We start from the raw sequence: 70,591 nt of genomic DNA, 5'->3' as shown, positions 1-70,591 counted from the left end.
ATATCCTTCCCTCCCATGGCCCAGGCAGCTTTCCACCCAGGAAACAAGCCACCCTTATAGTACAAATGCGGTATAGCACTCCCAGGAAAGGTCCTTCCACGGACATCAAAATATACCTTCAGGTTCCCAAGCCAAGCAGGCTCATGGTGAAAGGACAAGCACGCCAGCCAGCTCCTGGGGCTCTTACCTGACTGGAACACATATCTGGCCAAGCCTTGCATTAGTTCTGCTGGCCATGTTGGGGGCGCAGACTCCCCTGTTTCTCTCTTCAGACGAAATGTCAACTCAAAGCCAAAACCACTAGGTCCATCTGTTCCTGTGAATCTGGAAGGAATAAAAAGCAAATGTTTTTTGTTTAACTACCTTAGGGAAAACACTGTTTTGTTGTCTAATTAAAGTTCTTCCCCTTTTTGGGTAGGCTCGGCATCCAAACCCCCTAGTCGGAAGAATCTTGAGCCTTGAGGGGAGGAAGGACCTCGATAGCCAATATGGAACAAGAACTCTAGCCTTGCCCTCCTGCCAGCTACAGCACATGTGTGTGACCTCAGCCCCGCCAATCAAATTCCCCTGCTGGTACTCTGAATTACAAGTTCCAGGTTTTGTGGCTCTGGAACATTCCTTTCTGTATGATTGAGTTAAAACCCTACAAAGGGAGATGGGTCACTAGGGCAAAGGGAAGATTTCCATTACTGAAAATAACCCTTACACTCTTTATTCCTTCAAGCTATTAATAAGCACCTACTTAGTTTGCTAAGGATATATGTCCTACTGTATGCCCTATGAGGATGAGACCCTTTCTCCACTCCCACCTCCACCCTGCCCCACAAGGGGACAATCCTTGGGCTAAACTGGCTGGCCTCCAAACTCAGCATTTGAGGATGGGTCCCAAAGCAGATTCCAAATATCCAAATACTGGGAGGGTCCATGATCTTCCTGAAAGCCAGCACCCCACATGCACTCATCAATCAGCACGTGCTCTTCCTGAAACCTGGCACCCTGTGTGTACTCTTCAATCACTGGAACCTTGAGGAAGCAGAGTTTGCCCTCCCTTCCCATCCCCAAGTGGCCCAGAATGATGATGGCCACAAACATCATAGGGAGATGAGGCAGGGGGAGCAGTGCCTGCCTCCCTGTCTGCTAGGAAACCCCCAGGAGGCTGAGTCTCCACAGGAGTCCCTGAAATGGACTTCTGCCAGAGAGGGAAATGATGTGGATTAGAGAGCAAGGCTGGTTGGTGGTGGCACCTCCTGGGGTGAGGGAAGCATTCAGGGAGGGGCTCCTGAGAGTTACAGGAGGCTTGCCAGCATGGGAAGGGCTAAAAGTTAAACTATGTTCATGATATAATTTTCAGTAATAATATCTTGTACAAACATGAGCCACAATGATTATACACATTTAAACTCCTCAGCATACAAATACAAGCCATAAAATAAGATGACAGCCAACACCTCCTTGCGCGCCAAGCTACCGGAACAGGCAGTCAGAAGGGAGAATGCTGAAGGGGCAGTGATGCAGTCAGTGCCCAACCCTGGGATTCCACGTGGCATCTTTCCCCCATCATCACCATCATCGTCCCCAAGGGGCCGGGCCGGGAGAGTGGGCAGAAAGAGGTGCTAACATCTCAGAAGCTCTGACACCAGGGCTAGCCCTGCTTGTGTACCCGAGTTGGTCCAGCACTCCTGCACTTGCTGCAGTGAGGAGCTCACCTCTGGTAAGCTAAGTTCTCTAAAGGACTGAAAAGGAAGCCTTAGAATCACTATTTTCTCTGAGTATCTATAATTGTGGGAGGCACACTCCATTTTGGGGTACACTCCTAGAATTTTGGAGACCGGGCTAGAGATGCTTGGCAGGATGCAGTGTAAGGTATTTTCCTTCCTTGCTGAATTGCCCTGTTTGGGGGCAATTCTATGCAGAAAGGCTGAGGGAATAGCTAAGCAAGCTGAGGCTGTTAAGAGCTGCCTCCCAAGGGCTATAGGCTCGCGAGGGGTATGAAAACCTGGGGTAATGCAAGACTGACTTGGAGTTAAAACCCTACAAAGGGAGATGGGTCACTAGGGCAAAGGGAAGATTTCAAGCAGCCGCCAATTAGAGGCAGCTTTGTAAAACGTATTAGACCATTACTCCTGGGGCTTTCATCTCAGGCCAAGAAAAATACATGATTTCTAACCGCAAAAACTTGAGAAACAGACTAAAAGAAACATGCTCCTCAGACTGTGCGATGGGGTGAACCCTCAGATGCAGAGAGAGTAGCCACATGCATCCAAGCAGCGAGGGCTGTGCACACACGCACATGCATGCATGGGTGTGCATGCACGCACATGCATTTCTACGCCATCTGCCTCCACACGGGGTGCTTTCTGGGCCAGCTCTGCGGTGGGCAGGCCGGCCCTCACTCGGCTGGCTGAGACAGACAGGTCTGGCCAGATGGTCTCCACCTGCGTTTGATTACCACCCACCAGGCTGGCTGGATGCAACCTCTAAACTCTGAAACATGAGTTTAGAATGGCCCAGCCTCAGGATAAACACACAACCTGGAGCCTGTCAGAAGGCCTCTTCTTCAAAGCAGATTGCTCAGGCAATAGCCCAGTGACAAGGTCATTCAGTCTTTAAGGTCCCCTGGAGAGGCCTGGCCTGGTCTGCATTCCCTCAAGTGAGGGCTTCTCCAGCCAAAGCAGATTTATCTGACCAGACGATGAAGCCCCTCCTGGAGAGCAGCTGTCTCGCGTATCCTCCAAGAAAGGAAAGCATGAGAGGAAATCGGCACGTGCTGCAGAAGGTGGGATCTGGGTCAGAGCAAAGAATCTAACACCGAAGGCTGCTAAAATACTGGCTGGTGGGAAAGGGGCCCAGTGGAATTTCTTCCTACAGAGATTCTTAAAGGAATATACTACAGATCCCCCCCAATCTGGCAGGGAGGGGTTCTAACTGTCTTGTTGCAGAAGGATGGATGAGACGGCCTCTCAAGATTGTTTCCAGCTCAAGAACTTCTGATCCTACTCACTGAGGTGCTCAAGGGAGAAGCTGGCTTTGTCCCAACAGTTTAGTGAGCCTAGGCAATGGCTGTGCCAGCCTCAAGAGTAACATTAAACCTGCCAACAGGAAAAACATGTGCCTTGAATCCTGACATAGTTGTGCAACCACTGGAACCTGCCCAAAGGTCTCCCCCAAAGCACCTGATTAAGAAGGTACCAATCAGACAAACAGGAACCTGGGAGAGACTTTCTAGAGTGTGGGTAAGCAGAAAAAGCTGACCTAAAAGTTGGCATCTCATGCTCAACACCATTAATTATTAGGAAAATTCAAATCAAAACTACAATGAGGTGCCACTTCATACCCTCTAGGATGGCCAAAATAAAAGACAGACAGTAACAAGTGTAGACGAGGATGTAGAGAAACTGGAACACTCACACTTTGCTGGTGGGAAGTAAAATGGCAGAGCTGCTTTGGAAAACAGTTTGGCAGTTCTTCAGAAAGTTAAATACACCGTATGACACAGCTGTTCCTCTCCTAGGTATATACCCAAGAGAACCAAAAACATTTTTCACACAAAAACTTGTACACTAATGTTCACAGTAGCATTATTCATAATAACCAAAAAGTGGAAGCAACCAAAATGTCATCAACATATAAACGGATAACCAAAACATAGTATATCCATACAATGGAACAGTATTTGGCAATAAAAAGGAATGCTGTACTGATTATTTGCTATAACATGGGTGACCCCTGGAAACATTATGCTAAGTGAATGAAGCCAGATACAAAAGACCACATATTGTATGATTCCATTTATATGAAATGTCCAGAACAGACAACTCCACAGAGACAGAAAGACTAGTGGTTGCCAGGGGCTGGAGAAGGAGAGAATGGGGAATGACTGCTAATGGGTATAGAGATTCTTTTTGGAGTGATGGAAATGTTCTGGAATTAAATAATTGGGATGATTGCACAACCTTGTGAATATACTAAAAAGCACCGAATTGTACACTTTAAAAGGGTGAATCTCATGGTGTGAGATTTATCAAAAAAATTATATCAAAAAATGAATTATATCAAAAAAAAAAAAAAAGCTGGCATCTCAGATACACCTAAATGCTAGGGGAAGCAGGGCCAACCATGTCAAGTACGCCAGGCCTTTACCTAGCTCTATCTACTAATAACCACTACAATTAACTGAATACCTACTAAGTTTGAGGCCCTGTACTAAGCATTTTTCTGATGCCATATTATTTAATTCTCCAACAACCCTGTGACTCAGCCATTGTTATCCTCATTTAACTAACATATGAGAAAAAGACACTTGAGAGAGTTTAAGTAATGTTCTATAAGTCATCCAGTAAGCAAGTGGTGGACTTCAGACTTGAGGTCTGCCTGACTCCAAAGCCCATCTTCTTATTGCTGTGTGACCTCAGGCAAAATATTTAACCTCTCCATGCCTCAGTTTTCTCATCTATAAAATGGGGATAATAACAGTAACTATTTCAGAGTTGTTGTGAGGATTAAATATTCAGAAACCACCTGGAACACTATAAGCATTATATCACACTAAGTGAAAGAAGGCAGTTACAAAAGACCATATGTTGTATGAATCCATGTATGTGATATGATAAATAATATAATTTGTAATATATTATATATTTATATTACATAAAATGTCAAGCATAGGCAAATCTATAGGAACAGAAAGTAGATCAGTGACTGCCTCAGGCTGAGGACTAAGGACAAATGCAGAGTCACTGCTAATGGGTGTGGGGTTTCTTTTGAGGGTGATAAAAAAAGTTCTAAAATTAGTTTATGGTGATGGTTACACAACTCTTGAATATACTAAAACCCACTAAACCGTACACTTTAAGTTATGATGGTTATATAACTCTTGAATGTACTAAAAACCACTAAACCGTATACGAAAAATCACTAACCACACACTGTATGGTATGTGAATTTTATCTCAGTAAAGCTGTTTTTAAAACCTGAAGGGAAAAAAATCCAAAGAACTAATAGTAAAAAAAATTCACAAACTATAGCTATAGATATATTCCCCTAAGCATACAACAAGATGGTCAATCTCACTCATTTGCAACTCAAAAGCAAATTAAAAAAACAATGATACCATTATCACTTACCAGGTTGGCAAAAATTTTAAAGTATGACATTACATTCTATTGATGAGGCTATGAAAAAGGTATTTTCATATGTTGCTGGTGGGGATACAAATTAGTACAACCTCTTTGGAGGGGAAGTTAGCAAAACCTAACAAAATTACATATTGTTTACCTTTTTTTTTTTGGACATGCTGCACAGCTTGCAGGATCTCAGTTCCCTGACCAGGGATTGAACCTGGGCCACGGCAGTGAAAGCCCAGAATCCTAACCACTAGACCACCAGGGAACTCCCATCATACTGTCTACCTTCTGACCCAGCGATCCCACTCTAAGAATTTGTGATCCCCAAATATTGGAAGCAACTAAATGCCCATTCATAGGAGAGTGGTCCGAAGAGTACTATGCAGATATAAGAAAGAATGAGGAAGAGCTCTACAAACTGATATGGAAACTGTTAAGTAAAAACAACAAACAAGTACTATAGCATGCCACCTTTTGAGGAACAGAAAAGGAAAGACAGGAAAATGTACATGTATCTGCTCATTTCTGCAAAAAGCAACACAGGAAGGATAAATCAGAAGTAAGATTGGTTATCTACAGGCAATAGCAATAGGAGGGAATCAGGTGGAAAGTACTATGTGGTGTGGGATGTATGAGTGTATGACATTTTTCTGAATATACATTTTTTTGGATCAACGATAATGCTTTCACATACTCAAAATAAACAAGGATGGAGGAAAATGCTAAATGTAATACAAACATAAATTAGTGAACTTAACTGTACTTCAATGAACAATATAACCACACTGAAGAGGGGAAAAAAAGAAGCCACCCAAGTACCTTACGTACACAGTATGTTGACCACATGTCATCAGGCTAAAGCCAAAAAGTACAGTAAAATACTGAACCCTGGTTAGTCGGTTTACTTTTTGCAGTGTTATGAGTTGGTAATTCTGAAACTACCTTCTGTGTAAATGTACTGTGGATAATGAGAGCCAGGTTTCTCTCATTGTCAGAAATGTTAAAAACTGGTAAACATTTCAAAGTTAGAAATACATAAAAAAGGATGGACAGAATGAGCCTCATAGGTATAATTTTGGAATTAAAGGTATCAATATGGTATTTAAGAGAGGAATAGATATAGAAATAGATAAAGATGTGGGTGTGGGTGTGATATATGTGTGTGTATTTCCTAGCTCTCTCCACTAAGTGACACCCCAAAAGCAATGATAACTCCTAGCACTCAGATTTTGGTGCCTAAATACCATCTGCCATTAAAAGAAAAGAGCTCACTGGAGAAATGGCTGAATCTAGGGTTGGGAAAGCACGAAATGAGCCTGGAACTTTTCGTTGTGCCAGAAGGTAAGTAAGTACTTGAAGAATGATGGGAACATGTCAAAAGTAGAGAGAAGCCAAACTGAAGGGCTCCCACTGGCCAAATCTAGGACAATTTGAGCATCGAAACAAATGGTATTAACAAATTATAACCTATTAAAGTAAAAATCCATGACTCCATACTGATTGTAATGGACCTAGTAACATTGGCTCTATAGATTTTGGACTTACCAGCCTCCATAATTACATGAGCCAATTCCTTATTTTATGTATATATGAGGGGTAGCAGCTTTTCCCTCTTGTGTTTGGAAAAAGCTTTTTCTATAAATATATTCTGTGGTATTTATAAAACATTTAGAAACAATCTAAATACTCTACAAGTAGGGGTATTATCAGTTCTGGTGCATTGTGTGGTGGGACATTACATGGTCATTAAAAATGAGACTTCTTTTTTTAACAAGTTTATTTTCTTTTTCTTTTTTTTTATATTTTATTTATTTATTTTTGGCTGTGTTGGGTCTTCGTTTCTGTGCAAGGGCTTTCTCTAGTTGCGGCGAGCAGGGACCACTCTTCATCGTGGTGCGCGGGCCTCTCACTGTCGCGGCCTCTCTTGTTGTGGAGCACAAGCTCCAGACGCACAGGCTCAGTAGTGTGGCTCACGGGCCTAGCTGCTCCGTGGCATGTGGGACCTTCCCAGACCAGGGCTCGAACCCGTGTCCTCTGCGTTGGCAGGCAGATTCTCAACTACTGCGCCACCAGGGAAGCCCAAAATGAGACTTCTTGAAAGCAGGAGGACTAATCCCTGAGTTTTGAGAGGCAAAGAGTTTTCCGCCTCTAACTGGTGAGGAGGAACAGGAAGTATAAGTCAGAACCCCACTCTATATCCTCTATTGTTTGCTGTTCACCTACTTCTAACTATAAGATAAAAATATAAATAACTTTTTTAAGTGGTCATGAAATTGGAACCTTTGTGCATTACTTGTGGGAATATAAAATGGTGCGGCCACTGTGGAAAACAGTATAGCGGTTTCTCAAAAAAATAAAATAAACATAGATTAAAGATTAAACACAGATTTATCAGATGATTTAGCAATTCCACTTCTGGGTATAACCGAAAGAAATGAAAGCAGGTACTTGAACAGATTTTGTACACCCATGTTCACAGCAGCTTTATTCAATAGCCCAAAGGTGAAAATAACCCAAATGTCCATCAACGAATGAATGGATTTTTTAAAATGTGCTATATACATACAATGGAAAATTATTTAGTCTTAAAAAGGAAGGAAATTCTGACACATGCTACAACATGAATGAGCCTTGAAGACATTATGCTAAGTAAAGTAAGCTAGTCACAAAAGAACAAACATTATATGATTCCACTCACATGAGGTCCCTAGAGTAGTCAAATTCAGAGAGGCAGAAGATAGAATGGTGGTTGCCAGGGGCTATGGGAAGAGGTGAATGGGATGTTATTGTTTAATGGGTATAGAGTTTCAGTTTGAGAAGTTGAAAAAGTTCTGGAGATGGATGGTGGTAATAATAATTCCACTAAATACATCAAAAATGATTAAAATGATAAATTTCATGTTATATATATTTTACTAGAAACAAATGGTTTCAAAAAAGCATGAAACAAAACTTACTATAATGTGTGATCCAAAATATTTGACACACACAATGTAAAAATATATGAGAAAAAGGAAGAAAATGCAATAAAATTATTGAATATTATCGTGGCTATCACAATACAATTTTTCTTTTTCAAACTCCTTTGTATTTTCGAAGTTTTCTACCATTTATGCCCTCCAGTCTAGACTGTAAACCCCACAAGGGCAGGACTGTGTCTTGTTCACTACTGTATCTGCCCATCTAGCCTGCCAGGCTTCTCACAGAACCTGTTGGCTAAGTGTCCATACTGAACACTCATGGTATGACAGGAGAGTCCTGTGGTCAGTGCCCACTTTTTCTAAGGGTGGCCTGGATACTTCTGAAGCAAGAAACGCTGGGCCAGCTAAGAATGCCACTGACCTTGTGAAGGTAGTACCTCTGAAGTCAGGTCTACAGACTGTGGCTCAGTCTCAAGCTCAGTGCTGGTGTCAGAAGAACAGGAAGAGGGGACCATTTTCCTCTGGAGACATATGGCACAGGAGGACAGCCCAGTCCAATTCCAGAATCAAGACTGATGTCACTTCATTCCCTACAAAAGCTCCTGTTGGGCTTCCCTGGTAGCGCAGTGGTTGAGAGTCTGCCTGCAGATGTAGGGGACACGGGTTTGTGCCCTGGTCCGGGAAGACCCCACATACCGTGGAGCGGCTGGGCCCATGAGCCATGGCCGCTGAGCCTGCGCGTCCGGAGCCTGTGCTCCGCAACGGGAGAGTCCACAGCAGTGAGAGGCCCGTGTACCGTAAAAAAAAAAAAAAAAAAAAAAAAAAGCTCCTGTTGTCCTTCCTCCCCTACCCACTGGTTCCAGGCTGGCTGGAGAACTGGGTAAAAACAGGTCTTTATCCTGGGGCTGGTCTTCCCTTCCAACCAGCCCTCCTCCTTGGGATCAGGCTTTGTTCCCTGCTTTACTGAGTTGGATATTCTCTCCCAGAAGAATGGAGCCTCTAGGTCCCGTCCCAGGGGAACAGACAGAAAAGCTTTTCCTTTGGTGTCCTCCCTCCAAGTGCACACACACATCCCCAGCTGGACCCAGCGATTACAGAAAGAACTGAAACGAAGACCTCCAGTAGCTCTAGGGCTCGGCACAGGAGGCTGCCTGTCTCTTCTCCACAAGCTCTCTGCCTTCCAGGGCAACACCAAGCAAGTGCAAGGACCATATATCCAAACTCCAGCACATGCTTGGAGCACCAGCTGCCTTTACTATTTGCACCAAGTTTCTTGAGAAGGTCAGTCTGCTCCAAGGCCCTCAGTGCTGGCCCAAGCCCCATGACACCCTGGGATTGGCCACTACTCTGCCCCTTACACCCATGCAGAGAATAAAGAGCTGCCTGGCAAACAGAGGGCACCACTGGAAACCACTTCACTAGGGAAAACAGAATGTGAGCATTTCCCCATGCATGGCCTCTATCTGTGCCCTAGGGGACTTTCTAGGTGAAGAAAGAGGGACAAAAGCCAGAGCCCTGCTTTCTCCAGGGCTCAGCTCCTGCCACCTCCTTACCACACATAGTTTCCCCAGGTAACCTCATAAAATGGTTTCCAGCACCAGGTCTGTGTTGAGGATTCCCAAATCTATCCCCAAGCAAAGGACCAAACTCAGACACCGCAAACTCAGTACATACAAATCTGAACTCAGTATCTCCCCAAACGTGATCCTTCTCCATCTTTCTCTAACTGAAGACGAGTACTACTATGGTAGCCTGTATAATGGCTCCCCAGATATACACATTCTAATCTGTGGAACCTGTGTATGTTACCTTTCATGGCAAAAGGGACTTTGCAGATGTGATTAAGGATCTTGAGATGCTAGATGATATCTGGGTGAGCTCAAGGTAACCATACGAGTCCTTAAAAGTGGAAGGGAGAGGCAGAAGAGTAGGTCAAAGAGATGTGACGTGAGGACTTGGCCTGCATTGCCAGTTTTGAAACTGGAAGACGGGGCATGAGCCAAGGAAGGCATGTAGCCCCTAAAAGCTGGTAAAGGAAACGGAATATAGCCCAGCTGACACCTTGATTTTAGCCCAGTGAGACCCATGTCAGACATCTGACCTCCAGAACTGTAAGACAATCAATGTGGTAATTTGTTATGGCAGCAATAGGAAACTAGTACAGCCACTAAGCCAGAATCCCAGGAGTCATCCTCCAGCCCTCCCTGTCCTCCTGTGCAGCCAGGCTGGCAGTCACTGAGGTCTGTTGACACTTCCTCCTCCCTCCTCAGCAGCTCTCAAATCTGTTCTCTTCTCTCCATCCTCACTGCCACACCATGGGTTGTCCTTTTTTTTTCCCTAAGGTAGAGTCGATGTACAGTATTATGTAAGTTTCAGGTGTACAACATAGTGATTTACAATTTCTAAAGGTTATATTTCATCTAAAGTTATTACAATATGTTGGTTATACTCCCTTCATCCTACACTTGGATGGCCAACACTGCTCTTCCTCACTGATCTCCTGCCTCCTGCCCTATTCAGTTCTTCACTCTGATGTTCTCAAAATGGGATATGATGTACCTCTCCCCTGCTAAAAAATCCTCCAACGCCCACCCCCACTCCAAACCTTCAGGGTAAAGTGCAGACTTCTCAACAAGACCACCGGGAACTGGGTCCCCCTCACCTCCTCGGCCTCACAATGAATGAATGACTGGCAGATCCCTGACACACTAATGACTTCCTCACCTCTGAGACTCTGCACAGGTTGTTCCCCTTTTCTCTGCCCTCTGCTCATCTTCAGGAAGGCTCAGGTGTTACCTTCTCTGAGCTGGGTACCTGTGCTGAGTATCTTCGGTTTGCTCTTCTAGGTCCATCCCCACCATGGCAGACAGATCCCGAGGTGGCCCCCACGACCTCTGCCTCCTGTGTTCATGCCTTTGTGGAATCCCCCCTCCATTTTTTTTTCCAAGTATTTATTTATTTATTTCGCTGCACTGGTCTTAGTCGCAGCATGCGGGATCTTTAATTGCGGCATGTGGGATCTAGTTCCCTGACCAGGGATCGAACCCGGGCCCTCCGCATTGGGAGTGCGGGGTCTTAACTGCTGGACCACCAGGGGAGTCCCGGAATCCCCCCTCCTTGAATGCGGGTAGGACCTGGGACTTGCTTTTAACCAACAGAACATGGCTAGGTGATAGAATATCACTCTCATGATTATGTTACATTATGTAAGACCATGTCTTGCTAGCAGTTGCTATCACCATTGCTGGCTCTGAAGAACTTTTCAGGACTCTTGCAAGGAAAGAAATTCTGCCGATAACTTGAGGGAGTTTGGAAGTACTAGATACTTCCCCAATGGAGCCTCAGATGAGAATGCAGGCCAGCTGACACTGATTGCAGCCTTGTGAGACCCTAAGCAGAACACTCAGCTCAGCTACACCTGGACCCCTGACCCAGAGGAGATGTGAGATTATGTGTGCTGTTTTGAGCTACTAAATTTGTGGTAATTTGTATTGCGGCAATAGAAAACCAACACACCCACCTTGCTCTCTGCCCTTTAAGGCTGACCTCTGTGGGGCTTCTGAGCCTTCTGGCTTCCACTTGGGTTCAGCCAGTGGAAGCCCTAAAGGAAATCAGAGGGAGGAAGGAGAGGGAGATCAGGGCTCCCTCCCTTTGAGACTACCTGAGGCTGGCCATGTTCCTCGACTGAAGGTTAGTGCTAAAGGTCACTCTGAGGAGGGACACTCTACACAACTCTTTCCTTCTAGGTTCTCAAATCTCACTCCCTCCTCTGGTCCCCTCAGCGCTAGGAGAGCAGCAGCCAAGCCAACCACTAGCCCTGCATTAGTGCACTATCCTCTATGGTGTCCTTCCTTTATAAACAAACCCTCCCCCAGTTATCCTACTTTGAAGGTACCAAACTCTTTCTTGTTGAGTCCCTGACCGATATAGGGCACCTACCACTCTTCCTTACTCCTGTGCAAACCACCATCACAGGACCCTCCTTGCTGTACTGTAACTGCCTTCCTACCTCTCCCATTAGGACTGGATGTGCCCCTTTTTGCACCACCAGTGACTCGCAAAGAAGTGCTCAGTGAAGGCTTGCTGAACAAGGGAACAGAGTGAGACTAAAATATTTACTAACTAGACTAAATCTGAGAAAAGAGGCAAAGTTTTACAAGATTTAGAATACTGGGCAAGGGATAAGGAGGCAAATGCCAGCCCAAGGTTATGAGCTGAAGGGCTCAGGCAGAGTGGTGAGCCGGCCCAGCAGTGCAGGGAAGCTGGGAAGTGAGGAAGGGAGACACAAGAGATTCTTAGTCTCGGGCTCTTGGGCTCTTTGAGCCCTCTGGAGGTCCCAGGGTGGACTTAGGGAAGAAACTGCATAAAATTGTACTACCCTAGGGTCCTAATAAGATGCTAGAGAAGAGTCCAGTGATATAGGCAAGCATACGGGCAGTGGAGGTCACCTGAGCTGACACAAAGCCCGGCTCCACCACTTGCTAGCTGACCCTTGGGCAAGTTAATTTCCATGTGCCCTGGAGTCTCCTCACCTATTAAACTGGGAGAAGAATATTTGCTTCATAGGGCAGTTGGGAGGCTTTTAATGGATGGCACAGGGTCCAGCACCAGCAAGTACCCAAACAGAGAAGCCAGTATTCATCCTTCCCTTGCTTAGTGCTCAGTAGAAGCAGTCCTGCTCATCATTTCTCCCTGAGAACAACAGCAGATGCCTCTAGCTTCCCTACCCTCTAGACTCTGCAGCTTAATCAGCCCCATCCTTCAAGAGCTGCCTGGACCTTCCAGCTTTGCCCAAGTTCCTGACCTTGGATCCCTCAAACCAGGCCCAAGATTCTTCCTGACTGCTTCCATGCTTTGAGTGACAGCCATTACAACAGAATTCAGTAAACAATTACAAAATAAACATTTGCAAAGATTATGTTTTTATTTTGAACAATTCACAATTACTGATACTTCATGAGCTGTTTTGAAATGGTGTTTGGTGACTACACAAGTACTATTCGAGGTAATAAAACTTTGTAAAATTCTTTTCCAGTATGTTTATATGGTAATATTCTGACAGTTAAGATTTTTAAAACACTTCCAGCTATATTATATTAATTTTGCACAATCTTAAAGGAAGGGAAAAAAAGAAAGAAAGAGAAAAACCATTATCAGTTGAGACTCTGCACCCTCACACTGAGCTGGGATTCTCATGAGTCTACAATGCGGGGCAGGCACCTTTGAGTTTTAACTCTGAGTAGCAGATACTCTTTCTACTACAACCAGACTCGTGGAATGCATTTGCCTACTCAAGTAGATGTTTCCTGAGATCCCTTGCTGGGAGCCAAGTCCCATGTTCCCACAACATTCCTCAAGTTTAAAAACAGTAGCTCCCAGGACTGATTTAGCTGAGAACCCAGCTAAACAAACTACCTGGCTCCCAACACTTAGGGTGGCTTAACTCTATCCTGGGCTTTCAGGGAGCAAAGAGCTTCCCAGACTGAGAACTGAATCTAAGAAAAGCACCAAGCTAAGAGCCTCAGACGCTTTCTCTGCAGAATGGTGAAAGCTGATCACCCCACCCTACTGGAGACCGACTGTACCTTCTTTCCTCTACTCCCATCCACCACCAAAGAGCCCAAAGGTCAGTCCCCAGAGGGATTCCAAGCCTGCCCCGTGCTCTATAGGAATTCTGGGCCAAGGAAGAGCCTGGTGTTGAGTTTCTTGGCATCACTATGACATCCCCCACTCTTGGCTTTGAGCTAAAGCAGCATCTATACAAAGATCTTTTAAAAAAAAAAAAAAAAAGACAGGCTAGGCCAATGGCGGCAAGATCACAGTCTGATTTGGGAAGCGAGGTGCTGTCTGCACACAGGTGTACAGCCTGGGGGCTTCTTACAGACCCAAGAGCCAGGGCGTTCTGCCCAAGGACTTTCTGTCCACCCACTAGCCTCCAGGACTCTGGGAAGTCGGCCACCCCAGATTGAGACACCTGAAAGAGGGTAATGGGAAGAAACAAATCTTTTTCAGCATCTCAGTTCCCCAAGAGCAAGGATTGTACTTATTGTGTTCTGTACATGGGCACATCATGTCACAGCTGAGCAAATGCTAAATGATAATAATATTCCCATTTCTGTCCAAAGAGAGAATTAGGCTGAGACGTTCAATGACAAACAAGATAAGACAGTATTAAAAAGCAATGAGCTTTCCTCTTGGTCACTGCCAAAGTTAGACTCAAATATCTTAATAGAATTTCCTTTGAGCCACTTTGCTGTTTTCTTTTTAGGGAAATAAAACCATCACTCAACTCTGTTCTCTTGCCTTCACACCAGTGCTGAGTTCCCAAATTACCAGAAAAGTTTCCTAAAACCCCACTCCTGCCCCCATAATATCATCCCTTTGCTTCCCTCATCAGTCAACAGATAACAGATAATTTGTTGAATGTCACGTTCTTTGTATTGTCTTCAAACTCTCCAACCTCGTCTTGCTCCGCTGTCCTCTTCTTACCAAGCCCCAAGCATATTGGCCTTCTTTCTGTTCCTTGAACACCTCAAGGTCCTTCCTACCTCAGAGCCTCTGAACTAACAATTTTCACTGCCTACAATCTTCACACGGTTGGGTGACCAGAGCATTGTACAACTCCAGGGAGCACAAATTGCACTGAATACTATGAACGGTGCCCCTAGAGTTGCAAGACATGACAGCCCTGGCTGCCACTTTGTCACTGAAGTCTCAGTTCAAATGTGTCTTCAAGGAAAAGCCGTCACTGATTACCTGCTAAACGCAACCTCTCCACCCACCTCAACCCCTACTTCTCCCTGGGTATCTGCAGCACATCCTCCCTGCTTTATTTTCAACACGGCACCTGCGCTATCTAAAACTGTTCTTATTTTTACATGTTCTTCCTATTAAAATGTAAAATCCATGAAAACAGAAATCTTGCCTGTCTTGCTCCCATGACAGCCCCAGCATTTAAAAGGTAATGTGCACTAAACACACTTCAGGAAATCAATTAAGGGATTACCATACACCAAGCACCGTGCTAGGTGCTGGGGGTTCTCCCCCACCCCGATAAAGCAAGCTTCCGACCTTTTTAACAAAATCACACACCTCCTCCCAGAGAAAGGCTCTGACTCCTATGAAAATGCCCATGGAGTATCAACCCTATTACAAGTACATGGGTCCAAACTGAAGAAATCCCCGAGTGAGCTAAACGCTCAGACTTGGTGCTGGACCAGAAGAATTCTTTGCCTCTGCTGTGAGAATGCTTTCCCAACAGCCAGAGAAATCCCAAAGCAAGGTTTTTTTAGTTTTTCATTTATTCATTCCTTCAACAAATATTTGTTGATGCACCAGGGAAACAATGCATAAAGCTGGTATACATCCTTTCCCTAAGGGAGCTTACATTCTAGTGGGAAGGAGGGCAGACAGACAACAAACAAGCCAACTAAGTAAAATAAGGTAAACGGTCATAAGTGCTTTAAAGAAAAATTAAGCAGGTGATACTGCTTCACGGAGGGGGGTTCAGGGTTCCCATTCTAAATAAGGAGGTCGGGTAAGGTCTCACTAAAAGGTGATATTTGAGGAAAGACCTAAGGAGGTGAGGGAGTAAGGCATGAAGCTATCTGAGAATAGAGCTTTCTAGACATGGGGAGAGCAGGTGCAAAGGCCCTGAGGCAGGAGATTGCCTGGCACTTTGGAGGAACAGCAGCAGACTAGAGTGGGTGGAGCACAGTGAGGAAGGAGAGCAGCAGGGGATGAGGTGGATCAAAGAATCTTGGCAGCAATGGCCTTTGGCTATTACTAAAGTGAGACTGGAGGCCACTGGCTGGCAGAGGAGGGACACGGTGTGGACACTGCCCCCAGCCACAGAGCTGGCATAGAACTAAGGGATCCACATTAGCAATGCTCCTGTAAAGCTCAAACCCCAAAGGCTCCCTGCTCATCTACTGCCTTCCTTCTGGGCCTTTTCTCTGTGCAAAACCCCTGGCTACGGGAATGAAAAATTGCCAGACTGGCTCCAGGAGGGCGGGAATCCAGCATGTCTGCAATCCGATATATTGAAAAAGCTAGAACGGGAAGAAGAAGGGGTTAGGGCAAGCCATGGTGTTGTCTGTCAGATTTCACTGCTTTGTCCTCTAACCAATCAAGCTTTTCAGAAGCATTTAGGAGTCAGATCCATCACAGGCAGAAAGTACAGCCAGCCAGCTTGATGCCCTGGGACCGGCAGCCTGGGCCAGGCCCCATTCTCTAGTAGTTACCCCTCCCCACAGGCATGGCTCCTGAGCTCCTAACCTCATGCTGAAAGGCCTGAGATCAGAGTAAGGGAAACTGCTGGTCAGAGGCAAGGCTCCAAGCACCTCCAGGCATCACATGGAGGTCAGCACTTGAGAAACAAAAACATCTTGACTGGCCTTATTATGGCAAAGCTGGCTCTATGACGGGGACTCAAGAGGCCTGAGTAACACGGGAGGGAGTAGGAAGGTAAAGGACCTGTGAAGGCCACCAGCTTATACTAACCTGCTAGTTAAGGGCCTGGAGTCCACTGAACCACATCCCTCTGAGCAGCTGCTATGAACCCATGTTCTCACTTACAAATGGGGAAATGGCCCAACCCCAAACATAGGCCTGGCCTCATTTCTGAGCCTCAGGACTCCTGCTCGCAAAGAGCCCCCCCACTAGGCCTCAAGGGACAGACTGCAGAAAAGGAGGCAGGGAGGTTCCGTGTGATACCTAAGGTTCTGAGGCGGTAACCAGCCCACCTCTCTGCACTGTTTCCCTGCTCAAGGACACTTCAGCCAAAAGACTGGAGGCTCCATGAAGACCAGACCAGACCAGGAGTATGCTTTTCATTACTACATACCTCATACCCAGAACTACCCCAATAACGACTATCCCTGTAATGAGTGAATGGCTGACCCTCCAAATGAAGAAGACAGGCCAGTGATTAACGCTGGATGGGAACCAAGTGTACCCACCCATCACCTGGTAGACCCAATGCCAGGAAAGGACAGCAGGCCATCCTTTCTCCTAGATCCACTGATCAGATCCTGCTGCAAACAGACAGTATTATTATATTATCGATTCCTATGTATGGCAGAAAGCCTCAAAAGTCCTAAATGGTAGCTCATTTATTTCAGGCAATTACCTGAGAAGGATCTTACCTATCTCTTGGCAATTGTGCTTATACTTGTGAACCTGCTGTATAACTTGGGTACCAGGAACCTGGGGCACTCTGTAAGCCCAGTCTCAGTCTTCTGTATCCACACACCCAAGAAAGGGAGAGACAAGGAGGCTTGTGGTGTTAATTTCCAGGTGACAGTGATCACCAAATCTAATCACTGATCAACTTTCTAAGGGGCAAACAACAACAGGAACAACACACACTCTCAGGACTACCACCACCATGCACGGTGATTTGCATTAAAAGGATGGAGGTATTAACTGAGAGGTGGGTGGCCAGCACAGTTGGTACGTATACTACCTCAACCGCTCTTCACTTCTGTGAGAAGTCAAGCAGCAAAAGAAACGGATGTAGTTAATGCAACATGACAATGGGTAGGAGCCATCATCCCAAGCAAAAGTGCTGTTTTCAGAATTTGGAAATCCTAGCAGCCGTGGGCCAGATGAATTTAGAAAATAGCATGAGCCAAGTACTAGGGAAGCCTTGGAAGATGTTAGTCTCAAACTGAGAAACTCACATAAGACAGAAGCCCTGCATACACTGGGCACAGCATCACTCACAATGAACTGTTTACAGAAATCATCATGAGGACAGACGTAGGATCGCAAACAAAAGGTGATAGGATTATGGATGATTTTTTTTCTTCCTTCTCAAATTTCCAACATTTTTGGTAAAATGGTTCAACTGTCTGTCTTTGTAAATGAAAAAACGCAAATTTATAACTAAAAAGTGACAACAATAATGGATGGAACAGGAAAAGTACAGGCCAGCAAAGTTTTGGACTTTAAAGAGTCTTCTTGATGCTGGTTCAGCTAAAACAGAGAGTTTGAGGTCTGGCTGGGGCCTTAAGGAGCCTGATGTACTCATTTCTCATCTAAGACAAGATTAAGCTTGCCAGGGTCTGCTGTTGGACAAGTTTGCACACCAGTCTTTGTAGTGTCTGTACTGGAGGGCATATCAATCTTGAACCTTGGGATTGAAGTTGTAGGCTACCAGCCTACCCAGTACCAGCTACAGACTTTATGAAAGACACCATCACTAGGGAAAAGAAGGTACAGAACACACGGGCCAACCCCAGTTAAAACCCACCGAGATGGAGGGATTCAGATGTGGACCCAGTACCTACACAGGGGAACTAACTCACTTAATGGCTTGAGAAGTGACCAAAAGGAAAATATGCCAGAAAACACTGTCTGAACCCATGATGTAAGAAAAAGGGGTTTTGTGTTCGGGGGGGTAGAATGGGGAGGGGGAGGAGGTGAAGAACAAAAACAAAGATATATCACTGGAGAAGAGATACAGATGTCAGATAAGCATATGAAAAGATGCTCAACATCATGTGTCACTGGGGAATTGCAAATTGATACAACAATGAGATATCACTCCACGCGTCAGAATGGCTAAAATCCAAAAAACTGACAATACCAAATGCTGGTGAGGACACAGAATAAGAGAAATTCTTATTCATTGCTGATGGGAATGCAAAATGGTACAGCCACTTTGGAAGACAGTTTGGTAGTTTCTTACAAAGCTAAACATAGTCTTACCATGTGATCCAGCAATTTTACCCAAATGAGTTGAAAACTTATGTCCACAGAAAACCCACATATGAATGTTTATGGCAGCTTTATTCAAAATCGCCAAAAACTGGAAGCAATCAAGATATCCTTCAATAAGTGAATGGATAAACTATGGTATATACACACAGTGGAATATTGTTCAGTGATAAAAGGAATAAGCTATCAAGCCACAAAAAGACATAGAGGAACCTTAAATGCATATTGCTTAGTGAAAGAAGTCAACCTGAAAAGGCTATATACTGTATGATTCCAACTACATGACATTTCAGAAAAGGCAAAACTAAAGAGACAGTAAAACAATCAGTGGTTGCCAGGGGTCTGGGAGGAGGGAAGAAAGAATAAAAAGCACAGGGCATTTTTAGGGCAGTGAAACTATTCTGTATGATACTCTAATGGTGGATACAGGACATGTATTTGTCAAAACACACAGAACTATGTAACAAAAAGAGTGAACCATAGGGCTTCCCTGGTGGCGCAGTGGTTGAGAGTCTGCCTGCTGATGCAGGGGACACGGGTTCATGCCCCGGTCTGGGAAGATCCCACATGCCGCAGAGCGGCTGGGCCCGTGAGCCATGGCCACTGAGCCTGCGCATCCGGAGCCCGTGCTCCGCAACGGGAGAGGCCACAACAGTGAGAGGCCCGCGTACCGCAAAAAAAAAAAAAAAAAAAAAAGGAGTGAACCATAATGTAAACTAGAAGGCATTAGCTAGTAATAATGTACCATACTGGATCATCAGTTGTAACTAATATACCACTAATGCAAGGGAATTAGTAACAAGGGAAACTATAAGCAGAGGAGAGAAAGGGTAATGAGAACTCTTTGGGCTGTCTGTTCAATTTTCTATAAACCTAAAACTGCTCTAAAATATAAAGCCTATTAATTTTAAAAAACCATTACAGTAAGTCTCCTACATACGAACCTTCAAGATGTGAACTTTCTAAGATGCGAACGTGCATTTGCATGTCTGATCACGTAAGTTAGTTCACGTGTCTGGTGTTATCTGTAAAAGTTTGGTACCTAGGCTAACTTTGTTGGACTTAAAAACAAATTGGACTTACGAATGTGCTCTCGGAGTGGAACTCGTTCATATGTAGGGGACCTACTATACAGGAATTAAAATGTTTTAAAAAATAATGTGACAGTCTGCATCGATATAAGAACAGAGGAAAAATATATCCTCTGCTGGTTATGTCACTCTGCAGGATGACAAGACAACTTTATTTCAGAATAAAAATCCTTCCCATGTTGGCCCTACAGACACCTCAGCTAGAAGGTATGGGTACTCCCAGCTTTGAAGTGTTCGTCATTTCTATACCTCCTCCCCAGAGAGAATGATCAGATAGTCCACACATTCTGGGCAACATATGCTCTGGGTTGTGGGAATGCTGGGTACATCCTTGACCACACAGGAAGCATGACCATGTGAACTTGACATCCAAGCCAGAAGCATCACCTTTGTGCTCTTAAGAGCAGACTTTCCTGGCAACTTACTAAAAATGACCACAGTAGGGCTGCAGAAGCCTTGACTTGAATTTGACACAGGATCCTATCACCTACCCTCTTGCCATTACCCGACAGAACTCTTTCTTCTCTACAAAGTTGCTTCAACACCCAGCTCAACATTTCCCCTACAAAGCTCTTCCTGCTTAACTATTCACACTCCATTAATCCAAGATACCTTTGAACTGAGGCGCACGATAGTAATAGAGGTCCGAGGGGGGACCTTCCTCCACACGCCCACACAGGTAGAGAAAGGGAAGGGTGAGGACTGTTGGAGCCAGACTGCCCAGGTTGATAGCCCAGCTCCAGCATTCCCTGGCTGGGTGATTATTTCCTTAACATCTCTGTGCCTCAGTTTCCTTGTAAAATAAGATTAATAATATCTACCCCATGAAGCTGTTGTAAGGATGAAATGAATTTATATAAAACACTTAGAATAGTGCCTTGCACACAGTAAGAGCTACAAGTAGCCTGCAATTATTATTACATGTTTTAATGAAGCACTGAGGACCACAGGGTGAGGGGATACAGCCACAAAGTCACAGAAGTCAGGCAAAGCCTTAAGTTGCTTCCAGCCCCAATCCTCACTGTCGCCTTCTTTCCCAGGGACTCTGCCATCTCTTATCAAGCAGATCTTGGGTTTTTTCAAGGACAGAAGCTTGGTATGACTTCTCATTGTCCCCCACCCAAACACATCACCTTTTCCAGTGTTCTGCCTGTAATGGGACTCAATATATCTCTGCTGGTGGGGTTGCCGCGCAGCCTGGTGCTCTGTGGAGAGCTCGGCAGCAGGTCAGCGAGCTTCGAAAGTATGTGCAGGGGTGAGGAGACCATTCCCGTGGGGCTCAGGTCAGAAAGGACAAGACCTCTCCACACACTTCTTAGGACCAGACATCAGAACGGAGCTACTGAAACAGGAAATGTAGTTGACTGGGAGACCTCAAAGGCAGGACAGAAAAATGAATTTAGGAGCCAAAGGCCAAAGTCCTGAGTCAGGACCTCTGAGTCAGAATGCTGGGCAAAGGAGATGCTGGCAAACCCAGACCCAGAACACGGCAGGTGTGAGGACCAGCATGCATGGGAAAAGCTGCGGCGTGGAAGATGGGAGTCTAAAAGGGTGGGCTGGCAGATCTGGGGCTGAGAGATCTGATCACATCAAACCCATAAAGGCTTCCAAGTTTCTGCCTCTCTCTGCAGGAAGAGGAAGAACTCTCCCAATGCTGACAGCCTGGCAGTCACTCCCGAATAACCAGGCCTCTCGGACTTTTAAGCCAGTTTGACTGGGCCAGCTCAAGGAATCTCCTCCCAACTGCCCCCTTACTGCTGAAGGACTCCTTGAATCGGAGAATTTAGCATCTCTACACCATGGAGGAAGAGAGAATCCATGCTGCAAATGAAATGCTTTACAAAGGATGAGGCCACACACCCACACAGATCTGCTAGGAACCCCACAATGCCTCAGGTCTTCCTGTGGTTACAAAAGAAAAGGAATTCTCAACATTTCAAAATTCAGAGATTTGGGGCCTGAAATCCAGCCCAGGGTGGTGGTTTCAGCCTCAGGGAGAGCTCTATCCCCACTGCTGGCCCTTATTCCCACCCCAGGCCAAGGCCAAGGGTGCCCTACTCTTTCTAGGTAGGCCAGGCCCCCTGTCCTTAGCAGAGAGCGCCACCAATTCACACAATCATCCTGAAACTAAACCCTCTGAGATGAAAGACAGGGGGAGGGACCAAAGCTTCAGGGAGGCCTGCCTTCCAGTGAACCTACAAAGCTCTTCCTCGGCCTGCTGTGCCCAGCTAGGGGGAGGGCTGGGACCTGCCATCTGTGGGTGGCTTAGAGAGGAATTCCACTTGTCAGTCTCCAGAGAGCTTTGGAAAGAAAGCAAAGGCCAACTAGAGGAGAGACCACACTCCTGGGCAGGTATGTTATGGCAAAGGCAGAATCTCCACTGGAAACCCCAGGGAATGAAATGGCATGTTAAAAAGTTCCTGCCAACCAAGCTTTGAGGAAGGCAAATTAGCATTTCCCAACTGCAGGGGCCACACAAAACAACAAGTGGAAAAGTTAATCTGTATCCAGTGTTTTAATAAATAACTCATTTAGTGCAGAGCCCAGATGGGAGAAACCCAAAGGGAAAAAGAGGTTATCCACCAGCCCAGCAGAGGCAGCCACGGGAAGCCAGTCAGCAGCAGTTCCAGGCCCCAAGGGAGCAAGAACTACTCTACACTCCGTGGACATACCTGCCAAGAGGCCAGCGTTTGTGGGGCAGAGCCCAGATCGACCATGGAGGTAGAGCTAAGGTGTGGGCTCTACCCTGTGGAGCTGCCAGCCTGCAGGCCAACACCACACAAAGGCTGTCTTTGGAACCAGCCCGGCGCATACAGCGGATGACCTGCGCAGTGGAATCCCACCAGGGAAGTCTGCCTGAGATCACAAACACACTCTGCAACTAGCCAGCCTCCTGTGCCTTGGTTAGGCCCCCTGTAGTCTGGGTCTAGCCAGGGCTGCTGGCAGGACCGGGGACAGCCAGAAATCCTCACGGAGAGTGGTGCTGAAGCCCCCCTCTTCCACAGCTCTGCAAATCCGCACATTCCAGTGCACAGCTGCCTGGCCACAAAGAGAAGGGCCAGAGCTGCAGTCTTCCGACAAGCACTTGGCAGCTGAAGCTCAGCTGTCTCACACCTCCCAAGCTGGGGGGAAGAGCACCAGGACAGTCTCTGCTGCTGAAGTCAGTTGGCGGCGGCCTTAGGGCTCCTAGAAAAGCACATTGATCTCCTGTGTGGCTGCCCCGAACTGCAACTTGTTCCATCTCTCCAACTTTAGAAACAGCCTCTTAAGAACCTTTAATCCAAACAAGTGCTCTCTTGCCCTATTTCCTTTAGTGACTGTGAATAGGGAAAGAACTTGGATGGAACTGGCCAAACCAGGGCTCATCCAGTCAACTTACTCTTCTCCCCTCTCCGGGCTACCAGGGTGGGGCTGCTCCCCTTCTGCTCGCTGAAACAAGCCTGCCAGGAGCAAGAAGAAACGCAGGGGACCCCCAGGCTTCTGCCTGTCCCTGTCCTCAACAAGCTGTGAGGATAAAGAAAGATCTTAATGGGAAGAAGTACACAGTAGGCATTTAATAAATGCTGTTGACTGATTAAAATGGAAAGGCAATACAGAACAGTAGCTAAGAATATAGGCTTTGGGGTTGCTAGAACTGACCGCCAATTTACCACCTGTGCAGTAAGTTCTCTAAGCCTAAATTTTTATATCTATGAGCAAGAGGTAATAAGAACTCCTTATGTCATAGAATTACTATGAGGATAATATAAAGTGATAATTTTATATAAAGAACTTAGTACTCAGGACAGGAATAAAGACGCAGATGTAGAGAATGGACTTGAGGACACAGGGAGGGGGAAGGGTAAGGTGGGATGAAGTGAGAAAGTGATATGGACATATACACACTACCAAATGTAAAATAGATAGCTAGTGGGAAGCAGCCGCATAGCACAGGGAGATCAGCTCGGTGGTTTGTGACCACCTAGAGGGATGGGATAGGGAGGGTGGGAAGGAGACACAAGAGGGAGGAAAAATGGGGATATATGTATATGTATAGCTGATTCACTTTGTTATACAGCAGAAACTAACACAACATTGTAAAGCAATTATACTCCAACAAAGACATTAAAAAGGAAAAAAGAACTTAGCACTAACCTGCAATATAGTAAAAACTAAAAAGAGGGCTTCCCTGGTGGCGCAGTGGTTGAGAGTCCGCCTGCCGATGCAGGGGACACGGGTTCGTGCCCTGGTCCAGGAAGATCCCACATGCTGCGGAGCGGCTGGGCCCACGAGCCATGGCCGCTGAGCCTGCGCCTCCGGAGCCTGTGCTCCGCAATGGGAGAGGCCACAGCAGTGAGAGGCCCACGTATCGCAAATAAAAAAAACTAAAAAGAAACTAAAAAGAAAAAGTTTGCTTAAATTATTACCTTAAAGACGAACAATGCCCTGTACATTGAAAGAAAGCATAGAACATTTTATTTTTATTTTTTACACTTTTTAAAAATTGAAGTATAGTTGACTTACATTGTTGTGTTAGTTTCTGGTATACAGCAAAGTGATTCAGTTTTATATATATACGTTCTTTTTTCATATTCTTTTCCACGATGGTTTATTACAGGATATTGAATATAGTTCCCTGTGCTATACAGTAGGACCTTGTTGTTTATCTAGCATAGAACATTTTAGATGTTAGGAGACCCTGCTGCTCTCATTAACTTGCTGTATGGCCTTTGGCAGGCTACTGTACTTTCTAAACTGCACAATTTAAGGGAGATGGACTAGATCAGTGTTTCCCATTTGTCTGTGACAAGAAATAATACTGAATCATACTTTTAAAAAAATTCCCTTCTCAACTGTCTTTCAATTTTTTAAATCAGAGCTAGGGCCAGGTTCTATTTGGTGTTAGCACGTCTTTTTTAATACCTCGCTCGTACTTACTAATCTCTTGAACAAAGAGAAAGCTGGCTCAGGCTCAGAATCTTCTGTGACAGGCCACTGTATTAAGCTAGAATTTAATAATATTGCTTTGTTATCACTGTGTTTACTTCCATAACTACCTTTAAATTATAGCAAGTGATACTGGTTTCCATATATGGTAGTGATTTAACTTTTTTTTTTTTTTTTGCGGTACGCGGGCCTCTCACTGTTGTGGCCTCTCCTATTGCGGAGCACAGGCTCCGGACGCGCAGGCTCAGCGGCCATGGCTCATGGGCCCAGCCGCTCCGCGGCATGTGGGATCTTCCCGGACCAGGGCACGAACCCGTGTCCCTTGCATCAGCAGGCGGACTCTCAACCACCTCGCCACCAGGGAAGCCCTGATTTAACTTTAAAAAATATATTTATATCAGGGGAGGTTAATTTAAAGAAAACATAAAGTAGATAATATACTACAGGTGGCAAAGGTTATGAAGGCAGCACTAAAAATTTTGGAAATACTGGGCTAGAAGATTTTGAAATCTCCTTTCCAAAAGTGAATGTTTGTGCCCTAGAGGTGTCAGACTGCAGATCTCACCCCAGCCCCTTCCTACAAGGTTGCTCTCAAACTTCACTTCCTCCCTGGAGCTTCCTCCAATCCAGCAGCCTGACTATAAGTCACTCACTCCATTGTGCTCCCAGAACATGTTCTACATCATGGATTGCAGCATTTATTTACCCAGTACTGTAACTATCTCTTTATATTTATCCTCCCTCTACAACATGTGCTCCTTAAGACAGGAATTTTGTCTTGGCATCTTATCCCCAAGACATCTATTATGGTGCTCTGTGTCCGGTACAAAATAGGACTTCAGCACTTGATAAATGTTGAATAAATGAACCAAGGCTTCTGCCCTTTTTTTTCACTGAATGAGAAGCCAAAGGCAGTGTAAGAAGAATGTTGCCAGAGTCATTTGCCATAATTCCAATTCAACACCTCTTAGCACTTAAGCTGGGTGATAGAACGCTCATCTTTCTGACCTCAGTTTCAAGCCCTAAATTATATGAGAATCAATGAATCAGTTTTAAAGAGGGCTCACCACATGAAATGTTTGGAAAAGCAAACTTTTCTTCAAGAAACTTACCAGGATCGAGAAGAGACCAGTCACACCAGCACAAGGCCAATTACAAAGGTACTTTTGACTTCTGCAACATAGACCAGAACTGGGTAAATATCCAAGAACATTCCTTGCACATCCTTCTAGTGGCAGGTTTTAATACCAGAAAATACTAGGCTCGAGTGTGGGGTGAAAGCCCAAATGGAGGTCTCACTATTGTCATGAATGACATCTGAATATCAAAGTGTTTTATCACATAGAAATGACACACATATATGAGGGTACTGCTAAACAAAGAAAGGCCCTTTTTCAAATTCAGAGGTTGCCCTTTCTGAAATATGGGACTTCCTCAATTATGTTCTTCATGTCATTTGGGCCTTAGACTCATACCTCATAAGCAGGTAGACTGTAAGAATCTTTAGGCCACATAGAAAACAGTATTCTTTTAACTGGAATAAATCTGTCAACAAAAAGGTACAGGCTAGCTGCACTAAATATCCTCTGCAGGTTCTTATTAAAAATATAAATTGAAGTCCAGCATAGTCCCTCTACTCCCTGCATCTGTTTGCTATTCTACCTCCATTATTAATAATGCAATGCAGGGTCTTGATTCAGGCAAGATTAATTCCCTGTTCCCAAAGCCTTAGGCTGACATTGCAATGGATGTTTGGAAGGCTATAAAGGCAGGCCCAGAAATTGCTCCTGACACGTGATCAGTGAGGAGATGGGGCCTGGGCCTCCAAGATTAACAAGAGAAAAGAGGAAGTTGGGTTGGGCCTGTGATGGGGGGTGGGGGGTGGGGGTGGGGGTGGGGGTGGTGTATAGCCTAGTGGTTAAGAGCTCAGACTCTGAACAGCTCAATTCAATCCTAGCTCTTTTACAGCCTACAGGCGAGACTTTAGACAATTCATTTAGCCCCTCAAGGGACTCAGTTTCCCCACGTATAAAACAGAGATAACAAAAGAACCTGATAAGATTGTAAAGCATTTGACAGGATGATGAAAGATAGTAAGAACTAAAACAAAGACAAAAAAAAAAAAAAAAAAGACTATTATCATCTTCTTCCTCATCATAGCATCAACATCTCCAGAATCAACCTCTTAATGCTGAGGCAAGGCAGGAAGAGCCCTGCTACTCTTTCAATCTACACACGCTAAGCAGCCACCACCAAGACACCAAAAAGATGGTATAAGAAGCAAAAAAAAGATAGTATGCAAAACAAAAAACAGGAAAGGACATAATAGAAAGAGAAATCGTGGACTTCCCTGGTTGCGCAGTGGTTAAGAATCCGCCTGCCAATGGAGGGGACATTCCTGGTCTGGGAAGGTCCCACATGCCGCGGAGCAACTAAGCCCGTGTGCCACAACTACTGAGCCTGCACTCTAGAGCCTGCGAGCCACAACTACTGAGCCTGCGTGCCACAACTACTGAAGCCCACGTGCCTAGAGCCCGTGCTCCTCAACAAGAAAAGCCACCACAATGAGAAGCCTGCACACCACAACGAACAGTAGCCCCTGCTCACCGCAACTAGAAAAAGCCCACGCCCAGCAATGAAAACCCAATGCAGCCTTTTTAAAAAAAGAGTATGGACTCTGGAGCCAGACTGCCTGTGTTAGAATCCTGGCTCCACCACTTCCAATCTGTGTGACCTTAAGCAAATTATAGAATCTCTTTGCGTCTCACTTTCCTCAACTGTAAAATGGGGCAAATATTAGTACCTACCAGTATTTTAGGGTTGTGGTGAAAATAAAATTAGTTAATACATATATATATAAAGTGATTAGAAGAGTACCTGTCTCATAATCAATGCTTAACTGTTAGCTTTTATTATTACTGTTGCTATTTTTTCAACTGACAATGTTTAACTTAATAGTAAAATGTGTTTAAATTCAGTGATTATAGAGGGAAGTAGGGGAGGCAGGTAGGAATTATAAGTATTACAGGGCAGCAAATGGAAGAAAGACTAGGATAAAAAACGTACTGCAGGAACTTCCCTGGTGGTGCGGTGGTTAAGAATCCACCTACCAATGCAGGGGACACGGGTTCAATCCCTGGTCCGGGGAGATCCCACATGCAGTGGAGCAACTAAGCCTGTGCGCCACAACTACTGAGCCCGTGAGCCACAACTACTGAAGCCCGCGTGCCTAGAGCCCAGGCTCCGCAACAAGAGAAGCCACTGCAATGAGAAGCTCCCGCACCACAACGAAGAGTAGCCCCTGCTTGCTACAACTAGAGAAAGCCCACGCGCAGCAACGAAGACCCAACGCAGCCAGAAATAAATAAATGTACAAAAAAAAAAAATGTACTGCGGCTGATCTGAGCACAGATAACTGCAGGTTAAAAGGAAGTAGGTAAGATCGACAGAGGGATAGAGATGGATATAGTCATGATAAAGCAAGTAGAATAAAATGTTAATGGTAGAATCTAGGTAGTGGTACGTGAGTGTTCACTGTAAAATTCTTTCAACGTTGTTTCTTGTTTAAAATTTTTCATAAGCTAGAGGGGAAAAAAGGAAGTAGACCTAGAGGAATCAACCCAACATCTGGGTCATAGCTGTGCTGCCTGTCATTTGAGCTCAAACATCAGAAAAAGCTTGGAAAAACCTAATGGTTTTGGAACTCTTGCTCATCAACACTTTCCTGCACCAGATGAGCAGAGCTCAGGTGATGACCTGGACCACCTTGGCACAAGGAGGTACAGGCAGAAGGCAGAAACCCAGATGTTCCATGTGAGAAATGCCAATCTCAAGGGACTATGACATTATCACCCCTGCTCAGGAAAACCTCAGAAATAAGGCTCAAGGCTAAGGAACAGGGAGATGGAAGGGCAAGTGTACACACTCACTCATGGACTCTGTTGTCGCCATAGAGATCACTCAGGCCAAAGCTGATGTAGTGCCAGTGCTCGGGGATGTTGGCCGAAGAGCTCCCCACATTCCTGTACATGCTAACATAGTCCAAGGGGTCTGGGCCACCCAACCTGCAAAAGACAAAACACAGGAGTGTCAGTGTGAGCCTGAAAGCAGACAATGTGAAGTTGAGGGGCTCTACCTTACAAACCTAAAGACCCCATCCTAGAGGAACCTGGGGTAAAAGATAACTAAAGGGAGGCCGCACCTCTCCAGGATAAGACCAAAGGATGGGCAGCTGGAGGCAGCCCAATTCCATAAGCACAAGAGGCTCCCTTCTCCTATCTCCAACAGGTAGAGCCTCCTTCAGAAATTAAACAGACTTATTAATATGTATAAAATGGATAACTAATAAGAACCTGCTGTATAAAAAAGTAAATAAAATAAAATTTAAAAAAAAAAGAAATAAAAAGACTGATTGGTTGACCCTTTGGCTTCCTCCTGTTTCAAATTACCAATCCCAAGTGGGATTGGCAGGAATTATCTCTCTTCCATGGTGCCTATAAACACGCCAAGCTTCAAGGCAAGAAGCGCATCAGTCAATCAATTGGCCTCTGTTGAAAGACCATCCTGATCATCCCCAATGGGCATTGTTACTGGAAGCAGAGGCTCAGCTCCACTCCTGCCTCTTAGACAGCTAATTCCTGAAAGACTATATTGTGCCCTATGTTAATTACAGTTTGTTCTAAACAGACCCAATGCCTCCAGACCCCAGCCCGCACCCCCCAGACCAAAGCTGGTCTTTTATCATGGAAGTGACAAAGGCCAAACTTAGGCTAGCTCGGCTCTGCAGAGAAATGAAGCAGGAGCCAGGCTGAGAGCCCTATGAGCTCTTGCATCTGGAAGATGATCCCAGGACACAGCTGCCTCTAAGGTAGAGCTGGAACATTAAATGATTTGGGGCCTCTGAGAACCACATTAGACTTCCCCCATAATTCCAACAGAGAGGCAGTTGAGGAAGAGATTCAGCCATTAGCTCACTCTGAGGATTTAATTCAATAAGGGTTCCCTTTAGTAGAGTAATTAGTGTTCTTTAAAAAAAAAACCCTGCTTTTCTTCAGAATGGATAGGGAAACTTGGTAGACTTGAGAAACAAGACTAAATGGAAACCATCAGCAGAAGGAAGTCTGCATTTAGCCCACAAACACTGCACTTGGGCTGCCTCAGACATCTGACTGTTCCACAGACTGCAAAAACTTTGCCTGCTCCTGGGACAAGGATGGGATACACTTTACATTTGGGATCATATGCTGAAGGAATGCCAACAACCAAATAAAAGACATGTTACATGTATGTGATCTCAGCAAGCATGCCCATACCATGCAATTCAAACACTATTTAAAACCAGTAGGTCTGGTTTCGCCCTCTTTTGCCAGGATGTTATTTGCCTTTGTAGAAATCCTTATTCTCTGCTAGGAAATGCTAAGTTATTTATAGGACTTGTAAGAAAGTCGCTACAAATAGCTTAGAATCTCAACCGAGTGGATTAGGAAAAGGGACAAATCTTCATGTCTTTCCTTAACTCTGCTTTTGCCAACTCATCTGACTAATTCCACAACCAGTTAGATTTAGAAAAGTTTGTCGGGGAAAAGAGGAAAGAAAGGGCGGCTACCCCTGCAAGGACCTCATGATAACTGCAGAACCCTGGAACAGGTGGGAATGATTACAGGCTCCATATCTGCCCATCCTTCAGCCTAGGTCCATCCAGCAACAAGGGGCAAAACTGCATCCACTCTTCCATGCTCCATCTACCACACTCCTGGCAGCCCTCTTTGTGGCCAAGTCTCCCAGAGGGTATTTCATCAAAGAGAGAGGCTTTACCTTAAAACTCCAACTGCAGAGAATGACAAGAGTCAGACAAAATCAGCCTCATCTCTAAGCACAGAGTGTTCTGTTATACTCACTCAGAGACCTGATGGGAAGCAGATGAGTACGTGGAAAATACATCTTAGAAAAAGATGTTATCCCAGGACCCAGATCATCCCTCAACTTAAGTCCTTGAACACCTGACTTCATTCACTCCACAGGGAGGTTGCCAGAGTGAAGTGGCCCTAGGGCACTGGTTCTACTTCAGCAACCTGATCACTCATGTCTCAGCTTTCAACCAGGATGTCCCGGTTGGCTAGGGACCACTAGTCAAAGAGCCACCCTTCTGTCACAAGAAAAAGAATCCCAAGGTACCCTGGGCCACAGCCAAACTGAGGCAGCCTCAGTCAGCCATCCTGCTATGAAAATTGAAGCGGGACTGTGGGATCCCAATTGTGAGGTTATCAGTAAACTACTTTCAGGATCTTAATTATGCAACCCCCTCCAAATCTTAGAAAGAACCAGTCACTGAGCTGTTCCCTCTCAAAAATTCTGCATCTAGGAAGCATTTCTAATTCCACAAAGTGCTATGCAATCCTTTTTATTCGTCATTAGATGCTGGCCCATCTTTTAAGATAAGTCCTGGCCTGGTTAAGAAACTTGCAACAAGATGAAAAAAGAAAGGTTCCTGGGGGGATGGGGGGAAAATAAAGGGTTCCCAAACCAGTCTTAGTCCTTTGCACCTGTTCAATACCTTTTACACACAACTCTATCCTTCATGGCCACTTGGGTGACATAATAACTGTTGCCCAAGTCTGCGTAGGGATTTCTCCTTATACTCAAATGAGGCCTGAACAAACAGCACGGCAGAGGCAGGTCCCCTTTTTCTCATGACACATCCCAATAGAGTCCATCACTATACATATTTAAATATAGTGGTACAATATATTTAAATATGGGTGATTAAGTTATCAAGAGCTGCTTTGTACTCAGAAGCTCTCTTGAAAAACTCCTCTCAACCAAAGAACAGTGTGCCTGCCGGAGAGAACTGTACCACTGGCCACCCCTCCTCCTGGCTACCAGACAGAGGCAGGCTGCTCCCGTGGCTCTCCCTAAGGAGCAGGTGGCTGCTCCCCAGGCCCTTCACACTGTCAGCCTCTTCACATCCTCCCATAGACACAGGGAGCTGGCCTCAGCCCTACACAGCCTAGCTTCTGCCATCTCCAGAAGAAGAAAGAGGTTGTCACAGAGGAAAAAGACTCACTCTTAAAGGGAAAGGTAACCAGCAAAGACATCCACTCTATCACTTCCCCCTTTGAGTGTACCTCCCCTTTGGCCACACCCCAAGCAGCTGCCTGAACAGAATTTCAGGAGTCAATGAAGGGGCTCATCTAATACAGTGCCTGCGCGAATGTGGTTTTGGACAGATTCAATTAATTCTCAGTCAACTTTTGGTCCAGAAAGACCATGAAGAAGAGTCCCTATAACACGTTTTGCCCAGAGCGGGCAGGAAGAGACAAGTTGCAAATGAAATGGGAAACTAGAAAAGACCATCCCCTCCCCAGGGGCAGCCCATCTGTACACAGGTCTGATCTTAACAGAGCTACTTGAGCATTACCCTCAGCTTCCCTGAGGAACTGCTGCCTAAATCTGGAAGCTCTGGACCACCAAGCTCCTCTTAACATCTCACTGCAGGATCCTCCGTGTCCAAGTCCCAGGTCTTCATCATTTACTGCAGTCTCCTTCAATTCTGAACCAAACCATGGATCTCCCTGACCCTGTCTGCCTCTGTTCTAGCCAGTGACCTAAAGCAAAGCAGCTGCAGAGCCAGAAGCAGCTCTGCATGGAGAAACAGAACTGTGCAGAGTAAGCAGAAAGTTTATCGGGAAAAATTGCTCCGCCAAACTTCAAACGCAAAAGCACTGCACTGATATCAATGTCTGAGCTCATCGGGAAAGGATCAAAAAGAGACCTCCTCCTCATCCCTTCACAAGCACAACGCTCACAACTTGCTCCCCTCCTAACCCACAGACCCACACCCGTCACTACCCTGTGCAGTCTCGTACCCTCTGAGCTCCTCCAGCCGCGCGGCTCCAAAGCCTTCTCAGATGCTCCCCAGGCCCCGCCTCGCCTCCCCCATCCCACTTCAGCCGCCGCCCCCCCACCCCGGCTTCCCCTCGCCCACTAATGACCCCCTACAGGCGCCCCCTCCTTTCACCACGTTTACAGTTCCTTCTCTCCTATCGTTCCCTCCGCCGCTCCTACCCACACCCCCAATTCACTCTATTCTCCTAATCCCAATTAACCCTTCATTCCCCTCCTCCCTCGCTAACCCTTCGCTACCCACAGGCTTCTTTAACCCCTTTGTCCCCATTCCTAACTTGAGCCTTAACTTCTTCCCTCGCAGCAGAAAGCCCTTCTTCCAAGTGCTTTAACCATTCTCCTTCCCCCTCCTATTCCCGCACAAATGACTTGGCCCCAGCGCTTTAACCCTTCTCAGCCCGCCCCTGTCCGTCTCCCCGCGGCCCAAGGCATACCAGTACTTGACGATAGCGGTAACCTGGAGCGGGTTCGGCTGGTCTGGGTAAAGGCGGCGGCACTCTCCGTAGATGGCGTGCAGTCCCGGGGGGAAGAGCGAGGCGAAGGCCGGAGGGGCTGTAGGGCCAGGGGCCGGGGGCGCGGTGGGGCCGGGGGCGCCGCTAGGCCGCAACTCCGCCATCGGGGCGCGTAGGGTGCTGGGGGGACCGGGGAGGGCAGACGAGGGGGAGAGCACTGACGCGCCAGCAGGCGACCTCCCTGGGTGCGACTCCCGGAGGCGATGGGGGGGCTGCAGCGAGGTCTAGGCTTCGCGCCTGCGCAAGGCGCACCGTCCGCCCAGGCCGTAGCCGCGGCAGAGACGGCCAGAGGGTGCCTCGGGGGCCGCGGGGCGCTCAGGGGGCGGGGCGCCGGCCTGCCCTATTCAGGCACCCATTGGCTAGTGTCTGTGCCAGTCACAGGTGGGGAAGGCATGAGTTGACAATAGGTCCCGCCTCCCTCTCCCAGGGTTGCGGGGGGTGTCCCAAGGCTCTTGGCCTCCCCCTAGTGTTAGGAGGAACCCAGGTTTAAATAGAGATATTGGGGCATCGTTCTGAGGTGCTAGGGTCCCATGAAAGCACTGGGAAGTGCGCAAAGGGCTTGTCACTGTTATGGTGACACGCTGCTCAGAAGGATTTAAACATACACTTGCCAGGGACTTCCCAGGTGGCGCAGTGGTTAAGAATCCGCGTATTAGTGCAGCGGGCACAGGTTCGAGCCCTGGACCGAGAAAATCTCACATGCTGTGGAGTAGTTAAGCCCGTGCGTCACAACTACTGAAGCCTGTTTGCCTAGAACCCCAGCTACGCAAGGGAAGCCTTCATTCGCCGCAAGCGCAATGAAGACCCAACACAGCCTAAAATAAATATTGTTTAAAAACCTTAAAAAAATGTCTTACAATGGATTGATTCATTCGGCCATGTAGCGTTAGTTTTAATAGATTATAAATGTAAATGTTTCCTGCCGTCTTTGAATATCCATTGACCGTATTGACTGACACTAACACCGCCAAATTCTGGGGTCATATGTTGAAATACCTATTTTGGAGTTCTGTCAGAAAGTAGCAAGACTTAAACTAGGATCAGTTAAATAGACATGGTGATTATTTATTTTTATTGGAGTATAATTGCTTTTCAATATTGTGTTCGTTTCTGCTGTACAGCAAAGCGAATCAGTTATAAGTATACGTATATCCACTCTTTTTTAGATTTCCTTCCCGTTTAGGTCACCACAGATCATTGAGCAGGGTTCCCTGTGCTAAACAATTGTTTCTCATTAGTTATCTATTTTATACATAGTAGTGTATATATGTTGATCCCAATCTCCCAATTCATCCCACCCTCCTCTTCCCCCCTTGGTAACCATAAGTTTGTTCTCTACATCTGTGACTCTATTTCTGCTTTGCCTATAAGTTCATCTGTACCATTTTTCTAGATTCCACATATAAGCGATATTATATGATATTTGTTTTTCTCTTTCTGACTTCACTCTGTATGGACTTGGTGATTATTTAATACATGGTTAAAATGACATGGTTAAGATGACAATCTCTTTTTTGTTCTGTTTTAAGCAGAGGTATGCAGGTTGCCTTGAGGAACACCAATATTCATTATCTACTGTGAAGCTGCCCCTCTCCATTACCTTTGACTCTCTGTAACTGGGAAATGTTTTAATTCCTAAGACACCAGGTTGGGAATTATTTTGCTGCCTACAATAACTTTTCATACAGTAGTGTCTTCCACTCAGTGATCTTGAAGAAATTCCAAGAGAAAGGGATAGAAGAGAGTCCTGACTACTGCTGCTATTAACTAAAGCTTCCCTGCAACTTGAAGGGATGGAGGAAATAATTTAGAGAAAAATGCGCTGGGCTCATTAGAGAACAGTGACACATAATCTCTCTTCACTTCCATTTTCTCATCCATCAATGTCAATTCTAAATCCCCATGAAAATTAAAGATATACTGTTACTGAAGCTATTAGATGAACGATGTTTTAATGACCAAAAGATCATCTATACCAGTAGTTCCAAATGCCAGTCTTCAGACCAATGTTAGCATGTTGCCAAGTTTACACCTATCCAGGAAAAAATGAGAAAATCAACCAAAATGTACTTTTTTTTCAAAAAAAGCAAATTTTATGCAATGTAAATTATTTTTCTTTGTTCTGGGAATAGGTTCCTCCCCATGTGTATTAAAATTTCCTTTTATTAGAGTGTGATGGTAATAGATGTTTAGAAACTGTTTATTTTGTAATAGATGTTTATTAATGTCTTATAGACCCATATGAGAACATGGCAACCTCAAATTGTCCAGGGTAGGGAGTGGAAGGACTCATCTGTAAAATCCAAACATCCATGAGTTACTACTGATCAATCCAAACCGAACTACAGACAAGTACTCAGGACTACATATTTCAGCATGCACTGCGAATCGCTTCAAAGGGACCACGTATCCAGGCATGCAATGCAACCATCAATCGGCGTCCCCTTCTACTTATCTACGGAGACTACAAAGCCCAGGGTACTGTGCGTCGGAAACGCGACGCCCCGTCCCTCAAACTAGGCGGGCCTCCGAAGCCGCCTGGATGGCTTACTCAGGTGCAAGGCATGCTGGGTGTTGTAGTTCTTCGGAAGCGAGGTCGGGCCGCTCCCTGGCCGCCCTGTACCGGCGGCTAGACTGCGCATGTGTGTCAGTGGCCTTAGCGGCGGACCAGGCTGGCAGTTCCTTCCTCAGAAGGAGAGATTCCTCTGCCATGGAGTCCTACGATGTGATCGCCAACCAGCCTGTCGTGATCGACAACGTGAGTTGCATCCCCCTAGCGGGGCTTATGCTCTCCTCCCCGAAGGGATCGCTTCCCGTGTTTCAGTCTGGGCCGCCGGCTCTTTGTCACTGGCCCGGCCTGTCAGGCGGGTTCAGCCGCCGCCGCCTCCGTCCTCCCCCGACCCGTAGTCCGCAGACAGGGCGGCCAGCCGGCCAGCAACCATAGGATGGAGAACCTTGGGATGGATAAAGGGAAGGGTTATAGTCCAGGCGGGGTCCTTGGGCCCTTGGCTCGAGGGGCCTTAACCGCTCTGTGAGCGCCCGGCGCCCGCCCCTCCCCAGTTTCCGATAACTCTATTGGCTCCTCTGGCTCTCCATCTTGACCGATGACCCCGCCTCTGGGCCTTGCAGGATGAGGGCAGCCCTCTGCAGTGATTGGCTCGCGCCCCTGTCGTTCTTCCGGGCCGCCATAGTGTTTCGCCTCTCTAAGGGGCGGGGCGGTGCACCAGGGCTGTTGGGATTGGTTTCTGGGACTCCCAGTGGTGCGGCCTGACTGGCTAGGGCCCGCCTGCTGGTGGAGAAGGGCTAAGTTTCCTTAGATCCCGAGCCGGCCGGGAGGCTTGGCGGTGTACCTGGGTGGGGCCCGAGAGTCAGGTGCCAGAAATGGGCTTAGGATTTCAGTTTTTTCTGTGATTATAAATTACAGAGTTAATAAAAATCGAGAAGAAAGGAGGGTGACAAAGCAAGCAGGGAGATACCTTCCTCTTCGGAACGCCTAGTTTCTGGGGGGAAAAATACTAAACATAATATTTGCCAGGCGCTCTAGCGCTTACATGGGAGTTTCACATACATTCGAACTGGATCCTCACAAAAACCGGGTGAACAGTTGAGGCAGGAATTTTGGTCCTCGTTTTACAAGTGTGAAAACTGAAGCGCGAAGAGGTAAAAGTGAGCCCAAGGTCGCACAGTGTAGGTGCCCTAAATCCGGTGCTTTATCCATTATTCCTCTTGATAGTACCCCACGCAAATGCATCAGTAGTGACACATGGAAAGAATCTACATACAGCTCTTATTTTCGGCGGAAGGAGGCAGTTGTTAAAAAAAAAAATGGATTTCTGTCTTCCACTCAAAGGTTTGGTCTCACGGAGATTGGTTGCTACCTTTCTAATCCCCTTCTAAGTCTCTAAATCCCTCCATTGAGGAAAAACTGACAATTCTGTCTTGAAGTGACTGTCAGATTCGCTCCGTTGATTCAGCCCTTTGGACCTTGCGCACTTACAAGGTCCTTTCATTTGCATCATCTCATTTAAGCTTCAACACTGATATGTAGATAGAACTTGAAATATGCAGAAAAGTGAGGCTTGGAGAGGTTAACTAACAGTATCCAAACCACCTGGTTTATGAATTAAGGATCCAAGACTCAGATTGAGATTGGGTTCCAAATTCCTCACTTTTTTCAAGGAAAGGTGCTTCTTTGGTTAGCTTTCCTTCTCTCCAGGAAGGAGGTTGAGCTCAGTGAGACATCTCATGTTGGGGAGCAATTTTTTTTTTTGTCTGCTTCATTAGACTGTTAAACCCTGGTGGGAAAAAAAATGGTATTCCTTCGTTTTTCATTACTCTCTCTTTCCCAACCTCCCTCCCACATACAGTATCTAGGGCCTGACACCACGATGTGCACATTGGATTTTTAATTTTACTGATGGGTGGGGGGATAAATGACTGAATATCTCTATCACGGTAATAAAAATGTCCCTAAATAAAGAAAGGATTGTGGGGGATGGGGGTAGCCTAGTTAGTTTCTGTACAGGGTTGAGTAGGACTCCTTGTTCTTGATGTTGATTTTCAGAGAACACTATTTCTGTCTTCAGCCAGTCTGTGTGTGCTTCATCTGCCTTTTTCTTAAGTTTTAAAAAGAAAAAAAAAAAAGAAATTAGCAATCTCCTGTTTTCATCAGCAGTGCAGAAGGAGTAGTCTGTCCATCCCACCAGATCCTTTGCTTCTGGATTTGTCGGGCAGCAGTTCTCTCTCCATCCGCTTTCTTTAGTCACTTAAGCGAATGCTTCTTAGTTCTTTCTTTCTCTTTCTTGGTAGTGTATTTGAAATGCATCAAAACAGTGGTGCATTTTCAGTTTTAAGACTTAAGGAATAGACTTGCTTTTTTCTGGGAAAACATTTCCTTTATTATGCCAACAATCCCACCAAAAGGTAAAATAGGAGAAACTTAAGTAATTTTCCCACTAGGATTTACTGAGCATCTGCCACAGTTTTAGATATGCGGCCTCACGTAGTTCTTGCTGTTTGATATTTAGAGAGTTTTGTTTTGTTTTGTTTCAAAGTGAAAGATGGATAGGAAAAATCATTTGAAATATTTGAGCCAACTTTATATTTTGAGAATGTGTCTCTAGCAGATTCAACAGCTCCATAGCTTACCATGCTGCCACAATTTTATTTCTGGGCTAAAGAGAGTGTAATTAGGGCTTCCCTGGTGGTGCAGTGGTTAAGAATCCACCTGCCAACGCAGGGGACACGGGTTCGAGCCCTGGTCTGCGAAGATCCCACGCCCGTGTGCCACAACTACTTAGCCTGTGCTCTAGAGCCCACGAGCCACAGCTACTGAGCCTGCGTGCCACAACTACTGAAACCCGGGCGCCTAGAGCCCATGCTCCACAGCAAGAGAAGCAACCACAATGAGAAGCCCACGCACTGTGACGAAAAGTAGCCCCCGCCCGCCGCAACTAGAGAAAGTCTGCGTGCAGCAACACTCAATGCAGCCAAAAATAAATAAATAAATAAACCAACAAACAAGCATAAGTCATTCTTCCCAAAGGCATATCATAGATAGTAATACAAGAAAGAGGAGGACAGCTCCCAGGCCATATTCTGAGGACCACAACACTTTGATTAGAATACTATGTTTATTCTGAAGCTCAAATCTTTGTGAAGATCTTGAAGGTTAAGTTCTTTCCTAAAATGGATCAACATTCTGGTCAATTTTAAGATTGTCTTCATGACCATACTGTGTGGGCCTAAATGCAGGAACAATACCAGATCTTTACAGGTTTTTCAAGCTAAGAATTTAACTGTTTGGGGGGAATGTTATGCTGCCTCAGCCCCCTTTTTGAAAAGTGGGATACTTTAAACACACAGAAAAGTTCAGAGAAGTATATAACAAGCACCCATGTAGCATGTCTTCCACCCAGATTTAATAAATGTCATTTGCCATATTTGCTTCATATTTTTTTAGGAAATAAAACGTTACAGATATAATTGAAGCCTCTTTGTACCCATCTACAATCCCATCCTTTCTTTCTGGTCCAGACATAACCCCAGAAGCAAACCATCATCGTAAAATTGATGTGCTCCTTTCCATCCATGATTTTATGGACACATGTATTTTATAATGTGTGTGTGTACAGTATTTATGTTTTGAATTTTTACTTAAGTGTTATCATCTTATTTGCCAGCTCTCCTTATTATAGAAAATTTCAAATATAAACAAAAGGAGGAGGAAAAGTATAGCAAACATCCACATATCCATCGCCTCGCTGAAATGGTTATCAACTCTCGGTCAATCTACATTCCCACCCACTTCCCACTTCCACACTCTTTTATTTTATTATTTATTTATTTATTTTTGTTGCACCAGTTCTTAGTTGTGGCAGGCGGGTTCCTTAGTTGTGGCATGCATTGGGGATCTAGTTCCCTGACAAGGGATCGAACCCTGGCCCCCTGCATTGGGAGTGCGGAGTCTTATCCACTGCGCCACCAGGGAAGTCCCCACACTCTTTTAAAAACATAACCAATATACTATTATCAAACCTAATAAAATTAATAATAATTCCTTAATATCATCAAATATCTAGTCAATGTTCAAATTTCATAATTGTCTCATTTTTTTAAACAATTTGTCATCAGCTCTTTTTTTTTTGACATCTTTATCGGAGTATAATTGCTTTACAATGGTGTGTTACTTTCTGCTTTATAACAAAGTGAGTTAGCTATACATATACATATATTCCCGTATCTCCTCCCGCTTGCATCTCGCCTCCCAACCTCCCTATCCCACCCCTCTAGGTGGTCACACAGCACTGAGCTGATCTCCCTGTGCTATGCGACTGCTTCCCACTAGCTATCTATTTCACATTTGGTAGTATATATAAGTCCATGCCACTCTCTCACTTTGTCCCAGCTTACCCTTATCCCTCCACGTGTCCTCAAGTCCATTCTCTACATCTGCGTCTTTATTCCTGTCCTGCCCCTAGGTTCTTCGGAACCATTTTTTTTTAGATTCCATATATATGTGTTAGCATACAATATTTGTTTTCCTCTTTCTGACTTACTTCACTCCATATGACAGACTCTAGGTCCATCCACCTCACTACAAATAACTCAATTTCGTTTCTTTTTATGGTTGAGTAATATTCCCATTGTATATATGTGCCACATCTTCTTTATCCATTCATCTGTTGATTGTCATCAGCTCTTAAGATCTGCTGATTCACTTAAGTTTAAGGGACACTAGAATTAGCTGAGGAAAAGGAAGTCAATATATTTATGTAACACCATCACTTGTGGTGTGACTTTCAGGCTGTTGGTTATACAACTGCAGCAAGAATCCATCCGTAGTTTGACGGAGAGAGTGAAGAGGAGGTGGCTTGCAGAGATAATCTCACTATTCAATTATGTATATTTTGAGAGCCACGGATGTGCTTCACATCAAGCTAGAAAGCATGTCTAGAATAGGGGTCTCGAACTCAATGCCTGCGGAGGCCAAGCAGATACATTAAAAAAGTCGTGGGGGCCAGGGGGAGAAGGTAGCCTTAACAACAGTGCGAGGAATCTGAAAGGTGCATTGGGCACACCTGACCAAAGGGCCAGCTGCTTCTCATTTCCAACCAGTTGTCCCCATGTAGGAATGCAGACCCAGTGTTGCCATATCTTCTGATTTTTCAAGAGAAATCAGAAGTATTAAATTTCATGTGCAATCTCTAATTTTTTAACTGTTAGAAGTTAATGTAAAAGTAGTTTGTGGTCTATGGAGACAGAAAGTAGATTAGTAGTTGCCTAGGGCTGGGGGTTGGTGGTGGTAAGGATGGAGAGTGGCTGCTAATGGATACAGCGTTTCTTTGGGGGATGATGACAAAGTTTTAAAATTAGATTGTGGTGAATGATTGTACACTCTGTGAATATACTAAGAACTATTGAATTACACACCTTAAATGGGTAGATTGTACAGCATGTGAATTTTATCTCAATAAAGTTGTTCTTAAAAAACTACCTTATGGGGGACTTCCCTGGTGGCTCAGTGGTTAAGAATCCGCCTGCCAATGCAGGGGACACAGGTTCGAGCCCCGGTCCGGGAAGATCCCACATGCCGCGGAGCAACTAAGCCTGTGTGCCACAACTACTGAGCCTGCGCTCTAGAGCCCAAGAGCCGCAACTACTGAAGCCCGCGCGCCTAGAGCCCGTGCTCCACAACAAGAGAAGTCACCTCAATGAGAAGCCCACGCACCACAACAAAGAACAGCCGCAAATAGAGAAAACCCATGTGCACCAACAAAGACCCAACACAGCCAAAAATAAATTAATTAATTAATTTTTTTAAAAAAGCTACTTTGTGGGCCAAACAAAATATGTCTTTGGGCCAAAATGGGCCACCAATATCCCGGAATCTGAGGCTCCACCTCTCAGCGTCCTCTTCCCACTTGTAAAATGTCAGACAGCTAGCCTCCTTCCCAGCATGTCAAGAATAATCAGTGCTTAGGATAAGGTTGCCCAAGCCACAAGGCCTATAGCCAGCAGGTACTGGGAGAGCCTTGCTGAAGGATTTGCTATTTGTTTGCCTGCATCAGAAGGAGAGTGGTGGCTGGCAGCAGACTCGAGTCCCCCAAATCAAATGTTTAATGAGACTACTTTTTCAAGTAGCTTCTAAAAGGCATTTGTTTACTTGGCTTTGCCAGAGTGAATAACAAAGAGAGTGGCAGCTCATTTGCCAGGTATACAGTTCCTAGTTACAAATACTGTTAAAGAAATTGACATGACCCTGAAGAAATTGACATGCCCCTTTTATATGCTTTTATGGTATGGCTTGCGCAGAAGAGAGGCAACTCAGCCGGCTCCCCCATCCCCACACATTCTTCACCCATTCTTCAGCTGGCCTGCCAGGCAGCTCGTGGAGCTGCAGGGACAAGCTGGGTCTGGTTCCACCCTGTGCATCATTCCCAACCCTGCCTTTGCCTTCCCTGTACCACCTCTGCCTGGGGCTTCTGGCATTCCAGCTGCTCATTCAGGTTCCATACTTTAGGCTTCATCAGCTCAATCATTTGAGCTTGGTTTTCATTTTAGTCAACCAGCATCTATTCAAGTACCTTGCACATGTGAGATACTGCAGATATACAGAGTCTCTGACTTCAAGGAATTTGCGCTGAAAAGAAACAAAAGTGGAAACCACAAATTCGAATAGAAAGCAGAATGAGGGGACTTCCCTGGCAGCCCAGTGGTTAAAACTTCGCCTTCCAATGCAGGGGGTGCGGGTTCGATCCCTGGTTGGGGAGCTAAGAGCCCACATGCCTCATGGCCAAAAAAAAATAAAATAAAACAGAAGCAATATTGTAACAAATTCAATAAAGACTTAAAAAAATGGTCCACATCAAAAGTATATATATATGTTTTTTTTAAAGAAAAGCAGAATGAAATTTATGCTACCTAGTAAAACAGGTAATGGTGATTTGGGGAGATAATAGGAAGAGGATAATTAATTCCAACCGGGGATTATTCTTCAGGAGCAAGGCGGTGGTATTTGAACTGGGCATTTTATACTCTTGCCGGGAAGATGGAGAGAAAGAAAAGAACCTAACATCTTACTCTGCTTTGTCACTCAGCCTCCAGTCCTTTTGCTAGTAAACTCAAAATCAAATATCCAGGAAAATCATCTCTTAAAAATATCTAGGAACTTTCCTGGTGATCCAGTTGTTAACACTCTGCCCTTCTACTGTGGGAGGTACAGGATCAATCCCTGGTCAGGGAACTAAGATCCTGTATGCCCCGTAGTCTGAAGCACAGACTCTAGATTACTTTTCTTGTTTTCAACCTCTACCAGGAGATCCAGTTAGTCTGCTGGCATCACCACACCCAGATGAAGGCAGTGGGCAATTATTGGAAGCTTGAGATCACAAGTTCCCAGAGTTCTCTTGTACAGTGTTATTTTCACTAGCTGTGCTGCTGTCCCAGGGCCCTTGGGTTTGCAGTAAGATAGTCTTTTCCTCCTTCCCGGTCTTTGAGTCAGTTTACAGCTGCACCTTTTTCAGGCTCCTTGCTGTTCTGCCTAGGCCAATGGGTTTGCACATTGTCTCCTGTTTTCTCTGTTGGCAGAGGCTCCTGCTGTCTTAGAGAACTGGCTTGCCCTGCTCTCCTCCCATACTGCTTTCCCTGTCCTTCAACCACTTCTTACCTCCTCCCTCTGTCTTGCTACAATCAGGTACCAGGATGACCCATCTCACCCCACCCCAGCCCCTGCCCTTCTCCTATAGAAGAGCAGAAATAAGAGACAGAGAGGGATCCAGGGCTGTTGCCAGGAAGCCTTTGGTACCAAGGTAACCTTGGCTAGTTAGCTCTCCTGATGTGTTTACTGCTTGCTGTGTAGGTCCTGGAAATATCAATATTACACTCGTCCCAGGAGAAGTGGTCACCATGCAGCAGGAAAAGGCTTGCCCTAATTACACTTGCAGCTACAAACTGTGTTGGGGGGTGGAAGGACGAGGGTATCAGGTGTGGTGGCAGAAGAATTAAGAAGGAAGAAAACAGGGTGAATGTCAAGCAGTATCAGGCCTCGACATCTGTCCTGCGTGGAGTTGATGTCCAGAGTCAATGTTTACTTTGGCTGGGCCCGGGTGGTACCAGAGGTGATGGTGGGAGACATCAGATTCTTCTCAGACAGTGCTTTAGGGCTTTCCTGCTCTTTACCTCAAGAGACCAACAAGTAAAGCAAAGCATAGTGAAAAAACAAAACAACAACCACAAACCCCCCACAAAGCATAGTGGTCTGCCCCTGTAGTCAGAACCAGACAACGTATGTCATATTGGAGTTAACTTCAAGTATGGCAGCGCTCGTGGTGGTGTCTGTCATAGAGGCCTTGGAGGGCAGGGATAGTCTGGGTCTGAGCTGGGAAAGTAGGTTAGAAGTGTTCCACGATGGTGTAACAGAATCATGCGCTCTTCCCTCCTTGGTTATATTCCTAAACTTGGCTGCTTTGGTGCTTCTAGTCACTTTCCTCTTCTCTCCTCAAGAGTTCTTTTTTTTTCCCCTTTATTAATATTAATTTCCCTTTTTAATTCCGAAAGTAAAACATGTTCAATGTAGAAAAGTCAAAGAATACATAAAAATCAAATAGAGTATGCAATAGAAATGCCCCTCACCATCCCCAGCCCCACTGCCCTCCCTTTGGTGTGTGTTCACTGTTCAGATTCTCATACAAGTGGATATAGTATACATAAGTATAAGGTCTCTCTCTTTAAAGTAAAAGTGGAACCATATTATACATACTGTATGATATATATCTCCTCTTGTTTTTGTGATATTGTGACTTCTCTTTCTCTCTCTCCTCAGGGATCCGGTGTGATTAAAGCTGGTTTTGCTGGTGATCAGATCCCCAAATACTGCTTTCCAAACTAGTAAGTCATTCTGTAGCTTAGTCAGAAGCTTTGGAGGCTTGTCAGCTTTATTATGGTGTCAGCCCTCCATCTTTTAGGGAGAAAGGATCTCTCATTTGGGTCAGTCTTGGTACTCAAAACAACAAGCGAGGGACAGGAGCTGGCTTTTGGAGTAAGCAGACAGTTGCCTGCAGGGTACAATCCAAGAGGTGAATTTTTTTTAATTTGATTTTATCTGATGCCAAAAATGTTATCATTGGTGACTCATTGCTTTGGATGACAGTCTCTTCATGGAACCCTCTTCTTAAAATTCTCCTATCACCGAGGATGGGGTTTAACATTAAACCATACCTACCATCCTGGTGAGAATGAGTTTTTGTTTTTTTTTATATAAGTTTATTTATTTTTATTTTTGGCTGCATTGGTCTTCGTTGCTGCGCACGGGCTTTCTCTAGTTGCGGCACGAGGGCTTCTCATTGCAGTGGCTTCTCTTGTTGTGGAGCACGGGCTCTAAGCACGCGGGCTTCAGTAGTTGTGGCACGCGGGCTCTAGAGCGCAGGCTCAGTAGTTGTGGTACACGGGCATAGTTGCTCCACAGCATGTGGGATCTTCCCGGACCAGGGCTTGAACCCGTGTCCCCTGCCTTGGCAGGCAGGTTCTTAACCACTGTGCCACCGGGGAAGCCCAAGGATGAGTTTTTTTCTCAGCACTTTCTTCCTGAGGCAGAGAGATTGCAGGCAGGAAAAGGGCACGGGTGCCTGGGAAAGGGGCTCAAAGCAGTAGAAAAAGGAAGAAAGGCCATCTGTCAGTTACAACATCACAGTTTTCCTTAATAGGAGGCCTGGGCAGGAGGCTAAGGAGACAAAAACTTTTTGAGTTAATCAATCTAAATGAATTCTTGTTTCCCTGTCTCTCTTGATCTGCATATATACTGTGGAAAAAGAAGAACTAGAGGTATTGAATCCTCCAGAATTTGTTTTAATAACTTATAATATATAAATATATGAAATATATGAAATACAAATGACTTAAAATAATAAATACAAAAAAATAAAATAATACATGTTTATTATAGAAATTGTGGGAAGTGCAGAAAAGCAGAAAGAGGAAAATCAAAATCAACTATAATCTCATTCCTCAACAATAATCACAGTAGAATTGAGTATATTTCTTCCCATCCAAGTACGTGCATCAGTACATCCTTCCCGTGTCTTGTCATGTGTTGTGTCATGAAATGAAAAGTGATGGTCCTCCCTGCTCTCTTTTGTAGTGTGGGCAGACCCAAACACGTTCGTGTCATGGCAGGTGCCCTCGAAGGCGACATCTTCATTGGCCCCAAAGCAGAGGTAATCCCCCGTCCTACTGAAGAAGCCTCAAGCCAGCAGGGGACCTTCATTGTTCCCCACTCGGGCAGTGTCCCACAGTGGGACATGGCCACGAGTAAAAGGAGCAATTTCCTCTTGAACTCTCCCCTTTCACTCTCTCATTCTAGAGAGAGTAAACCTAGTTGGTTTCTTTCTCCCAGGAACAGCCTCTGGTTTTGGAGAAAAAATATCTGGAACCCCACTTTGGGAAATAGAGACCAGTCTAGAAAAGAGGGCTTTCGCTTCATTGCCAATGATTAAGTTGACTGGCTTCGTTATTTTTTTGGCAGAAGTGATTGGGGGGAGATTCTAGCTGGGATACCCTGGGGATAAGTTAATTAACACAGTTTGGCAGTTAATTAGCACAGTTTTCCTCAGGCAGCTTCTAGAAGCAGAATAACAGAATCATTGTTGCCAACCTTGGTTGCAAACGCCAGGAGATTGTGTCCTGGAACCAGGCAATGAGGAGGGTGCCACCCAGCGGCCCACGGAAATGCAGAAGCCCTCTGCTTTGCCAGCTGGTTGGGCACTGAGTACAGTTTGCAGCATACAGCTTAGAGACTTGGAGGCTGGGTGGCCTGCCCTTAGCTGTGGTTGAGGACTGCAGGCCCTGGAAGAGCAGGGCCCACCTGGCAGCCCTGCTGAGAGGCTGGCTTTTGCTGTAAGTGCTGCTCTCTGCCCCCAGGAGCACCGAGGACTGCTCTCCATCCGCTACCCCATGGAGCACGGCATCGTCAAGGACTGGAACGACATGGAGCGCATCTGGCAATACGTCTATTCTAAGGACCAGCTGCAGACTTTCTCAGAGGAGGTGAGGGTCCTATGTTCAGGGTGCCCCTGCAGGGTTTGCAGAGCAGGCAGAGCCCCTACCCCAGAGATGAGGCGGATGACGATGATAACTGCCACGAGCGTTTGAGTCTTATGTTCTAGGCACCAGGCCATGTGCTTTCCAGACATGTTTGCATTTAATCTTCACAGCATTCCTATGAGATACAGGTAGTATTATCTCCATTTTATAAACAAGGGAACAGAAGGTCAGAGAAGCCAGTGGTGTTTTTAAGATCACCCAGTGAATAGAGTAGTAGAGCTGGGATTCAAACCCACGTCTTTCAGACTTCAGAGCCTATACTCTTTACCTTCTAAGAAAGGAAGTCTCAACTCAGAAACACAAAAGGAAGGTGCATACTAGGCTTATCAGAATTTCCAGGGGAGGGATATGTTCCATTTTTTAGAAGTACAGTCAATATTGAAATTTAATTTTCTATTTTGAAAAAAATTTTTTAACTATTATTTTTATCGTAATAATTCCAAATTTAGAGTTTAGCAAAATCTTGACAACTGGAGCTATACAGTAGGTACAAGGACCTATATAAGAATCTTGGAAGACAAGGAGGGGAGTAAGGGATGAGGACAGAATGAGACTTTAAAGGGGGTATGAATTTAGAAAGTTGAGAAGCTGACTTCGGTGGGGATAGGTGACAAGCCCAGTTTGTCCTTTTTTGGAGAGAGGCTGACAAAGGTCGCCTGAGCTCTCCAACCAGCCACACAGTACTAATGAGGGGTGGGAATCTGGCCTCGCCCTGATTGCCGTCTGGGCATCTTTCACCAGCATCCTGTGCTCCTGACAGAGGCGCCTTTAAACCCGCGGAAAAACCGGGAACGAGCTGCTGAAGTTTTCTTCGAGACCTTCAATGTGCCAGCCCTTTTCATCTCCATGCAAGCTGTGCTCAGCCTGTGAGTAGCAGCTGGCTGGCTAGCCTGGCCCCTTGCGGGGAAAGCAGTCCTTTGGCAGAGTCGAGGCTGCCTCTCCTTTGGGTTGGTTCAGAGTCACCTGAACATCTCTGCCAGGGAAGGTTGGATGGTGCGAAAGACAGCCTTGAGGCTGTTTTCCAGTCTCGTAACTCCCTGCTGGTTTGGTGCCAGAGGCTCTCCACCCAGCCTGCTGGGAAGGCCATGTGCTGCAACAGCTCTCCCTGCAGGCCCCTGTAATGACTTCGGGTATTATTTCAGGGCCTACTTGTGCCGGGTGCTATGCAAGCCTGGTGATAGGGTCGTGATGAAAACACCTCTGTGTTCCCTGTTCTCACACCCCCGTCTTTCTGTCATGCTCCCAACCTGCCTCACACCAGGGTTAGGTATATTGCCGAGATCGTACACTGGTGACCTACAGACGGCATGTGTTTGGCCCCATTAAAAAATTGTGAGCCAGCATTTAAAAATTAGGACATTTCCTATCAAAATCCAAATTTTCGGCTTCTCTGAAAAAATGGGAAGATCTGATAATGCTGGGCCTGCACTCCTCTAGAACAAAAATCAGCTGGAGCTGAAATAAAGTAGCAGCTGCACTTTAGATAGGGCTTGCAAACTTGACTTCACCACAGTCTCTCCATTCCCTGTTGTCCTCCCAACACGAAGGCAGAATGTCAGTTGCTATTTATGAAGCATTGTGGGTTTTTCCCCTCATATCACAGAAATATATGTCTGTACTCTTGTCCTTACCAAAAGAGAAAATACTAAGGACAGACCTAGAGGGCCATGTGGGAAGAAGCTAGTTTTTTATGAAAGTGAAGATATTATTTTCTTTTACTCATTCACTTTTCCTGCCTGACCCCTGTAGGCATTTGAGTTTTGTCCTCTTGTCTAGAGAGTAAAAACTGTCCCTCAGGCTGGGTCCCTGAAGCAGTTGAAGGCCAGGCCATCTCCTGCGGTTAGAAGGCCTGCTCTTCTGGGGGTTGGGGAAGGAGCTTGGAGAGGCTCAGCCCCTTTCCTTCAGACACTACAGGCTTGCTTGCTTCAGTACTCAGGCTGCCTTCGTACTTAGTCCAGTCGAAGGCTTCTGGAGAAGGCAGGCCCCAGCTTTAGTTTAGCTAACACTGAACTCTAGCAAGAAGTGAGTTTCTTCCCCGAGTGAGGAGGCAGGGGTTGGTGATGGTTTGCCCCCTTTGCTTCAGTTATGCCACCGGCAGGACCACGGGTGTGGTGCTGGATTCTGGGGATGGCGTCACCCACGCCGTGCCCATTTACGAGGGCTTTGCCATGCCCCACTCAATCATGCGCATCGACATCGCTGGCCGGGACGTCTCTCGCTTCCTTCGCCTCTACCTGCGCAAGGAAGGCTATGATTTCCACTCATCCTCCGAGTTTGAGATTGTTAAGGCCATAAAAGAAGTAAGTGTTGCCCCCGTGGGCCCAGGGCTGGGAGAGGGAATGGGAATAGCAGCCAGGACCTCCGTGACCTGAAGTGAAGAGCAGCGAAGCTCCTGTCCTGGGGATCAGGCTCTGCCCTCCCCAGCCAGGCCTCCTGGCAGCTGTGTGGTCTCCAGCTGGGTCCCCTGACCCTGACGGATTCACCTTCCAAAGTGCTGCCGTCTTGTGGTAGAAAGGGAGCTGCCTCTATTTCCTAAGCTGGGTGATGAGCACACCCATGCTCCTTTACTTAATGCTTTTTATACATTACGTACAAATTACATACGTTCTTTTACATCCTTGAAGAAGTCAGAATACTTTTTTCTTTTTTGGTAAAATGAACCCTCCTGCCACCTATAGCTCTAGGAGACCTTGGAGCTGGGTAGGCGGTACCCAGAACCGTATGAGTAGTAGGAGAAAAACACCTGAGTCTGGACTAAAATTAGGGTGTGGTCTCAGACCCAAATCCAGAAAGCTGAGTTGCCACGCTTGCGCAGCAGGAAGGTGGAGCAGGTGAAAACGATATCCTAAGAAAGGGCAGGGAGATTTCGGTCAGCGCTCACTGGGTGGCACTTAGCATATGCAGCTCTAACGACCTTTAGGGCAGTCACTGCAATGGGCAGATTTCTGCAGCAGCACATCACTCCCGGGTGCTTTGACTGGGTAGGCGCCAGGTTTCCTGCCTGCCTGACTTGTGCTTCGTTCTGCAGAGAGCCTGCTACCTATCCATAAACCCCCAGAAGGATGAGACGCTAGAGACGGAGAAGGCACAGTACTACCTGCCCGACGGCAGCACCATTGAGGTAGGTGTCCGGACCTCTCCTCTCAGGCCCCCCAGGCCCCAAAAGCTCTGGGCCCAAACCAGACTTCCCACGGGCAGGCTGGAGTCAGGTCCTTCACACCATCTGCCTGGAGCAGCATAGCTCTTGAGCCGCAGCATCTCCTGCAGAGCGAGGTGCCAGGGACTTTGCTTGTCCTGTGTGGAGGGGAGGAGGCACCAGAGGCATCTTCCTAGGTCGGAATGGGACTAGGAAGGGTGAGGTAGAGTGCTGTCCTTAACCACTTAGGCACAGTGTAGGGTGAGTTCCATCTCCCTGGACCTCCACTGATAGGAAGAAATTTCCACAAATGAATGAATCCATCTATTAAGTCTCTGGCCGGCAAGTGCCAGAGCTAGGATTACGCACAGGAGCTTCCTCTCTGTAGTTTCGCAGGAGCCCTGTTTGTTCCTTTTTGTTCCCAGGAGCCCTCTCTTTGTTCTTCTTTGTGCCCTTGACGTACAAGGTCTTGCCTGAGCGTGGCCTTCCTAGCCACCTGGTTACTAAGCCATGGGCAGAGGGCCCTCTTTCATTCCCACTCCCAGAGGGACCTCAGCCCCCACCCCAGCCTGAGAAGCTTGCGGCCCCCCTGCAGATTGGTCCTTCCCGATTCCGGGCACCTGAGCTGCTGTTCAGGCCGGACCTGATCGGCGAGGAGAGCGAGGGCATCCATGAGGTGCTGGTGTTCGCCATCCAGAAGTCTGACATGGACCTGCGGCGCACACTTTTCTCTAACATCGTCCTTTCGGGAGGCTCCACCCTGTTCAAAGGTTGGTCTTTGCTCTCAGCGCCCTTCCCCAGGAAGCTTCCACATACTGCTGGGCCCCGATGCCCAGGGAATTGACGTGAGATTCTCCTTTCCTGCCCATTCAGGTTTTGGTGACAGGCTATTGAGTGAAGTGAAGAAATTGGCTCCGAAAGATGTGAAGATCAGGGTAGGAGCATGCTGGGGGCGGGGCCAGGGGCGGGGTGGAACTGAGCCTCCCAGGATCTGGAGGGCCATGTGGCGTGGCCTCCCCTCCTGCTCTGCCCCAAGTTTTTTGGGCACCGCCAGATGGCTCCCAGCTTCTACTCTGCCCCTGAAGCCCACCAGAGGGGAGGACCCCCTTCACTCTCCGTCTTCACAAAAGGGGGCAGTTCTGATACCCAGATGTGGCAGGGTGCTAGGCTGAGGGCCCCACACGTGGTCTTTCAGGGAAACGGTGACACTGACAGGAGACTGACTCTGACTGCTCCCCTGTGACACAGTCTAACGTCTCAGTGACTGCTGAGGAGAGCTGGCCTGCCTAAGGGGGGATCCTGAATGGAGGAGTGTGGTTCTTGCCACCACACTGGGGCTTCCCACCAGCCCCCGCCGGAGCCAAATCTTGCCCCCAGATAGCCCCAGCTTCCCTGGGAGCCATAGATACTTAGGGATGCCGGGAACCTGTTTCTTCAGATGAGCAGGCTGGCCACAGTACCTCCCAGAGAGGCCACAGGGTCCAGCAGGGACATAACTTAAAGCCTGTTTTATGAAATATATCCACTGAAATGTATCCATGTATCCACCGGCTCTCACTGGCGGTGAGAAGTGGCCATAAAGGTGAGTAGTGGCAGGGAAAGTGAGAGGGGAGGATGGACGTCTCAGATTCCTCTTTCCACCCACCCCTGCAGATATCTGCACCGCAAGAGAGACTGTATTCCACATGGATTGGGTGAGTAGCTCTTCTGGGCATAAGAGCGGAACAGGAAGCAAAGGCATTGATTACCCCTCACCACCCCATCCCTTTAAAGAAAAGCCTGATCTGGTTTGGCCCCAGAGGGACTGGCTGGCTCCATGAGTACCCACTCCCCTTCTCTGACATTGTTCCTTTGGATTCCCTCCACTCCAGGGGCTCCATCCTCGCCTCCCTGGACACCTTTAAAAAGATGTGGGTCTCTAAGAAGGAATACGAGGAAGACGGTGCCCGATCCATCCACAGGAAAACCTTCTAATATTGGGACATCATCTTCACCTCTCTCTGAAGTTAACTCCACTTTAAAACTCGCTTTCTTGAGTCGGAGTGTTTGCGAGGAATTGCCTGTGTGTATGAGTGTGTGTGTGGGTGTGTGGGTACGAGTGTGTGCGCATATGCGAGTGCCGTGTGGCCCGGGGATCCCAGGGATCCCGGGGCCCAGAAAGGACGATGAACTACCCACGATGGTGACGGCCTGAAACCTGGGGTTGACCACTAACTGGCCCGACAGGGAAGAGTGCTGGCAGAGGGCCCTGCTCCGTCAGCGGGGTCTTTGGCTGGCTGTGTGGGACTATGTTTACTACCATAGGGAGACAGAGAGGGAGGTAAACCCAACCCCCAGGAGACCTTGCTGCTGCCCATCCTAGGCTGGGCCAGCCCCACCCCTACCCCACCCAGGGTGCCCTGCGGCCCAAGGCAGCTGCTGCCTCCCCTTGCTCATCATTCTGCTCTCAATGCCCCTTGATCACAGACTGAGGGCCAGGGTTGAGTTCTGTCTGGTTTTGTTGTAGTTTGGGTTTAGAAAGCTGGAAAAGCACTCCAGGAGCGGTTACTGAGACTTCGGTATCAGGAGGGGGCAGGATGCCCTCATCTTCACCTGGAGACCAGGACCACACTGGGCATTTGAGGAGGGCAGGAGTAGTGCTACTTCTGATGGGTGGCAGAGTTAACGCTCTAACCCCCAACCCCCATCCGGGGATCTCGGGAGAGTTTCAGGAGCCTGTTGGCCCCAGGCCCTTGCTTTCCATCCATCCATGGGCAAAGCCATCTTCAGTTTTATTTATTGAAGTGTTTGTTCAGTACAGGGACTGGAGCGAGGGAGCTCACTGCCTCCTGCCCGCCAGTCACCCTGTTCACACTAACGTTTACAGCACCTAAGCTTAGCATAGCATCCAGGGCCCCGCCACTCCCTGCTAACGGTGAACTGACAGTATCCATAGGCCTCAGGACCATTTGGGATCAGAGGCTACACTCAGAGTCACTCCAGCCTCTTTCTTTCTCCCTCTTCCACTTGCTCACCACCCTGGAATCAACAGGCTGGTTGCTGGTTGGACTTTCTGAAACAGGAGGTAGAATCACCCTTTGGCAGAGGCTGCTAGCAAAGGAGGGGTGTTGGGGATCCAGCCTCCTTAGGACTGGAGAAAGAGCTGCAATTAAGTTGCCTTTTCCCACGCTAGCTGACCCAGGGGGGACTAGGTTGTAGAGGCGAGACAGCCCCCTCTGGGCTGATTTGTGCCATTCTTGTCTTTGCACTTGTTTGGTTAGGGAGGGGCCAGACCAGAGTGCCAGGAGCTGATGGGCTCAGGCTCACCTCCTCTGGTCCAGTGGGGCCAGGTGCCTACCCTGGATTGGGCTGGCCTGGCAGTGGTCCCAAGGCTCTTCAGGCCAGATGGTGCAAAGCTGGGGCTAGCAGCTATTCACCGGCACCCTCACCTGTGACACCAAGACCTGCCCTGATCCCAGATTCCAGGCAGTATTCTCCCCCATGCCGTCCAACGACCAAAGGCCCTGCCAGGTGTGGGCCACAGCAGCAGGTGTGTGTGAAAGCGATGTGGCGACCCACAGACTGCAGTGTGCTTAACCAGCTCACCTCCCCCGCCCTTAGCCCAAGCCTGTCCCTCGCACAGCCTCACACAAACCACGTTGCCTGGTGGGGCCCAGTGTACTTAAATAAACTCGTTCCAATAGACACATCAGCTGGGCCTCTGTCTGTAGCCAGTGCAGGGTGGGAGGAGGGAGAAGCTGTGGGCCCGGAATCTGAGGCTGTGACTGGGCCTAGTCTGTCCTCTAGAGGGCACTGTTGCACCAGCCAGACTTGGCCTGACCTTAGCCCAAGCCCCAGCCTGTCAGGTGGACGCAGAGAAGATGGTGTTCACAACGAAGCCCAAAGACCAGGTCAGGAATGAAGGTCCCAGGCCTGTGCACACGCCCAAGCCCATGGATGAGACTCCACCCCAAATGAGGGGGCCAGCTCTTCACATCTCTGAAGTCAGAAGCTTATTAAAATATTGTTCCCAGGGCCCACGCGCAGATATGCTAATTAATCAGTTCTCCATTTTAAACCTGTATACTTGGGGGGTAGCGGGGAGCGGTTTTCCAGGCACTTTACAAATGTTAATCCATTTGATTCTCCCAACAACCGTACAAAGTGTAAGTATGTTTGTTATTCCTTATATAATTTCCCAAAGCTCTGCCCTTTGTTAGCTAGAATTTGAGCCCAGGCAATATAGCCCTAGGGCCTACATTCTTAACCGCTGTGCACACCCTCAAATAACCATTGGCCTAGAGCAGTGGTTCCCAATCAAAGTCAGTTTTGCCCCTTAGGACACACTTGGCAATGCCCGGAGATGTTTGGTCGTCACAACTGGAGGGAGATGCTACTGACATCTAGTAGGCAGAGGCCAGGGATGCTGCTAAACATCCACAACAAAGAACAGCCCAGCCCCAAATGTCTGTAGTGCCGAGGCCGAGAAACGCTGACCTCAAGCAGAGGTTCTCAGTCCCAGCTGCACGGTAAAATCACCACAGAGCTTTCCGAAACCCCAGTGCCAGGCGGTACCCAGACCCATGAAATCAGAATCTTGGGGAACAACTCAGACACCAGCATCTTTGCAAGCTCCCCAGCGACTCCAAGGTTAAGGACCTCTAGCCTAGAAGTGGCCACTCCTCCTTGCCCACCACGTCCAGCAGTGGTACATGGGAAACGCACTGGGGCTACGAATGCAGGCCTTAAAGCTGTTTTGCTCCCAAGGGCCCATGCGGCCACGGGCCTGCAGGCTCTCCCTGCTACCCCAGTGACTCTGATGTGGGTGGCCCCCCACTCATCTCTGAAAATGCTCTCAGGCTGCTCTTATTAAGTAAGGAATCCTGTTCCCCAACCCACCACTCCCACACACAGCACAGACCTCAGAAGTGGGAATAGAAATGACCGACTTCGATCAGTCTGTGATGAAATGAACATCGCTGAGAGGCCAGCTGGGGACGCGGGCGCCCTGCAGCAGCTAGGGCGCGCTACTCCACGCACAGCTGAGGCAGAGAGTTCTGAGAGAAGCCACCGCAAGGGGCAGGTGGGACTCAGTTTCCTCTGACTAGGCCAAAGTGGTTTCCGAGCCCACATAGGGTGCCAGCCCCAGCCAGGAAGGGGGATAGGCCTCTGTGCCCACAGCAACCCCACGTGACCACAGGGCGGGCCCCCTCCCTTCGTGATCCTCTTCTTCCTCCTGCCACATAGGAGGAAGCCGGTCCCTGAGCACAAACGCCCCAACCCTTGCCCAAGCTGAGCCCGACAGCCAAGCAGGAACTTAGACCTCAGTGACGCTCCCTGCGCAGCCCCAGGAGCTCCCACTCCGCCATCTGTCCTCCAGGCTGCACCCCAGGAAGGCGAAAGAGACTGGCCGCCCAGGGCTGCAGGTAGTCCTCAGCAGGGTGGCCTTGCTGCTCCCCTCACACCATCTTAATGTCCAGGGTTTGGGCCCGTGACAGGTTCTGACGCTGGGCTTTGACCGCATGCAGGCGTCTCCCATACAGCGTGAACTGGGACCAGGTGAACAGCTGCAGCAGAGCACAGGTGATGGGCACCAGCACCAGCAGGTAGAAGCAGCCCTGGCGGAGCGTCGGGGCCTGTGGTGGGGGTGGAGCCGGGGGCTCTGGCCAGGGCTGGGCACTCCCCACAGGCGTCAGTGCGGGCTGCTGGAAGAGATCATGACCTAGGATGAGAGAGTCCGCAGAAAGAACAGGTCAGCCCTGGTCTCCTCCACAGTCCACGGTGCCGCATCTCACACGCCACGGGCACGTGTCCAAATGGCAGCTCTTGATTCCTCCCCCAGACTTGCTTCTCCCCTGTTCTTCTCTTCTTGGGGAATGGTACCGCCATCCCCCCAATAACCTCGAAGTCTTCCTAGATTCCTCAGTTAATTTCACCACTCCCCAACAGCCAATCCTTCACTTCCCCCAACTCCAAAACACAGCCCAAAACAAACACTTCTTTTCAGCCCCCAGCCCCACCTGCTCCAAGCCTCCATCGCCTGTGCCACAGCCTCCCTACAGCCCATCCTCCGTGCAGCAGTCAGAGCGAACTTTAAAGCGTGTAAATCAGACGAGGCCACTCCCCTACTTAAAAGCCACCCAATAGCTGCACTGAGAATAAGATTCACACCCTGCCCAGATCTACAGAGCCCTCTTCACTTTTCCAGCCTCATCTCCAAACCACTCTTTTTTATAAATTTATTTCTTTATTTATTTTTGGCTGCGTTGGGTCTTCGTTGTTGTGTGCGGGCTTTCTCTAGTTGCGGCGAGCCAGGGCTACTCTTCGTTTCGGTGCGCGGGCTTCTCACTGCGGTGGCTTCTCTTTTTGCAGAGCACGGGCTCTAGGCGTGCCGGCTTTAGTAGTTGTGGCACGTGGGCTCAGTAGTTGTGACTCGCGGCTCTAGAGCGCAGGCTCAGTAGTTGTGGCACGTAGGCTCAGTAGTTGTGGCTCACGGCTCTAGAGCACAGGCTCAGTAGTTGTGGCACATGGGCTTAGTTGCTCCGTGGCATGTGGGATCTTCCCGGACCAGGGCTCGAACCCAGGTCCCCTGCATTGGCAGATGGATTCTTAACCACTGCACCACCAGGGAAGTGTGCCAAACCACTCTTGATAACTTGGGCCCACTTCCAGTTCTGTCTGTCTGGGATTTGCTGAGATCTATGTAGACCAAATCCTCGCCACTCAGTTCACATCCTGGGTGTCACCTCCTCAGAGAGAGCTTCCCGGACCACACTAAGCAGCTTCTCAGTCACAATGGCTAGTTTTTACCAACGCACTTATCACTACCTGTTTGGCTGTTTATTGCCGACCCTACCCCCACACCCTGACTAGAATATAAGCTCCACGATGGCAAAGACCTTGTCTGTCTTATTTTGTTATCTCCCTCCCTAGAGGCACCTAGAGCAGCACCTGGCAGAGAAGGTATTCCACACATATTTGTTGAATGAATGAATGAAAGAGTGTAACCCAGTTCCTCTACCCACATGCAGAGAGGCAGAGGAAGGGTGGCAGCCGGGGGCGGCCCAGACCCAGCCTCTGTTGGCTGGTTGCCATTCTCTCCCTCAATGGACCCAGATCCCAGGCTGATCAGCTGGTACACCCGGTAAGCTGTGCTCCCTGGAGCCTCCAGAGCCCCGTGCCAGCCCCTGGGCTCTCACCTGTGTAGAAGCACAGCAGCCAGGTGCCCAGAAGCGGGGCGAAGGTCTGGCCTGGCTTGGTCACCAAGGCCACCATGCCAAAGAGAAGCGCTGAGGCCGCCTGCTTGCGGTGGTTCAGCACCAGGTCCTCGTCCACCAGGTCAGTGACCACCAAGGTCAACAGCTTACAGGTGCCCTCAGTGAAGACACGGTTGCTGCCGGCGGAGAGAGAGCAGACAAAAATGAAGGGGTGGGACAGAGGTGTGGGGATGAAGGAGGGCAGGGCATACCTGGCAATGAAGAGGCAGAGCAGGCCAGGGCGGTCGGGGCCAGCGCACAGCATGAGCAGGCTCAGGCCCAGCTTGAGCAGGAAGAGCCCGCGCACCACAGCGTAGACGCCCCAGCGCCGGCACAGGGGCAGGAAGTAGAGATTGTTGAGATGCGGAGCGACATAGGAGATGCCTGGGGAAGGAGGTGCGACCTCGTCAGGGGGCACTGCCACAGCCTCCACAACTGCCCACAGTTGGCCATCGGAATCAGAGTTTGCACTGATCCAACACTAACGAGGTTCAGGCTCCGTGCTAAGAGCTTCACACCCTTTTATTTAGTCCTCACGACCCTTTAAGGTAAGTACTATTATCATTCCTACTTTACAGAGAAGTGGAGGCCCAAAGAGATGAAATAAAACACACCCAAGGCCACACAGTGAATAAGCACGGTCAAGACACACACCCAGGCCTGTCAGGACAGTAGTCCTCCCTGTGAACCAGCCACTGTACCACTTCACCTCTGGGTGTCACCACCACCCAGAGGACCACCATGAGGGCAGCCCTACCCACTCAAACCCACAGAGGCTCCCTCCCTCCCTCTGGAAAACAGAGCCGGGGGCTGGAGGTGCAACCCCAGCACGGATTCTGCCCTCTGCCACCTGGGCCCCAGCTGGGGAGGCGGCTGTGCCTACAGCCGGGCTAGGGGTTCTGGGGTGCAAGCCTTTGTCCTTCCGGCCTGCCTGAGGCACCCACTCACCCAACAGGAAGGAGCCAGTGGAGAGGGAGATGTGGTCTGACAACAGATGCTCCAGGAAGAGGGGGAAGAAGTTGCTGTTGAAGTGGCAGTGAAAGACCTGCAACCAACAGGGACAGTGAGGAGGCCAGGAAGAGGGCAGAAGCCAGCAGGTGGGGCAGCAGGAGCAAGAGCGGCCTCCACCCCCGTGTCCCTCGGCGTGGAACATGCCAGAACAAAACCTGAAACCAGGGCTTCCCTGGTGGCGCAGTGGTTGGGAGTCCGCCTGCCGATGCAGGGGACACGGGTTCGTGCCCCGGTCCGGGAAGATCCCACATGCCGTGGAGCGGCTGGGGCCGTGAGCCATGGCCGCTGAGCCTGCGCATCTGGAGCCTGTGCTCCACAACGGGAGAGGCCACAGCAGTGAGAGACCCGCGTACCGCAAAAAACAACAACAACAAAACCTGAAACCAACTTCCTATGCTCATCAAGTTTGCTAAAAGTTAGAAGGAATGAAAAAGTTGTCATTAGAACAATTAAAAGCTTTTTCTCTTATAAAACCTATCAATGCTAAAACAAGCTAAATGACACAAAAACAATCTATTTCTAAATTTGGTTGGCTTATATACTACATATGTTTTAGGTATGGCATGTGGTGTTTTAAAAGTCTCCAAAGGGGCACCTCTTTTTCATATCCTCACTTTGCAGTGAGGACATGGCTGCCCCGAGAGACTGAGACAAGCCTAAGATGACGCAGAGAGCTAGGAGCTCAGATGCTGCTAGAATCCAGGTATCTAACAACCCAACTTGTGCTCCTGCCATTGAATGGCCCAGCCATTCTCAGGCGAGGCCAGAACTGATTTCCCAGCTTCTGAGGAGCCTGTTCCCTTGAGTGAGGCATTCGTAGCCATACTGGGTGGAGGCACTGCTCCCGTACCTGCACCAGGTCCATGCCCACGAACCACAGGAAGTTCCGGTGGCGGGCCAGCTGCCGAAGGTACTGGCCCAAGGTGATGCTGCCCGTCTCCTCGCCGCCAAGAAGCAGCTCTTCTTCTTCACACAGGCTACGGGGCAGAGGGGATTCAAGAACGGCCTAGGCTGGGCCAGAGCCATCCCCCACCCGGCAGCCATCCACCAGCCAGGGGCCCCAGCATGGCAGTCACACCCAGCAGAGTGCTGGCGGGACCCTGGAGAGCCGGAGCTGGCCACTCACCCGCCATCCACAGCCAGGGTTGGGCACCCCGGTTCCCTGCTGGCCGCCTCCACCCGCCACCTCAGCAGCCGTGTGGCCCCCACAAAGCCCAGCCCAGAGCCAGCGGCCAGTGCCAGGCAGAAGGCACGGAAGGAAGAGAAGTCTTCTTTGTTCCAGAAGGCGTAGGAGGCAAAGACAGATAGGGAGCCAGCCGCACTGAAGAGGGAGCAGTAGAAGTTGAGGTGGGTGCGGTCGTGGGCTGAGAGGGCCAGGTCGGCCAGCAAGGCATGATGGTGCAGGTCCACGAGCGTCAGGAAGCCATCATAGAGGCACAGGCACAGCAAGAACTGCAGGCCAGCTGGGGCCCAGGGCACCCAGAACGCCAGGAACGACAGCGCCAGCAGCGGCCCATGCCAGCCCAGCGCCCGCACCCGTGCCAGCACCACGGCCCTTGAGGAGAGCCTGGCGCCTGACCTGCCAGGGAGAGGGGTGCTGTTGGGAGATGCCCCTACAGCCTTGGCAGGCCCCAGTTCCCCCTGCCAGGGGCCCAGAGGAGGGAACAACAGAGGCCCAGAGCATGGGACTCACACCAGGGTGGTCCCACTGAGCCCTGAGTTCAACCCCTGATTTAGGAAGCACAACTCACCAGTGGGTACACTCTCCCCTCTGCTCTCTTACCAGCCTGCCAGGGCTGACGGCCAAAGGGTGGTGGGATACCCATTCCTCAAGCTTGGGGGCAGTGATGGGCCCGAGCAGGGATGGGCTAAAGAAATGTGCCAGAAGCAGCAGAGTGTTTGCTGCACGGAGCCCCGTCCTGAGGGCCTGATAAGCCAAGCGGGGGTACATTTCTCCCCGAGCTGAGCAAGGCAGCAGCCAGCCAAGGCCACTTCTTCAAACTGGACAGAGTCTGCCTGACCTTGGGAAAGGAGGAAGCCTGCACAACAGCTGGAAATGGTCTCCCTTTCTTCCCCACCCCAAACACAGGCAGGGGTCCTCCAGCTCTGGGAGGGGGTAGGTGGGACAGAACCAGCTCTGAGCCATCCTCAGGAAACAAACCGGGGCTGGGAGCTGAGGAACTGACGGTCACTCAGCCAGCCGAACAGGGGGTCATTGAGGCTGTTCCAGAGGAGAAACACCGTCTGTGGGCAGAGGGGAAACGGGCAGGTGGGCTCCAGGCAGCCTCCTCTCCAGGGCTTTCTCCATCCCAGCCTGCTCGCCACCTCTCAGAGATGACCCCTGCTTTCCTTCCTGCAAACCTTTGCTCAGGTCAGTCCCTCTGTTATAACCCATAGCGACTGTCCCATCAAACTCCCACCCATCCAGGGCCCAGCTGATAAATATATGTGAATATATTATAAATGTGCATACATAGAACAGTGCCTGGCTCACGAGACAGAGGCCAGGAGAGCTGGCGTAATCCTCACTGAGGAGTCATCAAGGCCTCCAGCTCCAGCTTTTCTTGCTGAATCTCGGTGGGCAACCTGGCTTGCCCCAAGCTCCTGGCTGGGCAGGATCCAGCCCTGCCATCTGCCTGGCTCCCACCCTGGCTAGCTGCCCCAGCTCTGGCCTACCTCTCCGACCCAGAAGGCAGCTTTGTTGATCTTGTACACTGAGACAAAGGTGTCCACGTAGTAAAGCAGGAACACGTTGTGCAGGACAGAGATGAAGAGGGCCAGGGAGCCATAGACCATGGCCGTGGGCAGGCCCAGCAGCCAGGCCCAGGGCCCACCCAGCCCCATGGCGGCCAGCCCAGCCTCAGCCCCAGGAGTACTGAGGAGCGCTCATGGCCACGGGCAGTCTGACCATCCTTGTCCCTGGGGAAGAAGAAGCCAGTTAGCTGCAGGGATCAGAGCCAGCTGATCTAACCCCAGACCTCTGAGTCATCTCACTGGGAGAAAGTCTGTACATAAAACAAAACTGGGGAATCGTCAATGATGTCCAGCTAAAACAATGCTGGACTAGATACCACTACTGGAGAGTAACCCAAGGAAACGGATAAAGGCGTGGGAAGAGAAGGCAGCCAGCCAGCAAGTGCTGAGCCAGGTCGCGTGCTAGCGCGCTGTGCCCAGTATCTTCTTTCATCCATACTTTACTCAACCTTAACGGTCCATACATGACAACCCTGGGCTTGGGCACATACTGTGCCTACAGTGGCACCTCGGGCAAGCTACTTAACCCCAGCCTCAGTTTTCTCTTCTGTAAAAAGGAAAAGTGGATGATCATGGCTACTCAGAGGAATATAAGGATTAAATGAGGTAACTCATGGAGTGCTCAATAAATGGACGTTAGTGATCTCATTATCATCTTTATAAAATCCCTACAAAGTTTACAGCACTATTACAATATTATAGGAGAGCAACCCCAAGCTCAGAGATGTTAAGTAATTTGCCCAGTGTTGCACAGCAAAAAAGTAGATTTGAACCCTGACCTGTCTGGCTCCAAAGGCTTTTCTGCCACTTGACCTCCCAAGTTGGGTTCCTATGGACTGCTGGGTAGAATGGAGAAACCTGCTGTGATGGCAGGTTTCATAGGGATATACAAGTGATAAGATATGATAAGAGTCCACAACTGCTCACGCACTTTGATTCCGGAAATTCCACCTCAAGGAACTAACCCCAAGGGAACATGTACAGAGCTGTTCATGGCAGCAACATTTATAAACAGCCAAAAGCTGGACACAGCCCAGGAACACAACAAAGGGACAGGCTCAACAAGCCCGATGCTCTCCAGAAAGGCCAAGTACATGGGCAACCTCAACACAGTGGAGAGAAACTCAAGAACATGTTACATGAAAAGAGAGAACAGGGCTTCCCTGGTGGCGCAGTGGTTGAGAGTCCGCCTGCTGATGCAGGGGATGCGGGTTCGTGCCCCGGTCCAGGAAGATCCCACATGCTGCGGACCGGCTGGGCCCATAAGCCATGGCCGCTGGGCCTGCGCGTCCGGAGCCTGTGCTCCGCAACAGGAAGAAGCCACAACAGTGAGAGGCCCGCGTACCGCAAAAAAAAAAAAAAAGAGAGAGAGAACAAAGGACAGCACGAGTGCCTGCTCCCAACCAGGCCGACTCATGCACAGAGACCAGCAGGCTAGACTGACCATGGATGGAAAAGCAAATAAAAGTCAGATTTTTAATAAAGCAGCGCTTCTCATACTGTAATGTGCTTCCAAGTCACGGGGGGGACTTTGTTAAAATGCAGATTTTGCCTCCATAGGCGTGGGGAGGAATCTGAGATTCTGCATTTCTAACAGGCTCCCAGGGGGCACCAATGCTGCTGGTCCATGACCACACTTTAAGCAGCCAGGCATTAAGTCTATCTGTCTCTTTAGATTCAAAGCTGTTGTTCTCTTTTCAGAAAAATAATCTCATGTGTGCTTGTCTGACCCCCAGAGGGAAGCTATGGGGGCTTCCTTCTCTCAAACTCCCTGTTCTGAGTTGAATGTGCCCCAGAGAGATAAGTTCAAGTCCTAACCCCCAGTATCTGTGAGTGCAACCTTATTTGGAAATAGGATCTTTGCAGATGTAACCAAGTTAAGATGAGGTCATACTGAGTTAGGGTGGGCCCTAATCCAATGACTGGTATCCTTAAAAGGAGAGGGAAATTTGGACACAGAGACAGACACACACAAAGGGAAGACAGCCACGTGAAGATGCAGGCAGAAGTTTGAGTGATGCATCTACAAGCCAAAGAACACTAAGGATTGCAGGCAACCACCAGAAGCTAGGAAGAGGCAAGGAAGGATTCTTTCCTAGAGCCTCCCTCCAGAGGGCACATGACCCTGCTGATGCCTTGATGTTGGATTTCTACCCTACAGGAACTGTGAGGTTGCCTTAAGCCACTCAGTTTGTGGCAGCCCTAAAACTTATACACCTCCTCAGAAGTTTTCTCTTTGAGTCCTCGTGACCCAAGCCTACCCATGGGCTTCATTTACATGTCCATATGCTTGCACGCACACATGCAGAACAGAAACTTCTGTTTCCCCATCAGAGTCAGGCCCTGGAGAACCGACTCCAGCCCCAGTCCAAATGTGGTGACCCCCCAGGCCCTGTTCTTGCCCCATGAGCAACCATGGCTCCCCTTCCCTGCCCAGCCTTCAAGGGCCTCTGTAGTCTGGCCTCTCCCCGCCAGACCAGCCCAGACTCCCATGGATCTTCAAGCCACTGTCTCCTCTGGCCAGTCCTTTGCTCTTTTTTTTTTTTTAAATAAATTTATTTATTTATTTATCCATTTTTGGCTGCATTTGGTCTTCGTTGCTGCGCATAGGTTTTCTCCGGTTGCGGCGAGCGGGGTCTACTCTTCATTGTGGTGTGTGGGCTTCTCATTGTGGTGGCTTCTCTTGTTGCGGAGCACGGGCTCTAGGCGCGAGGGCTTCAGTAATTGTGGTGTGAGGGCTCAGTAGTTGTGGCTCGTGGGCTCTAGAGCGCAGGCTCAGTAGTTGCGGCACACAGGCTTAGTTGCTCCGCGGCATGTGGGATCTTCCCGGACCAGGGCTCGAACCCATCTCCCTTGCATTGGCAGGCGGATTCTTAACCACTGCGCCACCAGGGAAGCCCCCAGGCCTTTGTTCTTGATGGTGCCTCCTACCAGAAGCACCCTGCCCATGTCTTCATCTCCATCTCACTCATCCCTCAGGAGCCAGCACCATGTCGAGAAGACCTTCTCCAACTCCTTGGCCCTCACTGGTGCCTCCTGCCCCTGCACAGCACTCTCCCACCTGCCCACACTCCAGCCTGACTGTGGGGTTCTCCAGCGCAGGGCCTGTGTCTTCCCCCTCTCTCTCCCTCTCTGGACTCAGCCACTCTTGCTATAGGAGTGACTGGTAAGAAAGAGGCTCTGCGGGGAAAATAAGGACGGTATCTCATGGGGGTCTCTCTCAGGCTCAATGGAAGCTGAGTGGCAATTCACTCAAGAGATTGGTATGCAGCCCCCCATCCCCTGTGCCAACCTTGTGCCAGCCCACCCCTAGTGGTGAAGCAATGAGAGAAGAAGGAGTGGCCAAAACTACCTGAAAGCAGCCGCTAAGTCTGTGAGAATCTCTCCCAGGCCATAATGATGCCACCTTGTCCCAGAGCCGGAGGATATCCAGGTGGCCTCTCCCTGGGGGCTTTGAGCCCCTGAAGAAACATTTGGTGGGAAATACTTTTTCTTTTCACAGCTTTATTGAGGTACAACTGACATATAATAATCTGCATATCAGGAAGTCCCCTAGTGGCCTAGTGGTTAGGATTCTGGGCTCTCACTGCCATGGCCTGGGTTCAATCCCTGGTTGGGGAACTGAGATCCTGCAAGCTGCACAGCATGGCCAAAAGAAAAAAAGAAAAAAAAAAGACCTCCCGCCCCCAAATAATAATAATCTGCGCATTTTCAAAGTGTACAGTCTGATCAGTTTTGGCATAGGTATACCTGTGAAACTGTCGCCACAATTGAGATCAGGAACATATCCATCACCCTTTAAGTTTCCTTGGCACTTTCCAAGTAACATAGTGGAAAGAAGACACAACTGGAGGTCTCCAAAGTCCCAACTCCACCATTTCCTACCCTTGTGACCTGAAGCAATTTGCTAAACCTCTCTATGCCTGTTTCCTGATCTGCACAATGGGGCCAACCTTCCTAAGGCTACGGTTAGCAGTCCATGAGAAAATACTCTAATGCAAGGAGCACAGGAAGTGCAGCGAGCACCCAAACTTCAGAGATTACTACTGTCGAGCCTCCCAGACCCTCCATACCTACCACACAAGGATGGGGTGGGCTAATCTAAAGGTGCTTTGGGGCTGTAAAGCACCATGTACACCTCTGCTGCTATCCTTAAGCCAGGTCACCTCCTCTGATTCCCCAGGGCCTTTCAGAACTCCCCTCCCTCACCTTGAAAGCCTTTGTCCAAAGGGAGTGAAATCTCCCGGCACCCCTACCCAGATGTCCAGTGGCCTGCCCTGGTTACTGGAGAAGATGGACCCTACAGGCAAGGTCCCCAGCCTCCAGCAGCTGGTTCCCTGCGCCCACGCTGGGGCAACAGTAGAAAACCTCAAAGTGCAGTGAGATGGAAAAAGTATGACTTTTGCCATCAGAACGGCCTGGGTTTACATCTCAACTGAACTTTCTACTAACTGTAACTGCAGGCAAGGTCTGAGCTTGTCTGAACCTTGGTTTCCTCACCTGTAAAATGGGAGTAACAGTGCCTATCTTTATAGGAATGCAGGGAGGATTAAACTATATCTAGGAAGCCCAGAGCACCGACAGAAATGTGCTCAGAAACTGGCATTTCCTTGGGCTCACTTATAACAGATCAGGGTAGGAGCAGGGGAATATGCTGGTAATCAGGCCCCTTCCTGTGGTAGGGGAGTTTGAGAGAAAAATCAAGGCACAAGGGGGAAAGTCAGAAGAGGACGGCCTGCAAGGAGCATGGGCCCAGATGATGTTCATGAGTACCAGAGACAGACCACTACCATGGACCAGATCTAGAGGCAAAGCAACCTGTCCAGGTAAGCCTCTGCCCCGGGAAAAAAAGCTGGGGGAGGAGTATGCAGGGTCACTCCAGATTCCACTCCTCTGTCAGGAACTGCCTCCTCTAATAGCCCTCCCCACCCCCACTCCACCCCCACAGAGAACAACACCCCTGCCTCTCGGGGGAGGAAGGCTTGTGGCCCACACCAGCCTAGTTGCATAACCTGGCTGAGATAACCTGTAACCTGCAACCAACTCCACCCTCACCTTGGCACCTAGCAGGAGAGCCTGCTGGTGGCCCCAGAGCCCATCTCCCATGCCCCCCGCTGGTATGGTCGCAGTTGTGTGGCCTTGAGCCAGCCACTCCCTCTCCCTGGGCCTCAGTTTCCTCATCTATAAAGTGGGGATGACAACGCCAACCTCTTAGATTGCTGTAGGGCTGAAATGCAAAAGATATATAAAGCACCAAGCCTAGTGCCTGGCACTGAGAAGACCCTCAATAAAATGTAGCTATTCATGGGCTTCCCTGGTGGCACAGTGGTTAAGAATCCACCTGCCAATGCAGGAGACACGGGTTCGAGCCCTGGTCCGGGAAGATCCCACACGCCGCAGAGCAACTAAGCCTGTGCGCCACAACTGAGCCTGCGCTCTAGAGCCCGTGCACCACAAGAAGAGAAGCCACCGCAATAAGAAGTCCACGCACCACAACGAAGAGTAGCCCTGGCTCACCGCAACTAGAGAAAGCCCACGCGCAGCAACGAAGACCCAACACAGCTAAAAATAAATAAATAAAAAAAATTTTTTAATGTAGCTATTCTTCTTCTTTTTCATGTCTCTGAAGTTTGGCTTTATGATCTTTAAAGAGTTGCAGTCAGTGTCCCCTCTGCCAAATACATGACTGAAGTTGTCTTTTCAGCACTCAACATTGATGCTTCTCACTGCTTGGTATATCCTGCCATCCATCAAATTCTTTTTTAAATGCCACCTCCAACCTTTGTTCATGTTGTTCCTTCCACCTAAAACACCCTAGATGTAACTACATACCATTTCTCAGATATATAGGATATGCCTAGTTTTTACACCTATCATCATGAATCCTTACAACTCTTGTTACTATTTCCATCCTCATCTTGTAAGTGAAGAAACCAAGGCTCTGAAGGTTAAATAGCTGGCCCCAAATCACACAGCTATTAAGTGCTAGAGCCAAAATTCAAAACAGGTGCTTCTGACTAAAAAAAAATCCCCAAAACTCAGCATTTCTCACATCACTAGGCCCATACCGCCACCACAATTGTATCAAATCCTGCTGATTCAAGCAAGGCCCAGTTCAGGGGCACATACCTTCCCAAGGGCACCAAGTCAGGTGTTCTCTCCCCTTTTCAGGTCCCTTGGCTCTGTATCAGGATCCAAATGTCTCCCTAACCCTTCTCCAGCACCCAAGCTCCTTAAAGGCAGGGCCAGGTCAGACCCGCCCCTGATCTGGACTCCCAGCTTCCACCAGGCTCCTTCACCACACAGTAAGTGCTCAATTAATACCTTCTGGGTCAATTTGCCCCTAAAAGGCCAATATGGACATCCGCAGCCCAACGAGAGAGCAGCAGCCATAGGAGGAGTGTCCTCCCCATATCCCACTGTGCCCCTCAGCTCTGCATTCTGCTTGGCTGTGGGAGTCAAAAAGAGGCAACCTGGGGAACCCTGATGTGAAACATGGACAGCAAGGCAACAGGTGAGGCAACAAAGAGGAACACTGATAATAACAAAATGTAACACTTATTAAGCTTTCACCCGTGTGCTAAGGAAAATTGATACACACCAGATCAGGAAGGGCTTTGGAAACCATACACAAGATCCTATCCTGAGGACAATAGGATGGGGGGCACTGGGAGTGGCCAGGTGACAGAATCAGATGTTTAGAAGGAGCCCCCAGCATCATGTAAAAACTCTCCCTTCCTCACCCCATCAGGCTTCTGGGAGATAAAGAACCAGAAAATGATAGAAACAGTAGCAGCTCCCTGATTTCTGAACCAGCCTGTGGTGAGTAGGGGGCTGATGAATTTGGTAGAGGAAACCAAGAATGACAGACTGGGCCCCTGGGGTGAGGGGCTTCAGAAAGAGGGCAGGTGTTAGCTTCTGATTCCTTTCAGAAGGACTAGAGACCGTATGAGAAGCTATTAGTATGGAGGGAAAAAATCTACTAATAAGCATAATTTGGATTTGGGAGCCCTGGGTCAAGTTTGAACCTTATCACTAACTAGCTCTCTGAGTTTATTCCTACATCTGCAAAGCGGGAGAAAATTCCATTCTCTGCCTGTCCCGGCAGTATCAAATGAATATGAAAGGTATTATACCCTGCGCAAATATTAGGTGTGCCCTTTTTTCAACAAGCCAGTGACCTCTGAATTGTCTTCTGTGTTTCTCGTTTCACACCCCCTTTGTCTCCCTGCTCAGTCTCCCCACGGCAGGACCAGCCCTGGCAGGGCTGTTGGGGACGCCCAACCCTGGAGGGGTGCCCACTTTCCATGCAGTGACTAATGGGCCCATCCTCCTCCTCAGGCTGGAAACGAACTTCACCCTACTGGGGGGAGGGACCTTCTCCCTTTCCCTCCCTGCTCCGCAGGTTACTACAGCAGCACTGGAGGATCAGCAACTTCACCTCAGGACCATGCACCCCTCGCGAGCCACAGAGGAGTCTGGGAACAACCCAGGAGTTCCTTACTCAATAGCTGGCACTGAACCATGTGGTGGTTCTCCAGCTTGTCTGCACATTAAAATCACCTGAGGAGCTGCTCAATAACACCAAAGCCCAAGCCTCACCCCTGACCAATTAAATCGTAATTTCTAAGGATGGGGCCCAGCATCAGTGTTCTTTTAAAGCTCCCCAATTCGTTCTACAACGCCACCAGGGTTAAAGGCCATTATGCTAATGAAATGGATCCCGGCCTGAATGCATCATGCGACCCCAGGGAGTCCCTCTGCAAGAATTCCATCCTCACCCCTTGAGCCCAAGCTTCTCCCACCCTGCCCCGAGGCACTCTCTCAAGCCACACCCAGATCACTTCAGGGACTCCCACAGACAGCCCCCAGGACTCCCAGAGCAGACAGCATTCCTGTACCCTTCGGGTGTGTCCTTTGTGACCGATTGGCCCCTAGTCCGGCCCGCTCCTACCCCCAAGCCCCGGCCGCGGGCCGGCCTCTCACCGAAATTGTGGCAGGAGAAGCCTAATCCCGCGGCTGCCCGGAGCCAGGTGCCAGCCAGTGCGCCTGCGCGCAGGCCTCCAGGAGCTTCTCCAACCCCTTCTTCCGCTCCTGCCCAGCGATTGGCTCCGCGTGGCTCCGGGACCGCTGCTTCGGTAGGTGCTCGCGCCCGAGGCTGCCGCCGCCATATTTGTTACGGGCGCTTGCCCTTAGGGACCAAAAAGAGGACGTGGGCGCCAGCAAAAGACGGGCAGATTGTCTGTATTCCTGGCCGGTTCACCGCCTCCCTCTCACTTCCACGAAGGCTTAGTGTCATTTCAGTTCAAATCAACAAGGTTTTTTCTGAGAGCTTCCCATCCTCTCCCCCGTCCTTTTTTTTTTTGCCTGTCGTGCGGCTGGTGGGATCTTAATTAACCCACCAGGGATCGAATCTGCACCCACTGCAGTGGAAGCCAGGAGTCTTAACCACTAGACCTCCGGGGAAGTCCCCCACCCCTACTATTAATTCGGAAAATGAAGAGAGCTCAGCACCTTCCTTCAAGCCTTGTGATGTGACTGGATGCACAGCTGAGACAGATAAGAAGATGACAGTGGCACGACCTGGGACTCCCTGATGCTGGATTGTGAGTTCCTCAAGAGTGGACAGGCCCAGCTTGAGCTGTGGGCACCAGGGTTCAGGCCACAGGCACCAGGCCCTGAGAGAGCAACCAAGCAGCCCAACCTCTTCTTCTTCTTACTATTTTTTTCGTTTCTTTTTTTTTTTCGGTTGCACCAGGTGTTAGTTGCGGCACGTGGGCTCCTTAGTTGTGGCATGCGAGCTCTTAGTTGCGGCATGCATATGGGATCTAGTTCCCTGACCAGGGATCAAACCCGGGCCCCCTGCCTTGGGAGCTCAGAGTCTTATCCACTGCACCACCAGGGAAGTCCCAACCTCCTCATATTAATAGTAATAGTAAAATATAAGGCTACGGAGCTCTTACAATGTGCCCAGTGCTGTGTTAAGCACTCTACATGCATTATCTTGTTGAGTCCTCACATAGTCATCCCTGGGAGGTAGGTGCTATTATCCCCATTTTACAGATGAGGAAACTGAGGTTGGGAGAGATTCAGTGACTTTCACACAGCAAGCAAGAGGCCCAGACAAGTTGGAACCCAGACTTTCTGACTCTCAGAACAGGAGTCTTCCCTCTTCCTACCCCTGCCCAGACCCTGAAAGTCAAGTTTTGTTTTGCTCAGTCTAGTCTGGTAAGGATGTCCCACGTCTTCTCCCAACAGGCCTGTAAGCCTACTTAGATTTCTAGGCAATTAGACGGCACAGACTCCAGACTTGCTGTTTCCCTACCCTGGGATATGGGGCCATGAGTGTGGCTTTTGGCTTCTGGGGGAACTGGGACTCAGTTCCCTAGCTCCACCACTTCTTTTTTGGGGATGCTCTTTTTGTGAGCCTCTGTTTTACTCCTTAGAGGGATTTTGTGGGCATTAAATGAGAAATAGGGGTGTAAGAGTTCTGTTGTCAACAGGAGTATCATCCTCTGCCTCCTTCCTGACAACCTGGCAAGGGCCCACCCAGAGCAAACAGTCCAGCACAAGAGCCCGGGTGTCCAGGTGCTAGAGTCTGTTCAACAAGTTCCTCGGGAGCCCCAGAGGCCCCAAGAACCTTGTCCCCAGCGTTCGTT

At 48.3% G+C, this 70,591-nt stretch overlaps 3 protein-coding genes across 7 annotated transcripts in view; 1 reads left to right on the top strand and 2 right to left on the bottom strand.

The window, feature by feature from the left end:
* Positions 1–33,482, bottom strand: part of SUFU (SUFU negative regulator of hedgehog signaling) — a 108,755-nt gene extending 75,273 nt beyond the window's left edge. For all 5 annotated transcript variants that reach the window (XR_003790570.1, XM_029201269.1, XM_029201271.1 and 2 more), the window contains exons 1-3: positions 33,120–33,482; positions 28,713–28,847; positions 188–324 (exon numbers count right to left, since the gene is read on the bottom strand). Coding sequence is in view for 4 of the 5 variants with exons in the window: in XM_029201269.1 (XP_029057102.1) it covers positions 188–324; positions 28,713–28,847; positions 33,120–33,301 (454 nt within the window). In the remaining variant the exon portion in view is untranslated. The remainder of the gene's footprint in view (positions 1–187; positions 325–28,712; positions 28,848–33,119) is intronic.
* Positions 33,483–35,774: 2,292 nt separating this feature from the next.
* ACTR1A (actin related protein 1A) lies at positions 35,775–53,618 on the top strand. Its single transcript, XM_029245490.1, has 11 exons — positions 35,775–35,955; positions 44,521–44,585; positions 45,835–45,910; positions 46,614–46,739; positions 47,538–47,662; positions 48,880–49,096; positions 49,825–49,917; positions 50,528–50,702; positions 50,806–50,867; positions 51,586–51,626; positions 51,804–53,618. Exons 1-11 carry the CDS (start codon positions 35,908–35,910, stop codon positions 51,904–51,906), a joined length of 1,131 nt encoding a protein of 376 aa, XP_029101323.1. The 5' UTR covers positions 35,775–35,907; the 3' UTR covers positions 51,907–53,618.
* A 360-nt stretch (positions 53,619–53,978) lies between these two features.
* Positions 53,979–69,024, bottom strand: MFSD13A (major facilitator superfamily domain containing 13A). The gene is made up of 9 exons (XM_029245492.1): positions 68,919–69,024; positions 60,855–61,097; positions 60,340–60,422; positions 59,305–59,757; positions 59,029–59,155; positions 58,116–58,212; positions 57,380–57,551; positions 57,111–57,304; positions 53,979–55,633 (listed from the first exon to the last, which is right to left on the bottom strand). The coding sequence occupies exons 2-9, from the start codon at positions 61,020–61,022 to the stop codon at positions 55,371–55,373; spliced, it is 1,557 nt and encodes a 518-aa protein (XP_029101325.1). The 5' UTR covers positions 61,023–61,097; positions 68,919–69,024; the 3' UTR covers positions 53,979–55,370.
* Positions 69,025–70,591: the final 1,567 nt, after the last annotated feature.

The sequence above is a fragment of the Monodon monoceros genome, unplaced genomic scaffold, assembly GCF_005190385.1.
Source record: "Monodon monoceros isolate NGI ecotype Baffin Bay Population unplaced genomic scaffold, NGI_Narwhal_1 Super_Scaffold_4, whole genome shotgun sequence".
NCBI classification, from domain to species: domain Eukaryota; kingdom Metazoa; phylum Chordata; class Mammalia; order Artiodactyla; family Monodontidae; genus Monodon; species Monodon monoceros.
Note: the sequence above shows the minus strand (reverse complement) of the source record. Positions and strands in the feature narration are given on the sequence as shown.

Bases quoted from the DNA above. Each gene is read 5' to 3' on its own strand.
- ACTR1A (XM_029245490.1), top strand. From the start codon at position 35,908: ATGGAGTCCTACGATGTGATCGCCAACCAGCCTGTCGTGATCGACAAC. The intron at 44,586-45,834 runs GTAAGTCATTCT...TCTCTTTTGTAG, and splicing joins AAATACTGCTTTCCAAACTA to TGTGGGCAGACCCAAACACG. The intron at 47,663-48,879 runs GTGAGTAGCAGC...CCTTTGCTTCAG, and splicing joins ATGCAAGCTGTGCTCAGCCT to TTATGCCACCGGCAGGACCA.
- MFSD13A (XM_029245492.1), bottom strand. From the start codon at position 61,022: ATGGGGCTGGGTGGGCCCTGGGCCTGGCTGCTGGGCCTGCCCACGGCC. The intron at 60,423-60,854 runs GTAGGCCAGAGC...CTCTGCCCACAG, and splicing joins CTGCCTTCTGGGTCGGAGAG to ACGGTGTTTCTCCTCTGGAA. The intron at 57,552-58,115 runs GTGAGTGGGTGC...CTCCTTCCCCAG, and splicing joins CACTGGCTCCTTCCTGTTGG to GCATCTCCTATGTCGCTCCG.